Source organism: Thunnus thynnus, chromosome 11, assembly GCF_963924715.1.
Source record: "Thunnus thynnus chromosome 11, fThuThy2.1, whole genome shotgun sequence".
Lineage (NCBI taxonomy): Eukaryota > Metazoa > Chordata > Actinopteri > Scombriformes > Scombridae > Thunnus > Thunnus thynnus.
In genome coordinates this window covers 1,660,438-1,721,406 of record NC_089527.1, presented here as the reverse complement: position 1 = coordinate 1,721,406, position 60,969 = coordinate 1,660,438, and the positions used below count along the sequence as shown (strand labels likewise).

The 60,969-nt window shown below is 37.6% G+C and overlaps 2 protein-coding genes and 2 long non-coding RNA genes across 4 annotated transcripts; 1 reads left to right on the top strand and 3 right to left on the bottom strand.

Moving 5' to 3' along the window:
- Positions 1–840: 840 nt before the first annotated feature.
- Positions 841–4,452, bottom strand: LOC137192235 (heat shock 70 kDa protein 12A-like). The gene is made up of 4 exons (XM_067602768.1): positions 4,140–4,452; positions 3,577–3,801; positions 3,328–3,499; positions 841–3,105 (listed from the first exon to the last, which is right to left on the bottom strand). The coding sequence occupies exons 1-4, from the start codon at positions 4,419–4,421 to the stop codon at positions 2,075–2,077; spliced, it is 1,710 nt and encodes a 569-aa protein (XP_067458869.1). The 5' UTR covers positions 4,422–4,452; the 3' UTR covers positions 841–2,074.
- A 3,879-nt stretch (positions 4,453–8,331) lies between these two features.
- LOC137192071 (uncharacterized) lies at positions 8,332–9,410 on the top strand. Its single transcript, XR_010930497.1, has 2 exons — positions 8,332–8,430; positions 8,547–9,410. It is a non-coding gene; the product is annotated as an uncharacterized lncRNA (long non-coding RNA).
- Positions 9,411–22,486: 13,076 nt separating this feature from the next.
- On the bottom strand, positions 22,487–24,409 carry LOC137192234 (uncharacterized). The gene is made up of 4 exons (XR_010930544.1): positions 24,233–24,409; positions 23,999–24,100; positions 23,834–23,911; positions 22,487–23,699 (listed from the first exon to the last, which is right to left on the bottom strand). It is a non-coding gene; the product is annotated as an uncharacterized lncRNA (long non-coding RNA).
- A 15,244-nt stretch (positions 24,410–39,653) lies between these two features.
- LOC137192233 (interferon-induced protein 44-like) lies at positions 39,654–50,987 on the bottom strand. The gene is made up of 8 exons (XM_067602766.1): positions 50,946–50,987; positions 49,798–49,836; positions 47,045–47,078; positions 45,618–45,822; positions 44,816–44,968; positions 44,034–44,202; positions 41,317–41,417; positions 39,654–41,217 (listed from the first exon to the last, which is right to left on the bottom strand). Exons 2-8 carry the CDS (start codon positions 49,832–49,834, stop codon positions 41,056–41,058), a joined length of 861 nt encoding a protein of 286 aa, XP_067458867.1. The 5' UTR covers positions 49,835–49,836; positions 50,946–50,987; the 3' UTR covers positions 39,654–41,055.
- Positions 50,988–60,969: the final 9,982 nt, after the last annotated feature.

The following is a 60,969-nucleotide window of genomic DNA, read 5'->3' as shown; positions in this document are numbered from 1 at the left end:
ACTTCCTGTGTTTTCCCGTCTACCTCCTCCACTCACCACATGACAAATTATACAAGTAACATGTAACATAATAAAACACAAGTAAAACTTTAAATGCAGGACTTGTATTTGAATATTTTTATTTTACAGTATTGTGAATGCTTCTTCCATCACTGGGACCAACATGTTCTGCCATTGTCTTCCTCTCTCCCTTCTTGTTCTCTTTGTATAATATCATCATCGTTGTCATCATCGTCATCGGACAACAGAAAAGCAGATGACCTACAGGAGTTTTACACTGATTGCTTTACTTTCCTCTTTGTATTTTCCTTTGAAATGCGCTTTGTGACGACTCTGTTTCACTGTTTGTTGTGTGAGTTGAGAGGTGCAGTGATGGAATAATCCATTAACCTGTAGTGTACAGGAGGGGGGTCGTACATTTATAATACATTTTTTTAAAGTGTTTTTTAAGGTGTTTGGGACCCTTTACGTTGGGTGCCCCAGACACAGGCCTACTTTGTCTGATGGTAAAGCCGGCTCATCAAAGTTGTCTCACTTTGCACTATTTAGTTTGGTTTTTTTGAAAGAAAGAAAATCGTAGTATTCACAAAACAAAACAAAAAAATAATCGTAACGCTGAAATGTAGGTCAGACTCAGTGAGGACTGAACATGTTTATATACCATTTACATTGTGCATCAATGTTTGTTTGAGGCAGTTAAAGATGTTTTTTTGGTTTTACGTTGTGATCTCAGTGAAAACAAACTTTTATTTAGAGCTCAACCTAAAGACAAAAACAAAAAGATTAAAAACACAAAAAAATCTTCAAAGAAAAACTAAAGACTTTATTAGATAATTACTTCAAAAGAAAATATTAAAGTGATTCAGACATACATTGTTCTTCATCAACATGCAGCAAACAATATCAGCATAGACACTTTTATTATACAATATATGATACAAAATTACATTTTATTTTACAGTAATGTCCCCATAATTACCAGTTTGTTCATTTTTGTTTGTTTGTATCATAAAGATATTTGAATGATTTGTATATACATTCCAGTTCACACATGAATGCCAATAAAAAGGATCTTCATCATTCGTTTATATTCTTGGAACCACAGATTAGAGTTTGGTCAAGTGTGCAATACAATATTTTTCAATGACCACTTTCACACCCTGTTAAAATGCATCATGGGAAATATTCATTGGATAGAAGAAAAATGTGAAACATCTAGAAACAAATTTAACCAAACACACTCTGTCAGCAAGCGTTCAGAGATACATTTAAGAACACATCTCTAGTTCTCAAACAATATAACATATTAAATAATAAATAAATAAACTATGTCATAAACATAGCAACTGTCTGTGTGAACAGGAAAACTTGTTTATCAAACATGTGCACGCACAACTTCACAACAATGATGAACAATGATAAACATCACCTGTTCTACATTCATCTGCTTGTGCACGTACAGACTCATTTACATTAGAAATGCACTTAGAATGCCAGATATGGTCAACCATAACCCTTTAAAAGTCCTAGTCGCCTTAATTTAGAGTTACTTGTGGACAAAAGTAAAAAAACAAGATAAAGACAAAAAACCTCACACACAATGAGGTTAAAATACTTTAGAGTTCACATGTTACACACTCTGCACTGGGACAACAGACTGGAGGTAAGTCTAATGTGCTCCTGCATTGATACTGGTGTTTTACACTGTAATGTTTTCACTATTTTCATGCTTCATTTGTTGCCATACAATTATTCATCAATGGGGATAAAGAGCAAGATCTTTCCACCATTCAAGAGGGTAGTCTTATTATTATCATTATTAGGATAGGTTGATGTGCCTGTTGTCATAGAAGTGAGTATATGGATGGTTGATAAATGAGGCTCCTGGTGTTTACTGTGAGCATGGCATCATGCATCAAACAGTCACTGTTAGTGTCAGGTGTTTAATGTAAAACACCTAAATTATTATCAACTCTTTGTATGAAAATGATTCTTCTGATTTACCCAGTTCTAATCCAGATAACATTTAGCCTGTTGAGGAAACTGCTGCATTTTGGGTGCTTTCGAAACATCCTCATGCTTTTGTCATGAAGTCGATCTTGATTGATCCTTTTGACCCAGAAACCTTGTCAGTGGCTGTGGCTGTTATCTCTGTGGATCCAAACTTAATTTCCAATTTGACCTCACGCTTCATGCCACCTTTAGTATCAGGCATGCTAACATCAAATGAACCAACTTTCTCTATTCCCCAGTCATCCACATACTCTGGATTCTTTCTCTCAGTGCGATAAAATCTCAGCCTCATCTCTGTCTGATTAGCTCTTATTGGTGTAAAGATGTGCTCTCTGGTTTCATTCCAATCAACATCTTCACATTCTTCCACCAGTTTATTGAAGATATCCTTACACCAATCACCCTCTTCAGTTGTGAATTTCTTTTCTGCCTTATGCTTGGACTCATCAAACCTCTGAGCGACAGCAACCCCATAAGTGAAGGCACTTTTCCGGGATGCCACCACCTGTGGGTTTCTTCCAAACATTACGGCCCCCCTCATGATTGCTTCTTGAGCCCTAAAAGGGCACAGAACTTTACACTGACTACTAAACTGATCAGTAATGTGTCGACGCAGAATCATGCTTGAAGCATAACCTCCCACTAACAGAATGTACTCAACATTTAAATCTTTGTTCAAGATTTCCCTGAGACTCTTGGTGATGCCTCTCAGACTCTCATCAAAGAAAGACCTCAGTTTCTCTTTTGAGATTTTGATTGACCCATCATTCCAGGACGCACCTCGAACTTTATCAAAGTACTTTTCCATTTGTTGCCTTCCCTGAGCTAATGTTCCTAGGTTAAATGTGCAGGCGATCTGAACTTCGTCATCTACTTGTTTGAGATATGTGAAATCATACATCATCTTCTGAACCTGACTGGGATGTTTTTTTTCATATTCATCCCAGACACCATCAGAGAAGATTTCTTTGAGGAAATCTTTGAATTTCTTGTCAACAGTTTGTCCTCCCATATCATTTCCAGAGACCTTGTGCAGCTCCTTCAGGGCTCCTCCATCCAGCACTTCATGTACAGTTATGTCAATGGTTCCACCTGCAACACAGAGGAAGTGCTTAAAACTGACTAACTACAGCATTTGTACAACCAATAACTTCTTATACATTCAGACATTTTACTCAAAGCCAAACATCAGACAATAATGCTTCAACATACATATTTCTTGTCTGTAGAATTTTAAATTGTGCATGTTCTTGTGTGAGTAAACACAACCTTGTATGTGAATAAAGGTTTGTATTATTGTCAACAATACAGTACCTCCACAATCAACAACAATGTACCGTGTTCCTGGAGTTTGCTCCAGTGCGGCTTTGTCATGATTCTCTGCTATGAAACCTTCAGCTGGCAGCTTCATACACCAGACTGAGGCTGCCTCTGGTTCCAGTGCTATCACCAGTCTGTCATCTGTTCCATTGGACACAATACCAGCCTAGAAGAAAAATGAAAAGTCATTAGTTTCTTTTACTATTTCATAATTTCAGTGCTTTCTGGAGAAAATGTGCTCACCTTAGTTGCAGCTTCTCTCATGAACTGCTTAGCTGAAGAATCCCAGATCGCAGGTACAGTCAGCACCCAGGTGAAATCAGAGGCAATGAACTTCATCCCTGCTGTGTTGACACTAATGGTTGTCAGTGCATCTTCCTTCAGGTAACTCAGAGCTGCTGTGAAGACCTTCATGGCATTCATTGACTTTCCGTTTGCAGCTTTAATCGTCACATCCCTGTCGAGTTTCTGGTGATGATTGACAAGATGTTTGTTCATATACACACAGTTCAGTTTATTAGGTTCACTGAGGTTAAATTAATTTAGTCCAACACAACAGCCCTGCAGTTACTTCTACCTTCATGAAAATTCTGTTTTTTATTCCCTCTTTCCCTCCCAAAAAACTTAATGCAGTTTTACAAAAAACACAAAACATTTTGTACTAATTATCATTACTATACAGACCCAGATATTTTTAACAATCTGTACATGCATAGTCGTCCTTTATTCATTTACTTGACATAAGTATGAAACTATCTTATTCACAATTTATGGTACATTTAATTATACAGATCATTTTTACTCACTTTGCCATAGAGGGCCATCTTGAAGGCTTCAAAGTAGTAGTGTTGCTTTGCCTCTTCTCCACACATCTTGATATATGCTGCTCTGGCTTCATAACCAAACTTGATAAATTCTTCATCTTCATTGAACAGGATGCAGGTCGGAGTCTTTGGGGTATCCAGTCCCAGCTCTTTTCCCCACCGCTTCAAATTGGGTTCAATCTGATCCTCACTGGATGTTAGACTGAAAGCATATCCACTGTACGCAGTGCCGAAGTCTATCGCTATGATATATGAGTCACCCATTGTAGAAACAGGTCCAGCTAGTCTAAGTGAAGAGAAAGTCAAAGTGCCAATGAGCAGCAGTCAGTGTATTTATTTGTTTTCTCTCAGTAAGCTCCGCCTCCTGGTTTTATTGTATTTGATAATTTCCTCAAACTAGATAAGAAGGAAGTAAAAGCTGTGTTAAGTTCTTGTTTAGCAAATGTCTCAAATGTCTTTATGAAAGATTGAGTGGAGTGAAATACTGCCTGCAGATTTGAATCCGTGTATCATACAAACTATTAAATTTCAGGACAAAAGACAGAAATAAAAGCTACTTGTTAATTTTTTGTTAAATGAGTTTGATAGCTCTCTTTCTGTCTCTCTTTCTGATGAATCCTTAAATATAGAGAAACAACTTGATGATGCAGCATCAGATTAATGTACATACATTAATCTACTTGTGGAACGTACAAGTTATTTAAGAGAATTTGTGGCATTCACCTTTTATTTTGTACTTAGAATTTACAAACAAAATAAACTAGTTCAGACGAGTCATGAACAGACAGTCAATCATGTTCCTTCACTGGATGCTTGGGACATTTTCCCACATGACATCAAATCTGTTGACATGTAGAAGCAGAAAATCTGAGTCTGATTTTAGAGGCTCAGTCTGTTCATCAGAGATCACTTTTTACTGCAACATTAACCAAAACCTGCAGGCTTTTATTTGAGTGTAGATACATGTGTTAGATACATTAAAAGAACTTCATTGTATCTCATATCTCAGACAGCTTATAATATATAATAATAATAATAATAATAATAATAATAATAATGATGATGTGCATAAAGCCAGGCCTTATTATAATTCTCAGCATCTACTCCTTGTACTCCCCATCAGACCTGCTGCACCCTCTCTCTATCTTTCTCCTCACTGAGAACATATTAGGGTGTTTGTTGAGTCATCATCACTGATCATGGTGGTCAGAGTTCAGATTGAGATACTGGTCTGTGTGGCTGGGTCTTACTCCTTAAGAATGTGTGTTCATGTAATAGGAAAAAGGAGTTTACCATCCTCTTCCTGTTCATCTGTGAACGTGATGTGTGGGTGGCTGACATGTGTGGCATGCAAATTATTTTGGGGATCCTAAAAAGTATTACAATGCTCATATAATGTGTGAGAGAGAAAGGCAACAACTTCTGAATACAGTACACAGATGGCATGTGATTCATTGGACTGGTTAAATATCTTGATTCCTTTCTTTCAAAATTCAAAAAAGTCACATATAAGTTTCAGTGTTCATAGCCACATGCACCAAGGTCAGTGATTGCTCCACTGGACATCAACAGTCTGTTTCCTCCACTGAATGCTGCAGACAGACAAAGATGGTATCCCCTGAAAAGACTCTCCAACTCCTTAAACTTTGTGTCATTCCCCCTCAGGCTCTCTGACTGCACCAGCAGTCAGTTGAGCAAAAGTTCTATTACTGGGGAAATATCGCCATCTGCAGGTCTACCATAACACCATCATAGGGGGGGTTGTGTGTGCTGTATTTTATTCAGTCATGTCACCTCTGTGAGCAAGCTTGGACAAGTAAGGAGGGAAAATGAGTGAGAGAGGTAAGAGGAAAGGACAGGAGAAAACCTGTGGATCAGTAGAGGAAGCAGGACAAGAGGTGGAGAGATGATAAGCTGAGTGAGAAAGGAGTGAAAAGCAGAAGCTAAGAGAAGGAGAGAGGAGAAAAATGTTTGATGAGGAGCGAGGAGGAGAGGAGTGGAGAATTCATGACAAGAGGACAGAAGTGGAAATGTGGATTTGAGGAGTAAGGAAGAGAGAAGAAAGGGAGGAAAAGAATGAAGGAGAGAACAGGAAATGAGATGTGGAAACGTGGAGAAAGCAGGTGAAGAGGAAGAGCGACGAGAGATGAAATTGTGTTGAGAAGAAAGGAGTGAAGAACATAGGTGTCAGGAGCAGATGTACAAGAATAAGATATGCATTTAATCTTTTTTGCATCTTAACTTGATCAGAAATCCTAATACTTTTTTTTGTTTAATATTTCCTCTTTCAGTGGAGGACATGAAATGAGTGCAGTTGAGAGAGTGAGAGTAGTTAAGAAGAATAGAGGAGCAAAGGGCAATAGGTTTCAAGATGAGTAATGCTGTTTAAGCCAAATTCCTACCATACCTATCTTATGTAACTTAAGAATAGTAATATCAGACTATTGTTGCCTCTTTTTAGGTGGCAGGTGTGAAAATTAGTCAACATTTGTTGTGTTATGGTTTCAGAATGATGAAGACAGTTGGAGAACAATTAGATGCAAAATAGGATGTAGGATACAGAACGATGTTTTTCCTGGGTAACTATCATGTTTTTCCCAAATGATATACAGATTTTAAGACATTTTATTATTTTAAATGGCTTAAAAAATAATGCATATAGCTGCCGTAAATGGGAAAGAAATCCTGGGGAGTATGCTCCTGGACCCCCCTTGGTTTGGGCTAAGCCCCGAATGTTTACAACGTCTGGCTTCACAACTTCTATTATTACTCACAGGAAGATCTTCCAGTTTCTGATGCCTGTGAAAGAGTTTCTGATGTCAAAACGTTAGTCAATAAACAGGTAATACCTCTATCACCAGTTGTTATTCAAATGGAGCTTATCCTCATCTACCTCTATGCCTGAGATCCAGAAGCTCGCTCCTCCTCTCATCATCCAATATCTCCACCCCTTTCTCCTCCACTCCAGGTCCAGCACCAGGTCCAAGATCACCAGAAAGACACACAGGCCTAAACTGAGACATTTTTCCTTGCAGAATATTGAGACAATCAAATGAAAGATTCTGTAAAATAATAGTTAAATGTATAATGTCAGCTACTAAAACAAACAGCAGACTGTTCATCCAACTTGTAGTTATGCTCTCCAACAAACAGACTGCAGTTACAGCAAATATGTAAATATATGTGAGATAACTGTTGTATATTTGGTCCGCTGTTTTCAGTATTAAATGTCTAACCTAAATATTATTATATTCCTCAGAGGATTGAGATAATGATATAGGCAAGTGAATAACATTATGCATATTTTATACTCAACTTAATGTTACAGAAGACTGAGCTAACATGCAAGCAAAATAACTCATCAATCAGCTCTAAACAGGCAAAGGATAAAAGTAAAGAAATACATCACGTGGGTATCATAGTTTTCCATACCTAAGGGATGTTATGTTTACACATAACTGTAAATATATCTCTTAAGTCCTCTTACCTGATGAGTTGTGCAGTAGAGCGTGAGAAAAAAAACGCTTCCATCGCCGGGCTTCTGGAACTGGTTGTGAATCTGGTGGCGGGATTCTAGGTTACTCACTGTTTATCAAGGATAATAATAGATGATGTGCATCTTCTGGTCTACAGGTAGGTGCAGTTTGTCTGAAGCATTATAATGGTAGTGACAACAACTGATAATGGCCATTTAATGGGCTGATAACTGACAACTTCGGATTCAGCTGTAAAAACAGGGTCAAAATTCATACTTGTAACTTCAGTATCACACACAGTGTGGGAATTTAGAGCACTGAGTTTCACAGATTTTTGCTTTGAATCTGTAGGCTGGTCTACACAAAAGCACAAAGTGTCTTAAATCTGGATGACATGACAGCTCCTCAAAAGTGAAGTCAAAACATCTTGATCGCCCCCTGGTGGCTGGTTGCAGTAAATGTCATAAATCCCGCCTCCTCCATGTTAGCGGATTGGACATGAGCCAAACTAAAAAAATCTAAGTAAACGTCCAATAAGTTTAAGGGAATATGAGAGACCTGAACTCAGCAGAGAGAAATAAAACAAACACACATTCAGCATCAGAAACACTCACAGACACTAAATAGACCTGAGGTTAACACTAGAACTGAGGTTAAACACAGGTTAAAAGCTGATGTTGTGTTGCTGTGTTCAGTGCTGTGGACTGGGAGTTCTTCACCATCGGAGAGGAGAAGTTCTTGGTGGTGGCCAACTCTCATGATGGCAGCTCCTACTCTCTGAACAGCGTCATCTACAGGTACGTACATGCTGTTGAAGGTTGGAGACGAGTCTGACGGTGACATCAGCTGTTGCCGGGTGGTAGATGATAGGTGGTATAGGTGGTATTATTATTTCTGTTCTTTGTGTTTACAGGTGGCAGGGCTACGAGGGCTTCGTTCCAGTTCACAGTCTACCAACGTTCGGATGCAGAGACTGGGAACACTTCAGCACCGACGAAGGTTCCTTCCTCATCTACTCCAGCGCCACCTCCAGGCTCAGCAAGGTCTTCAAACTCAGGACCTACTGAATCACAGATCCTCACACTCTGCTGTGGACAGATTTCATCGACTTTAAAACCTGTTGAAACACTGAAAACCTGCAAGACTTGACCGTCATCATCACCTCAGTTTCTCAGGTCTTCAAACTTCATTTCCAACTTACCACTTTTCACCAATGTCCACTTCAGGGCTTGTTTCAGGGCCTGTTGAGATTTTGTTCAAGCTACTTCCTCTTCAGGCTTTACAAGTACTACAAATAATAATAAACATTATTTATATATTTTCTCAAAGATGAAAGTTGAGTCATGTCAAGCTCTGCTGATAAGGACAGCGCCCTCCAGTGGAAGATAAACTCCCCAAAAATGATTTAATGAGAAGAAACGTTGGGAAGAATCTCACAAGATGTGACTCTTCAGAGCTGGAAGGTTTCTAACATTAACAACACACAGGTCCATCACAAAGGCCAGTCCATGTGGCACTTTCCCATACAGGTGTACAACCTTTAAAACCTGCTGAAATGCTTCAACACATATTTGTAAAACCAAGATTTAATGGATTCAGACTGAGGATTTAAACTCTAAACAACAACTTCAGCGTCTGTGAGGAGCTGATCAACGAGCAAAACCATCAGACTGCTGAAGAGATTCAGATTCATGACGGACTGAAACACAATCTTTGCTTTGTAATTGTTGGTGAAAGTGAAGTTTTGGATTTGAAGTTTAAACCGGACTGTAAAACATGAAGCTTACCTTAGTTTTTATTCTCATTTGGTGATTTCTCACCAAAACTACAAAGTCAGCATTCGACCTATAGATGCTCGTTTTGTCCATTTGTCCAAAACCAAAAGATATTTATTTGAATCGTAGACAAAAAAGTTGATGTAAGATAATTATTTGCTTTAACAAGAATAAGAGTCAACAGACATGTTAGCAGCTCTGTGAGGCTTTAATTAGGCACAGTGGTACTTTAAGCTAAACGCTAACATCAGCAAACATAATGTTTAACCTTCACCATCTTAGTTTAATGTGCTAGCATGCTAATGTTTTTCAGGTATATACAAAAGTAAATTATAATTAATATATAACATAATATATATATAACATAAATGTCTGAACCAGATTTCATGAGAATCCATGAAATAGTTATTTCAGTCTGGACCAAAGTGGTGGACTAACAGACCGACATCGGCTTCCACAGAGCTACGTTGCTAGCATGGCTAAACACAGTGATATAACGACAACATCAGTTAGTGTTTTAGAGGGAAGCTGTTTGTCTTTATCATGTGTTATCGACTTAATTTAAGCTTCAGATTCAAAGATGATAAATCTGCAGTCTTCCAATACTCACAAATCAAGTTATAAAAGCCTTTTGATAAAAACATGTTCAGACCATCTAAAGTAGAATATATCATCCTGCTGTGATGCAGCGTGTTTCTGTAAAACCAGAGACACGGCTGCCAACTCTCACGGCACACGTCCATTTTCTGTGATCACAAGTGTTCAGCTGACACCTTGGAGACGCCTGATAGACACAGGTGTGAATGGCGATGTGTCCATTTGTGAAACGCATTTTAAAACTAAGTGCCTCAAAGACGTTGGACTTTCATTTTGAAACACATATAACACAGTTTGTACTGTTTAAGCCAACAGAGCTCAGGGTTTATGTTTGTGTCCTTCACACACTTTAAAACATGTGATCAGTGGACAGAAAGACTCTCAGGTGTCCTCACAGGGACAATAATGGACTCAGAGGAGGACATGTCACCTCATGATGGACTGTTTATCTGGACTGAAGGTTTTTACTTCCTGAGGAAGCTGGAACGCAGCACAAGACTCCGTTTTTGTCTTTTTTAATATTATTCTGTAGCTGAAGTGTAATTTATTATTTTAATGTTGTTGGTCAGAATGATTCTCAAACTTCAGGAAAACGTACTGTTTAAAATAATAATATGTTTATAAAGCATCTTTTAAACCATACACACACATATATAATATTACACTTATTTATTATAATTATAAGACGAGGAAAGTTTAACTTTTGTGTAAAATTGGGACCAAAAATGATTTCATATTGTTTAACTGTACAGATAATTTTCTGTTATTGTGCAACAAACAACAACAAACAACTCTTATAATATTCTTTCCAACATGTCTTAGTCATTGTCATACCTTTACTGAAATCTGATGGACAGCACATGCTGTGACATCACAGCAACAGCTGCAGTCTGCTGCCCTCTGCTGCCTCAATATGGAATTACACTTTAAAATCTTTACTGTAAGTCCTCCTACATAGTATTAATAATCAGTATATAAAGAGTTAATAAATGGTTTGTGGCATACTATAATGCTGTTATAAGCAGATATTTTAAGTGTTTATTAATGTTCAGTATCTATTATAACTTCTCATATGAAGACATATTTTATATTATTACGGCTTTGTTTTACTATATTGTTGTTCATAATTTGTTTATACAGCAGCAAACGCTTGTGTGTGTCCACAGGAGGAGTTATAGTTGTTGACTGATACATTAATAACCACTTATATCTGCTTACAGCTACATTATAGTGGGTTATAAACCATTTATTAACTGGTTATAGACTGATTATTAATGATAAATTGAGTAAATAAATCCTTTCTTGTACAGTGATGGCTGCTGAAAAGAAACCAAACTTCAGTTTTTTTCATTTTACTTACAAAGTAGAGACAGTTACAGTCAATAATGTTCATACTAATCTTCATCTTTAGAACTATCACAGGTCAGAAAAGGTGTGGTCACATTTTGGTTTTTCATTTTTTGTTCTTTTCATGTTGGGATGAAACTACTTCAATAACACTCGGACACAGAAAACTAAGTGACCTTCATCATCATCATCAGTTTTCTGTCTACACTCTAACAAACACATTAAGGTGTAAATCAGAGCTGTTAATGTGTTTCTGTGTCATATAAGATACTGTCATCATTAACATCATCATCATCATCATCATCATCTTAATAAAGCACTTTTACTACACAGATAATCTTAAATCTCTGCATGTGATGTACAGATTCAAATGTCAGTCCTGACTGGTTCGGCTTCATGTTTATCATTAAAATAAAAACGTTTACATTTTCAGTTCACTTGTTCTGTGCTGCTTTTGGACACTTTACACATTTAAACCAGTGGCGTTGTTTCCTCTCAGATATTTGAGATTGGATGCCTTCAGAAATTGTTTTATTATTTTATTTTCACAATATTTATTTTAAATTTGCCTTATCAATATAATCAATATAAACAGAAGTCACTTTTCTGTGTGTTTTTACTGCCATCTTCAATCAGAGATGGAATAAATACTCAGATCCTTTACTGCAGTAAAAGTACTAATATAGCAATGTAAAAATACTCCATTACAAGTAAAAGTCTTGCGTGACAATTCCAACTTAGGTACACACTGATGCTTCAGTATTAATAATCTAATGATGTCATATATAATATAATATCAGTCAGAGGGACCAAACCACTACTTTTAATGTGCAATGCCAAGACTATATGTCAGATGTGTCTCAAGGTTGCATTGGCAGTAGCAGATCTAAGGACTCAGTCTAACTTACCTATGTTACACCTGACCTCACACCTGACATAGTATCTAAGGCATGCAAAGGTTATGGGGGAAACAGACTACAAACTGACTATGGTACCAGATGGAGTGAGTAAGCAGTAGTGCATGCTGAGGTTGTGGGTACAGTACACTACGCTGATACTACCACGGTGGCTCCTCCCCCCTTCGGTGTGGAGGCTGCTCCACCCAGGGTGTAGAAACGGCTGAAAGCTTGGCCAGGGGGAAGGTTCGGTCATCACCGCTGTGGTTTTGTTTCCCATCTTGCTGGCGAGGTGGTGGGCACCTGGGAGGTCCTGTTCTGCTGTCCATCCTGGCGCAAGGCATCTTGTTACCTTCCAGCGCTAGGTTGGCGTCTCCTGAGGTGTGGATCCACAGGACTTTGTGCCTTGCTAGAGGGCACAAAGACGACGGGTGTTGATCAGGTTTGAGGAATTAGGTTCATTGAAAGGACTAGATCTCTGGAGGGAAAATGAGCCTCTGATCTAGGTCGACTCACATCTGCCAGTCCCTGGCTGCATTTAGTGGGGCCAGATCAGGGTTTGAGGGGCCAACCTTCAGCTTGTCCCCCTCCCAAACAAACAATGGTGGGTGTCAGCGCACATCCTGGTTAAAGGGTTCGGCGTTGATGGAAACCCTCTTGCACTCAAGTTTATCAGCTACACACCAAGATACAGAGAAGTTGTGCTTTGTCAATCATTGATTATAAGTGTTTTGTTTTGTTTTTTACTGGTTGACATACAGTATAGTTATGTGCATATTGATGAGTTTCTTCTTTCCATTAAACACATTTGACATCTGTTCAGAGATTTTCTGTGAATTATCCACAGTAACGTGCAAACTGTCTGGACAGACACACTGCTGGTTAGTTTTTAAATGTGATTTTTCAATGCTGTGAGTACCACACGTTAAATCCCATCAAGATCCGGCAGCAGAAATATAAGAGACACATTTCCACAAACACAGCAAATAAAACCAAAATAATCTGCATGTTTACATATTCTAAGAGGTTTTCGGTGTACCAGTCCTCTAATAAACTGAACCAGTGCACATCAGCAGATGCTCTGTTAATTTTGCACTAAACTATATTATTCATTAAATTAGCAGAAGATTAAACGCTAACCTTTGAATGAAAACACATTTTCAGCACTGATTCACCATTTGAAGAGCAAAGTACAGTAATACAACACTGAGCAGTTCAGTTTTTGGCCACATGAGGGCACAAGTGTCAAATCTATACTTTATTGCAGCTTGAAAATGGAAAATGAATATTGGTATTAATCCCAGTAAACCTGTGGAAAGTGTGAGACTTTCAAATGTCTTGTACTAACCTTTACAGTAGAACTTATAGTTCCAAACAGTTTGTTAATGGTGAAACTTTTAATGTTATTCAGATCAGATAATCACATCTGTTTGTTTCACATACTGAGGCATCATCAGCAGAGGTGTGTTTGAGTATCTGTGGAGTCTGCATTTACTGAACATCTCTCTCAAAAATAATAAAACATGTAACATATCCAGCTTGTTCGTTTCTGCTGTGTAAATGTACCGTCTGACATGACATCAATCAATCGATCAATCGAAGTTTATTTATATAGAACTTTTCCAACAAATCAAATGCAATTCAAGGGGCTTAACAAGAGATTGACAAACCGCAGAATTTAAAAATGAATTTAGAGTGTAATGCGCACCAAAACAACTAAAAAACAAAAAAAAAGTTAATTGAATAAAACAACAATAAAAGATGGATAGTTAAGATAATACAGATAATACAAGCAATAAATAAAATTATGTAAAAAATAGATTACAGTAAAACAGTAAAATCTTGATCAAATAAAATAGAATAAAATAAATCATAATGATGATGATAAATAAGCATAAATAATAAAACAATAAAATTATAAAACACTACATGAAAGCCAGACTAAATAGATGGATTTTAGTATTTTCAGCTGCTCTCAGATCCTCTGAAGGTTTTTGTTCTGCTTTGAGAAGCAGCTAAAAGAGAAGAACCGGAGGATCTGAGGGGCCTTCCTGGTTCATAAACATAAAGCATTTCTCAGAGGTAGTCTGGTGCGAGGCCATCAAGTGCCTTATAAATTATAAAAGAATTTTAAAATCAAAACCAAAACTAACAGGTAACCAGTGTAAAGACTTTAAAATAGGTATAATGTGTCCTCCTGGTCTTAATCAGCACTCCTGCAGCAGAATTTTGAATTAATTGTAGCTGATTAATTGTATTCTTCAGTAGACCAGTAAGGAGAGCGTTACAGCCGTCTAGCCTGCTGGTTATAAAAGGGTCTTTCTGTGTTGCTCAGAGAGAGAAATGGCCTCACTGTGGAGAAGTTCTTCAAATGATAAAATGCTGTTTTAAAATTGATCCCTGTGGTGCCCTTCAGGTAATCTCATAGTGTTTAGAGGAGTGGTCATCTATAGAGACAAAACATTTTGTCCTGCAAAGATATGAAGTGTAGGAGGATGAGGGCCAGGTCGCTGTGACTTGTACCGATGCCAAACATGTCAGCCCACCAAACCAAACAGGAGACATCTGGAATATTGGGAAAGGGGCGAAGTATCACACACACACACACAGTGCAGAGACGTCCACTCAAATTTGGTCAAAGTCCAAGATAAGTGAAATTGAGAGATGTTCCATTCTTCTTCAGGATTTGCGATAGCCAAAGAGTCTGGTAAACAGGATGAACCTTGTCACGCAACACAAACACATACACACACATACAGCCTGTCTTCAGTTTGAAAAGGCATGTCATATCTCTGACTACGTTGTTTTTTTTTAATTTATTTATTTTTTTTTATTGGTGATATTGTTGACAAGACATAGTGGGAAGGAAAAAATAAATAAATAAAAGACAAATCAAGCAAATAGACAAACAAACAAAATAATGACAAACAACAGCAATGACAACATCATACTACAATGAAAAAGACAGTAAAATGTAGAAAGTGAATGAAAGTGAGAGAAGAAGAGAGAGAGAGGAGGGGGAGAAAGAAAAAGTGAGAGCGTCAATAATTATAATAATAATAATAATAATAATAATAATAATAGTAATAATGATAAAGATATTTAGTTTCTAAACAACAATAATTAGCCTATACGTGTTGGTGATATAATAATATATAATATAATGTAATATAATATATATGTATGACTGGGATGAGGGAGGGAAAAAGTCAAACAAAGAAATAAAAACAAAAATGAACAAAAAAAAAACAAAAAAAAAAAACAAGGATGGAAAGGAAAAGTGAATTAAATTAAAAAATAATAATAATAAAATAAGTAAAAAAAAAAAAAAAAAATTGTCTATTATTGGTTGGGTATGTGGTCTGATATGTGGTCATGTACGTGGCTCTGGTTTTGGTTATTGATTTGGATTGAATTCTGGGTGGAGTTTTAGGGGATTAATGAATATGGTCCATGTTTCCTCAAAGGCTGATTTATTGTTTGTTTTGCAAGCTGTTATTTTTTCTATTGAGATGTGTTCTGTGACTAGATTGGTCCAGTGAGTGATATGGCAGGAATGTTTGGATTTCCAGTTTTGAAATATTATTTTCTTGGCGATAGTTAGAGAAATCAATAACGGGTTTTTGTGTTTAGTTGGGATTGTGATATGTGTTAAGTCTCCAAGCAAGCAGAGTGATGGGGATGCTGAGATTCTGCAGCCCAAGATACTTGAGAGTTTTTCTGTGACTGTTATCCAAAATGAAAAAACTGGCTGGCAAGACCAAGTGGCATGAAAATAATCATCTATGTGACCCAAGGTGCATTGTGAACAGATATCTGTATCGATCAATCCCATTTTAAACATTTTTCCTTGAGTGATGTGTATTCTGTGGATGGTTTTATATTGTATTAGTTGTACATTTGTATTGGTACTCATGTAGAAGATGTTTTTATTGATTTGTATCCAGAAATCAGGGTCGGGAGATAGAGCCAGGTCCTTTTCCCATTTTGAGGTTGGGAGTGTTATGGAGGTGTCTGACAATGAAAGAAGTTTGTAAAATTTTGAAATTATTCTTTTGGGGTTTGTAATTTTGAGGATTTCTTCGCTTAATTTGGAAGGTTGTAATGTGTTATTGGATATGTTGATTTTGGATTTAATAATAGATTTTAGTTGTTGATATTGGAGGAATTGGTCTCTCCCAACCTCTGGATAAGTGTATTGAATGATATGAACTGGTTATTTTCAAATAAGTGGTGGAGATGAGTGATTCCTTTTTGGTGCCATGATGGAAAGTGAACAGAAGTGTTGTACAGTTGTAAATCCGGATTGTACCAAATCGAGGTGAACCTACATGGTGCCGGTGATGATTTGGTGATTTTGTGGGCTTTCCACCAGGCTGTCAGAGTTTAGGAGATTGTGATGTTCTTGTAGTAGTCTTGTTTCTTGATTGATTGTGGTAGGAATGGGATGTCTGTGAGTGAGGTGGTTTTACATTGATTTTGTTCTATCTGTAACCATGGTGTACTGTAATTATCTTTATGGATCCATTTGAATAAATATTGTAGTCAATTTGAAAAGAAGTAATGAAGGAAGTTTGGTGCTTCTAGGCCGCCCTGTGATTTTGTGCTCTGTAAGGTTGAAAGTGAGATTCTTGGTTTTTTATTTTTCCAGTAGAATTGAGTTGTTAAAGAGTTTAAAGTTTGAAACCAGTTGTCAGTGGGGGTAATGGGAAGTAATGAAAATAGGTAGTTGATTTGTGGAAGGGTTTTCATTTTAACTGTTGCAATGCGTCCAATAAGAGTAAGTGGTAACTTGGTCCAGCGTTTAAAATCATCTTCTATGTTTTTCAGCAGAGGGGTGTAGTTGAAGTTAAACAACTCTGACAGCCTGGAGGAAATATTAATGCCTAAGTATTTGATATTACCAATGTGGAGTGGGAGAGAGGGATCTTGGGCTGCAGAATCCCAGGCATTTGCGGTCAAAGGTAGAATAGTGGATTTGTTCCAGTTTATTTTATAGTGTGAGATTGAGGAGAAGTTGTTGATTATTTTAATGTTTCTTGTAATGATGTGAAAGGATCTTGTAGGTGTAATAATAAATCATCTGCATATAAGCTAAGCTTATGTTCTGAATCAGTATATTGTATTCCTTTGATTTTATTGTTTTGTCGTATGGCTGTGGCGAGTGGTTCAATGAAAACTGCAAATAGAGATGGAGAGAGTGGACATCCTTGTCTGGTTCCCTGGTGGAGTGTGAAGCTTGGTGAAGTGATCCCGTTTGTGGTACCTGTGGCCCTAGGTGAAGTGTATAGTGTTTTCATCCAGTGGATGAATGACTCTCCGAAGCCAAACCTGTGGAGGGTGGAAAATAGAAAAGTCCAGTTTACTCTGTCGAATGCTTTTTCTGCGTCCAGTGATACAGTTATGGTTTTGTTGTGTTTTTGCTGTGATGTATTGATCAAATTAAAAAGTCTATGGATATTGTCTGAAGCGTGTCTATTCTTGATGAAGCCTGGTTGGTCGGGATGGATTATAAGTGGAATGACCGTTTCTATTCTGGTTGCCAATGTTTTTGTAATGATTTTGAGGTCTGTGTTAATTAGTGATAGGGGGCGATAACTGGAGGGGTGGGTTGGGTCCTTATTGGGTTTTAAGAGTAATCTCATTACGGCGGTGTTCATGTGGGTGGGTATAATGGAGGTAGTTTTAATTTCTGTAGTTACTCTGAAGAATAGTGGTGATAATATGTTCCAGAAATGTTTGTAGAATTCTGCAGGAAAACCGTCTGGTCCAGGTGATTTATTGTTTGGCATTTTGAGTAGAGCTTTATGTAATTCTTCGAGGCTGAGTGGTGAATCTAAAAGGTGGGCTAAATCTGATGGTACGGTTGGTAGGTCCAGATTACTTAAAAAAGTGTCTATTTCTGATTGACTGGGTTTGTGATTTGAGGAGTAAAGGTTGCTATAAAATTTATGAAATATGTCATTGATTTCTTGTGGATTATGTGTGACTGTACCTGTGGAATTGAGTATGGATGGGATTATTGCTTTTTCTTTTTTGAGTTATAATAGATTAGCCAAATATTTACTTGATTTATTATTGTACTGAAAGTTTTCATATTTGAGCTGGTGGATAATGAATTGTGTTTTCTTGTATATGATGCTTTCCAATTGGGTTTTAAGTTGAGCTAATTCATTTTGTTTTTGTTCACAGGGATTGCTGGTTAGTTGGTGTGTTAGGTGTTTGATTTTTGTCTCTAAGCTAGTTTCTTGTTCCTGTTGCTGTCGTTTCTTATGTGATGAATATGAAATGTTTATTCCTCTGATGACTGTTTTTGCTGTTTCCCATACAAGTGATGCTGAGATCTCTGGAGAGTCATTCATCTCCAGAAAGGATGCCCACTCTTTCTGAATTAATGTGATGAAATCTGGATCCTCCAAGAGTGATGTATTGAAACGCCATCTTGTGGGAGACTTGATATGTGTTTGAGTTTTTATCGATAAGGAAACTGGAGCGTGATCACTGATTATGATTGGATGGATTGTGTTTCCTTGGATGTGCTGGGAGAGTGAATTACTTACAAGAAAGAAGTCAATTCTAGAGGAAGACTGATGGAGAGAGGAAAAATATGAATATTGTCTGGATGATGGATTTTTCATTCTCCAACTATCGCCAAGTCCAAGTTCCTTCATGTATTGTTTAATAACTTCAGTTGAGTGCCAGGTTCTTGTGTTACCGGGTGTGCTAGAGCGGTCGGTTGTAGGATTGATAACAGTGTTGAAATCTCCGGCTATTATGATGTTTGCTGAATTGTATAGTAAGGAGAAAAAATTATGGAAAAAGGATGGGTCATCATTGTTAGGGCCGTAAATGTTTGCAAATGTGTATGTTGTCTGATTAATAGATGCATTAACAATGATGAATCTTCCTTGTGGGTCAGTGATGGATGAGTTATGGATGAATGGAATGTATTTATTGACTAAGATCGAAACTCCTCTTTGTTTTGTGTTGAGTGTGGATGAGAATATTTTATCAAATTGTTTGAGTCTAATATATTGTAATTCAGAGTTTGTAAGGTGGGTTTCTTGCATAAAGCATATATCAGCTTTTAATTTTATGAGATGATTGATGATTCTGATTCTTTTAGTCTGTGTACGAAAGCCACGTACATTCCACGTAACCAGGTTGAGTGTCTGCATGGTTATGTGTTTGGTTTATCTTGTTTTGAATGAAGCATAAAGAAGAAGCCAGTGAAGGAGGGGGGAGTCGAGTTTCGAGCTGGTTGCTATAACTGCCTTAGACTGTCTAGACATAACGGTGAATGGTGACAATAACATAACATGTGAACATTAACACACACACACACACACACACACACACACACACACACACACACACACACACAAAAATGAAAATTACGAGAGAGAGGTAGATTTTTTGACTCCTCTGTAGGGTCACGCAGGCGGTTTCCTTATTACAGAGGAGCGAGGTCGGGAGTGAGGCTTCAGATAATCAGGGTTTTTATAGTTAGATGTATGAGTCTAGTACTGTATTTTCAGAAGAGCCATGGCGTGATTTTGGATTTGCGAAATAATTGTCCGTCGATATACAGTTTGTCCACTATTATTGATGCACGTCTGTTGTTTTGTCTGTTTTCTTTGAGAATGGGGTACAGTACTTTCCGGCGTTCGTTTATTTCATGTGGGTATTGTTCGCTGAGTCCAAATTATGTTCCTTTAAGTTCCCTTCCTCTGCTTCTGACCAGTTCTTTTTGTTTGAAGTGTTTGAATTTTGCGATGATAGGCCGGGGTCCTTTGGTTGATGGTTTTCCGAGGCGGTGTACTCTGTGGAAAGTGATGTTTTGTACAATGTCGGGGGGGATTTTCAGTTGAGTTTTCATGAAGTTTTTTATGAGGTTTTCTGGGTTGTCGGGTGTTTGTTCGGAGATGCCAGAGAAGATGAGATTGTCGCTTTCAGAGTCTTATTTTCTTTGGAGATGGCATGTATTTGTTCGTCGAGAGTTTTAACGGTGGTTTGTAAGTCCTGGTTTGGTTTTTTGTAGTGTGACCATGTTGTGGTGGGCAAACTCCAGGTTATTGCGTATGTCTTTAATCTCTTCGTGTAGTGATACTAATAAGTCCAGTTTTTTGTTTATGCTTGCTAGCACACTAACCTCAACTTCGGTGGTTTGTAGATCGTCTGTGTCCGTTGATGAGTCTGTCTTTCGTCTTTTGGTGCTGGGTTTGGCTGAGTCTGGCTCCATGTTGATCTGCCGGTTGTAGTAGTCGTCGATGAATGCTTCAAGATCCGTTATGTCCTCCACTGTAAAGATGTACTGGTCCGGGTTGGTGGTGACAGATGATCGGTGAATGTAACTTGAATCAGGAGGTGTTTAAATCTTTTGTAAATCCTGTAAAGTTAACGTGTTTACTCAGTTCATTCAGCAACAGGTCGCCGCCATGTTAGATCTCGCCTCCGATGTCCGACTATCGCGGTGTTCGCACTCACACTGCCATCCGTCTCGCCTCACCTGACCACGTTGTTAGTAGGGCCGCTGTGAATAAAGAGATTCCCCATCTGACATCTGTGTCTCGACCATCTGATTCCTCTGTTATCCTGCTCTTTCTGCCACAACAGAGTAAAACCAGTTAAAAACTATTCCAGACAACCCAACATGCTCACTTAATCTATCTAAAAGAATCTGGTGGTCCTCAGTATCAAAGGCAGCTCTCAGGTCAAGTAGCATCCAGAAACTTTTATCAGGTCTTTCTCTGTGCTGTAATGTGTCCTAAAACCTGACTGAAACATTTCTAATCTAGTGTTTGAGTTTGAAAACGTACTTAATTGATTAAAAACTAGTTTCTTTTTTTCTTTGTTTTAAGACATACTTGAAAAAATATGAGACTATCATTGAATGTCAGGAGATAAAAATCACAAACTAATGTGGAAACTGAAAGGTCTTTCTGTCAGATGAATGTGTGCTAACACACCTTTGATTTTGTTCTTTTAAACCACATTGTTTCCACCAACAAGTTTCTCTTGTATTTTTTCAGTCAAGGTTGGTCTCTGGAAACTTAAGGACATGTCAGATAAGAATAAGAATATTATGTAAAGTCAGTTTTAGAAAAAAACCTGTTTGTTTAATCCAAATTAATGTTGTATTTTAAAGAAATAATTCCAACATATATTGGTATTAATCCCAGTAAACCTGTGCAAAGTGTGAGACTTTCAAATGTCTTGTACTAACCTTTACAGTAGAACTTTTAGTTCTGAACAGTTTGTTAATGGTGAGACTTTTAACGTTATTCAGATCAGATTGTCACATCTGTTTGTTTCACATACTGAGGCATCGTCAGCAGAGGTGTGTTTGTCATTCAGGACTTCACTTTTAATAATTCTTGCAGTATTGTAAATCACATCTTGACAGGACCATGTGATATTATGTCATCAAAACAATACGACAATATAAAACAGCAGAGTTAAGAAAAGCAGTTTAATCATCAAGATATTACACTGACAACAGAGTCCACGCTCATGACCATAGGCACCTGAGCAATGGAGCAAGTGGAGTAAATGCATCCCATTGTTCATTTAGGCAGAGCAAAGTTGTGGTTTTGTTGTCCCACTTTTTGTCTTTCTAAAAATAAACTCATCATCATACAGTCCACGCACAAAGTGATTATATTTAAGCAGTTTATATCATTGGTCATTTCACTATTTTCAGCAACTAACAAAAACAAGTAGAAACAGAAAACAACACACAGAAAACAAAAAGTCAAACATTTTTGGACCATTTGAGTTGGTTCAGTCCAACCTGTCACTGATTGATTGAGCAGACAGACAGAGAGGAGCTTTTCTCACAGCTTTTAAGTGTCTGAATTAACAGTCAAATGTTCAGCTGTGGATAGTGACTTATTTAGACTCCTACAGGCTACTCTGCTTTAGTTTTAGTTTTAGTCGTCAGATGAATGGAACTATTATTAACAAGGATGCATCATGTATGATCATGTAATGATCTCTCCTTTCATCCAGCTGCTCTGCTCTGTGCTTCTATTATTATGATTATTTTCTCATTTTCTCACACAGGCTAAATGAGAAGTGAAGGTTTACTCTAAGGGGGGTTTACAGTAAGGTCTGGTCCTCAACTAGAATGGCCCTTTTCAGTCTTGAGGAGTAACCATCACCTTCTTAGTTGGGCATTAAAATAGTCCTTGATTTGAGATAATATCGGTTAAATTAATCTGCTTTTGAAGTTATGATTATTCATTCCTGTATAATGTCACAACCACATCAGCTAGTGGTGCTAATAGCTCCCACTAGAACCTGTGCGTAAAATAAACTTGTGGGACTGGAATTAGATAGTTGTTGTGAGTCCATATCATTTGTGCTTTGTTGCAGTTGCAGATGCCTTGTGAGTATTGAGAATAGCAACCCTCAGCTTTAACATTGTTTAACCAGGTTTAATTATCCAAATCATATCATGATGTGTTGTAAGACTGTTTCATTTATATTAATTGTTTGTCCTTGTTTGACCTTGAAGATGGCCTAGTAGCCTGCAACCTGCTAACATTTTAGGCTACATAATGTTTTTATAAATATAATTTCAAATATGAAATAGTCATTCTTTTAATAATCATTTCCTGTTCTGATCCACCAAAGTATAAACTGTTCTTGATGTATTCTTGGTTTGCATAGCAGCCTCAATCTAACTAATCTAGACTAGTGCAGGTGGCTGTTTCTGGACTTCATCCAAGAAGTTAGGTGGTATAGAAATGCAGGAAATTTGTTTTAAAAATTTTCATTTTAAAATTACAGTTTTTTCTCAAACTCCCCTGCTGAATATGTCTCTTTTCAAGTTTGCTCCCCCATTTTAACACATAACCAGGCAGCCATGTCTCTGACCACAGTTGAGAGCTCTGGGAACACAACAGGACAAAAGCTGCTCTAAAATGAGAAATAATGAATGGAAAGCACAAAGTATTGAAACATTTAGATCAACTCTGCTGCTCAAAATCTGATCCTGCTCAATGTGTGATTTAAAAGTTCATCATAAGCTTGTGAAGTCAGTGGCCACATTTTCAATCAGCTTTTATACTGGGCTCATGTGTGACAAGAAATAAACAAGACACTGTTTTTTGGTGTAGTTCCTTTCTGAATACAAATCATTACACCAAGAAATAAAATAAAACATTGCAGGTTTTGGTTCATGTTGCAGTAAAATGTGATTCCTGACAAACACATTGAGCCTCTAAAATCATAAAGATTTCCTGCTTCACTGCTGAATTTTCTTTTTACTTGTCAGCAGAAAATGTCCCAAGCATCCATCCCAGGACGGTGATTCTTCCAGTCCGGCTGAAGAGGAGGATTGTTTAAAGCCATCAAACAACCCAACCAGTAGCACTCAGAGGCCAGATGTGTGAAATTCACCCTCACATGCTAGGGGACTTGATCTTCATATGCAGGGAAATAAGTCTATGTGGGAGAAAGTGTAACTTTAAATGTTGAGTCCTGCAAATTAAAGATCAGACATCACATTGTTCCATTTTATCTACAGATGTACTTGTGTACCGTATTGTTTCAAAAGATGTAACGTGTATCAAACATACCTTGAGAACATCTTCTTTCCTGCTGTGGAACAGAGTCATTTGAAGATTCTGAATTGTTAATTGTCTGTATTCTTTAACCTGGAACAAAAGACAAATGCTGCTTACAGAAGTATAGTAGAACAAGCTTAATGATCCACTTTTAGACAAAAGTCTTCCAGTCAATACCTTCTGAAGTGTCCATCCCCTGCTGGGCTCAATCAGTCCAAACACTTCAACTATCTGCTTCTTCTTTTGTTCCATTTGGTTTGATGCATCTTTAAACATTTTCTATAATAATCAATTTAAATTTTAGCCACGTAAATAAATGAAACAACAACAAGAAATTAAAGTCTGCAACTTTGAGCAGGAATTGAGTAAGTAGACTACAGAGTAATGTCACTTCAGTAGACTGCTCTGTACCTGAATCAAAACTTTGGTAGACTCTGAGCTCACATCATTTGATTTCAGATAATCTTTGATTTTAGGCCACTGCAGCAGTCTCAGATTGTCAAACATCTCAGTCAGTCTGGTTTTACTAACTGGGTTGTTCATGCTCTGTGTCTCCTGTCTTTATTGAAACAGCCAGATGTTCTGCCATTCTGTATGAAGATTAAATATAATTTTGAATCTTTCTTAGTCAACATAAACAGCATATTAGAATCAGTAATTTCATCTCTTTGCATGTTCAGTACCTGTCATTGAATGAATTCAGTTCTTCCTCTTTTTGTTTCAGAGCAGATCTGTGGGGTAAAAATGCAGCATGTGAAAAAGCCTCATGTTATTATTCAACAAATAACGAAGCATCAACTGAAGTAACGTTTGCATTAATGATATAACACGCTGAATCACCAGGATTACTCAAACTACAGTGAATTTAAAGGACCAATGTGTAGAATTTAGTGGCATCTAGCAGTGAGGTTGCAGGTTTAAACCAACTGAATACCCCTCCCCTCCCCCTCCCCTTCCAAGCATGTAGGAGAACCTACGGTGGCCATGAAACTCATAAAAAATGCAAAAGGCCCTCTCTAGTGCCAGTGTCTGGTTTGTCTGTTCTGGACAACTGTAGACACATGGCGGTACAACATGGCGGGCTCTGTGGAAGAGGAGCTGCTCCCTCTGTAGATATAAAAGCTCATTCTAAGTTAACAGAAACACAACAATTCTTATTTTCAGATGAAGTGATTATACACTAATTAAAACATACATATGAATATTTTATTCCATTTCTGCCAATAGATCCCATTAAATTCTACACACTGGTCATTTAAAGCCTGTTTCATGTGTCATTAAAAGTAAATTTAAAAAAAATACTTACCTTGCTTCATTAAGTTTCTCTTTGTAAGATGTTTCCTTCTCAGCCATTCTGTGTTAAAAACATCATAAATGGGTAGTGTGGTTAAAACACTTCAGAACAAAGATTAATGATTAAAAACACTGATTGGGTGAACATTCATGATTGACTGGATGACTGATTAATCCAATATTTTTAGAAACAAACCTTTGTTTGTGTTGAAGTTCCTGTTGTTCACACCGCTGACAGCTGGATTTATATAAATAATAATAATAAAAACGATAGAAATGTTAGATAGACTGATAATGTAATAACTGTAAATAATGTATGAAAAATGTGTTGTTTACCGTGTTTCTTAGCACCTGTGTCGACAGGAATACCTGCTAACTTGCTAACTTGCCTACACAATGAGCCCCTTTGAGGGAGCCCCCATAACTCATGTTAAAAGTTTATATGACTTGTTTATTAAGAAATAGGTGTATAATATGCAAACATAATTTGTATTGAAATATTGAAGGCCGAATAACCTCAAATCAAAGGTTGAGAGCATGGTTTGGTCCAATCTCTAGGACTGCCCTCTAGTGGTTCTCTTCATACTTTGCTCATGATGGGAGCTGGACACCACTGTGGCTGGACTGGTCAGGGGGGAGCAGCAGGTTTACAAATGGCTCAATGACAAGACCAAAAAGAATTGTGCTCTCAACCTTTGACACTTCATTGTGTCTACTGATGCTTTACCTCCTCTCAAGCATTGTCTATGTTTGGGGTGCCACAGGGCTCCATTCTAGGACCAGTTTAATTTCTCTTCATTTACTCCCTTTGGGCCACATTACATGATAACAGCATGATATTTCATTTCATTGCAATTCTGATGATACTCAGCTGTATCTATTCTGCAAACCATCTGAATCAGCTAAGTTATCTTCCCTACATTATTGCCTAACTGCAGTTAAGAATTGGATAGCAGAAAATTTTCTGCAGCTTAATTCCTCCAAAACAGAAATCCTCATTATAAACCCTGAGCACACTGATGGCCAAGTTGTGCCTGCTCTTGGCTCTCTGGCTCAGCATGCAGTACCCACGGTTAAAAACCTTGGAGTTATTTTGGATCAGAAGCTCACTCTAGAGTCCCATGTTAAAAGTCTAGCTCAGTCGTGTTTCCTCCACTTGAGAAATATCTCTAGAATTAGATCTTTTATGTCTTTTAATGATCTTCAAAGAGTGATTCATGCTTTCATCACTTTTCATCTGGATTATTGTAATGCTGTGTTTACATGCCTTGGCCAAAACATGACTGCACAGCTTCAGGGTGTCCAAAATGCAGCCGCCAGACTTTTAACAAATCATGAAAGCATGATCATATCTCCCCTATGTTAGCTTCCCTTCACTGGCTGCCTGTCTGTTTTAGAATTGATTTTAACGTTTTACTCTTGACCTTTATGACACTGAGCTACCTGGCTGAGTTTCAGGATATTTGTCTTTGGTAGATTATTTTTTCTTCGTTGTAACAATGCTTCTTGGCAATAAATCTTAAACTGTTGGAAAGCCTGTTTATTTCCCTTTTTAAATAATGAACATGTATTTTTGGGATGAGCAGCAGAGCTGAGTATGTGGGTTGCGCCCATGAAAAATTTGCCAAATCTTCTCTGCCAATGCCAAACAGCTTATTTTGCTGTTGCTATTGTTTTGAGCTTCTGGTACCCCCAGGTGCTGCCAATCAGCACCTGTGAGCATGGACCCTGCTACAGTGATCAGTAAGTGTCTGCTCGAAGACTTGGCATGCCACATTTGACTGATCTGGATAGGGCCCTTGCGATAGGGTAACTTTAAGCTGGTGTTCCGCAAAACCAAGTTGCGGCATTATTTGGAGTGAGCCCTAGTACCATCTCCAAAGTGAAGGCCAAGTTCCATATAACGGGGGATGTCAGAGACAGGCTGTGAAGTGGGCGTCCCAAGAGGACGACACCGCAAGAAGACCGTTTCCTCACCCTGTCAGCACTTGCGTACCATAGGCTGTCTTCTACAGATTTGCAGTCAACGTTTGCTGGACGATATGGCTGATGGCTCTCTGCCCAGACAATCCAGAACAGACTGCCCGCAACCAATCTCCGGCCTCATAGGGCTGCCAGGAGGCCTGCCACGACTGCCCTTCACCATCAGGCCCGTTTGTGCTGGTGTCGGCAACATGCGCACTGGAACCTGATGAACATGTGGAGGAATGTTATGTTCAATGATGAGTGCAGATTCTGCCTACGGCAGTTGGATTGTAGGATCAAAGTGTGGAGAAGACGCAGAGAATGCTATGCTGATTGCTGCACCAATAGAGTAACATCTTTTGGTGGAGGCAGTGTGATGGTGTGGGGCGGCATCTCCCTCACCGAAAAAACGAGGCTTGTCATCATTGGATTGTCTCAATGCAGAGAGATATTGAGATGAGATTCTGCAACCAGTGGCAATCCCATATTTCCACAGTCTGGGACTGAACTCTATCCTCCAAGATGACAACGCTCGCCCCCACAGAGCGGGGTTTATCAGAGACTGTCTCCAGAATTTGGGAGTGGAGAGGATGGAATGACCTGCCAGCAGTCCTGACCTCAACCCCATTGAACACTTGTGGCTCTTAATCCTGATGCCTTTCCTTATCTTATTTCTACTTCAGGCTAAACACAAGTTACAGTGCTCTCACATGTACTATGATAGCAGAATATATAAAGCTAACATCTGTAACGTTAAGGCATGTTGACAAGTTACATTTGTAACATGAAGTTGTTTCAGTTTAACACAATGCAGTTAGGTTAGCCATGGATTTCTGTTAGCTAACAGATCACTAGCTAACATAATAATGTTAGCACAACACACTTCTGAGCAACCAGAGATCGATGTGAATAATTTAACTGCAAAAACTAGCTTGGTGTAATGTCTGGTGGTAGCCGGGACCGTGTGTTTTACTGTTGAAGACACTTCCTGATCAGCTGCTGATGTTAGTGACTCCTGCTGCTGCTACTGCTCCCAACTGATGGCAAACATTAACGTTACTCCTCAACACGCTGCAAGAAGTGCACCGTCCACACTGCAAAAAATATCTGTTTAACAGACGTCCTTGTGGTCTCCTTTATCTTCCAGTGCTCTTTCTGAATGTTCTGTGTTTGTTGCAGAAGCATGGACAAACAAGGTCTCGTTGGAAGTATTTGAATTCATATGAAAAAAATAATTATTTCAAACTATTTTTTAAATTATTTAATCTGCACCATCAATTTGATGGTTTTATTCGCAGGTATTACAAAATAATGATTTTCTTTGGGTGATTTTCCTTACAAAAGGGAAAGCTGTTGCCTTTAATAGAGTAACATAATGTTTTCTGCAGTACTATCAATATTATTATGATTTTCTACAGTAACATATGGTTACTGTGATTTCTACAGTATCATTATGATTACTGTGTTTTTAGGCCTAAAACACAGTACTATACTGTAAAAATATTCACAGTAATTCACTGTGCAGAAATACAGTGAATTAATGTGGATTTCACAGCAATCTTTTACAGTGTAGATTTGCAGTAGCTTTTAGAGAGACTCTCATCACCACCGTTATTGAAGCTGCACAATCTCATGTGAGCACAGAGGAACTTGTCTCTTACTCTGTTGCTCCTGTAAAAAGTAGAAAACCGAGGTCTTTGGCCTCACTGTGGCTCAATAACAACAATACAAAAGAAATAAGGAGAATATGCAGAAATGGAAGCGGCATACATTGCTAATGTCTTTTCAAATTCTGAAGGATCTCATTGTCAGAAATGCCAGAACGCAACACTTCTCTGATCTTATCACCAAAAATCTGTCATAATCCCAGGACACTTTTTACTGTGTTAAACTCTGTCACCTCCTCCCCTCCAACATCTTGTGTAAAAGCTTCTGCTACTAAATGTGAAGATTTCCTTAATTTCTTTAAAGGTAAAGTACTTTATCAGAGCTGGTATCATCCCATCTGTAAATAGTATACCCATCTCCTCTGACAACCATTAATCCCATCACACTGCCTGAACTTTATCATATGATCTCCTCTGTGAAGACCTTTACCTGTTCTCTCGCCATATTTCCAACTAAACTCTTTAAAGAAGTTATTGGCAGCGTTGGCTTCAGCTTTCTTTCAATCATTGATAGCTCCCTGGTAACCAGCCATGTTCCCCCATGTTCTCTTGAGAACCTGGATCCCTCAGTCCTCCCTCAATAATTACAGACCAATCTCCAAACTCCCATTTATTTCTAAAGTCCTTGAAAAAGTAGTTTTTGCACAACTGTTGTCCCACCCGGCTCAAAACTACTTTTGAATTGAATTTTGAATTTGAATTCCAATCTGGTTTCTGAGCTCTGCAGTACTGACAGTAACTAATGGCCTCCTGGCTGCTGACTCGGGTAACTGCTCTGTCCTCTTGCTTCTTAGACCAGTCCAGCCTTAAACCAGTGGGTTGAGGTCTCCAGTTCTGCCATAAACAAGTTCTCCTCATATTTGTCCAACAAATCCTTCAGTGTTTCAGTTGGCAACTCTTTCATTAATCTAAAGAATGTTTATATATTGATCTGATTAAAAAACCTGTTTGGACCTGTATCTTTCAGTTTGATAAAAGAAATAACAATTCCACCAGTAAAAATCAAATGAATCCTTTCATTCAAAAGATATTTCCACCTTGACCCAGAGGTTTGCATATCACGTGATGTCGTGATGCAACATCAGATTGCTCCGAATCTGTTTTGCTGGTCACCATTACAGTTTTCCTCACCTTCGGTTGGAACTCTATGCTTAAATATATGATTGTCTCTGTGTCTCTGTTTGTTCTGTCTGCTCGCTAGCACAAGCTAACATTAAATCAGGTTATTTTAAAAAACGTCAGAATCTGTAAGTTGGCTAAAATGGTTATGTTGAACTGATTTTACATTTAAAGCAATGTTGGTCAGTGACACAAATACTAATGTGATTTAAATGCAACACAAACTAACTTTAGTGGAGTAACATGCTTTTTTTTGCAGTGGAGCCACAGGCTTGTTAAGTCCTGTGGGGCTCACTATATTTCTGATATTTTAATGAGAATATTAAGGCCAGTTTTACTATAGTGCTTGAACAAGGGATGGAGTGACCCTCTGCTCTCTGTCTGTGTTTTCCTGAATTCCTCCACCAAACACACACTGACACAGAGCAGCAGAGCAGAGAGGCCGCGACAGAGCTGGTGGATAAGTTGCATTTTCTCGAGTTAACAACTATACCTGTTGTGAGTAACAAGGAAATAATATGAATTTAGTAATACCTGTTGAACAAGAATAAATTGGCAGAGGTGCCTCATGTTCGCCTCCTATGCTCAGTTTCCCATCCACACCATATGTATGTTTCATGTAGTCACTTTACTGGCCATGAAGAAAATCTGAAATTTTCTGTCTAAAAATATCTTCAGCTGATGATAATATGAGGCTGTGGAAGTCTGACTCAGAAATCTTCCGAACTACAAACTGTAGAGAAAATAGCACTATGTGTTAGTTCCCATAAAGGAACATCTTACTGCTACAGCATGGTTCCCTCCCACTCCCTTTATCCCTCTTCCTTTCCCGGCCATTTACCCAGTTTGTCCATATATGGACATGGAAGTTTGTTGAATTATAGGAGTGGTTTTGCTGTTGTAGCCTGTTTATTGTATGACATGAATAGAGAGGTGTCAACCATGTTTTCTAGTAGAAACTTTCATGGGGTTATCAAGTTTTCCCTCCTTATTTCCTGCAACTAATATAAGGGTGTGAGTAGCATCGGCTGAATAGAGAGGTTTTATCCCTTCTCTCAAACAGGATTCATTGGGGAGCTGATCAAGTTTCCCTTCTCATCATTGTCCAGTTCAACTTTATTTGCCCACTGTATTAAAACATACTTTTGAGACTTTTGTTTCTATCTGAGGGATGTTTGCTAACCTGTAAGGTTAACTATAGATATTTCAAATTCTGAACAATAGTATTTAAAGGACTGGCTGAGTGCCAACTTGTAACACAAAGAAATGATAGCTAGGTGGTATCTTTACCTCTCAGAAATATGATGCACTGTACATCTTATTGTATTATTTGATTACATTATTTCATAACCTGACAATGCTCTCTTTGTGTCTTTATTGAGTGATCAAGCAATTTTCCACTACATCTCCAGTCAGAGAGTCATCACAGTACTGATAACACCTGATAGTGGAGGATCACATGTGCTATGACAGAGACCACTCCTTGGCTGTGACCCTCACGATCTCTGGCTCCTGCCAGGAAGTGATCTCTGTTCAATTTTTATGACCTTTACTGCCAACAGTAAATGTGCTGCTGACCCCAACAAACTCTTTTAGCTCCTGCTCTTATTTCTAAACCCATAAATTTTGTTCTTTTAAATATCAGATCCCTTAATAATAAGTCTTTTTTATGTCATGATTTTATTACTTTTAATAAGCTGGACTTTTTTTTATACTCGCAGAGACTTGGTTATCTGAGGGAGACTGCAGTCCTCTTATTGAAGCAACCCCCCTGATTCTACACACTTACATCAACCTCGACTGTCAGGCAGGGGGGGGGGGGGTTGCTGTCATTTACAGGAATGTTTTTAAATGCACTCCCATTTTAATTAATAATCTTACTTCTTTTGAACACTTTGGTTTTATGGTACACTCTAAAGATCCCTCTAATCATTTTAATAATCTACAGACCGCCCAAACCAAACAATATTTTTATCCAAGAGTTTGCCGAGCTACTATCGCACTTCATGTCTAAGTATAAGACAAAATTCTCATTTTAGGTGATTTTAACATCCATATCACTTTAGAATCTTTTAACCTCACTCAGGCAACACAAGAACCCACACACTCTGGTCAATATTTTGTACATTTCATTTCATTCTCTTCCATTTATAATTTAAACATGTAACAGGTCTTTTCACTATATGTGAATATATTTTTAAAGTGGCCAACAAGGGCAAACACGCTGCAACTTAAGAAGTCATCTTCATCAATTTGACAACAGATGTGCAGCATTTAGGGAATGCGCTGCAAATACCACAACACAACTGAAGTGTTTCCAGAGGACACTTAAGAGTGATGAACACATCAATAAATCATAAGCAAAATGTTGTTAAAATACAAATGAGGCCTCTTTCCTACGGTAGTGAAGTAGACAATGAACTACAGCCTTAATTTCACCAAAACAAGCTGTCCTCTGAGCTGGATAAATAACATTGTTCTCTATGTAAAACCAGCTGTGAGGTGAGTGTGCAGGGACCATCCACAAAGTGCAACACTGAAAAGAGATACTTCAAACAATATTCAATAACCCCTAACCCTTTTTTCCCAAACTAAGTGTTGTAGTGTAACCAACAGCAGACCATTGATGTGTGAAGTGATTTTGGGGACACTACACTGTATTCAATTCAATTCAATTCATTTCAATTTTATTTATATAGCACAAATTCACAACAAAAATCATCTCAGGACACTTTTCACATGGAGCAGGTCTATAACATACTCTTTCATTTACAGAGACCCAACAATTCCCTCATGAGCAGCACTTGGCGACAGTGGTAAGGAAAAACTCCCCTTTAACGGGGACAAACCTCAAGCAGAACCCAGCTCTTGGTGGGCGGCCATCTGCTTTGACCAGTTGAGTGGAGAGAGAGAGAAGAGGGAGAACAGCAACAGCAACTACAACGACAACAACAACAATAGATACATGACTAGCAGCAACAAACAGCAACAACAGCAGGAACAGCTGGTGAAGAACAGAATAAGGACATCAACACGTCAGCATGGTTTGTGGGGTTTCCTGTTGAAATACCTCCGTAGTGAGATATCTATCTATCTATCTATCTATCTATCTATATATATCTATATATATATATATATATATATATATATATATACATATATATATATGAAAGTAGAATTTTAATATGTGGTTTAGTTTTTGTTGTATGTTGTATGTTATATTTGATCTGACTGCTTTTTACCTGCAAAAATAACTGCTGACAGTTTGGGAAGGAAATAGTTGCTTATTTTAATCTTTTTATTGCAACATACATGTGATCCTGGTAGTGATTAGGTTTTTTTTAAAAATAAGACACTTCTGCATAAAATGTAACCTGAACCTCTGTCACATGTTGCTCATCACACGTCGGCCTGTATTGTGAATAAAAGTGTGCTCCAGGTGACACTTTGGCCAGACTTGTTGATTTAAAACTGTACAGAACAATTAATCATTACCGATAAGTTGAATGTGCACATCAGCAAAGAGGCTTCTGTGGTTATTTTGCATCAGTCTGGTGTTTGTTGCACACAGTCTAACAGTGCCTTAACAGTGTGAAACTCCTCTTCTCCTCCATATGGCTGCACAGAGTCACCAGGGTGAAGTAAATGATGTTAGTATGATTCTGGCTGTTGTGGATGACAGAAGCTGCTAAGAATTATTAATCTTTATTCAGTCTTTCATTACAAGAAAACTGTCTGTGAAGTGTGAAGACAAGCAAAACAGAAAAATGGCGGTTTGTGTGATTTCAGAGAGGTTTATTAGTGTGCATTCAACTGATAAAGTGACAAAATAATATAAAACATAAGTGACCTGCTCTGCTCTCACCACGCCCTCTACTGCGTCCCTAATCCCTCCACTGTGGTGCACAGTGAGTCACCAAGATACCAAACCAGAGCAGGCGAGGAAATAACCTCAGTGCACTGCAGGATAATAGCAGCTCACTGGTGCACCACTGCACTTCACATCCTGCACCAGTATGAAAACACGGTGCCTGATGTTCTCTTTGTTTCCACTGTCACAAAGACTAAAGTCAAACATATTTTTTTACTGCTGGGGTGAAATGACAATTTAAGTGTATCAGTGGAAGAAACTGGGACAAAAGGACAAATTCACCTCATGATAAAGAATTAGTTTTGATGTACTGATTTTATTTATAACACTCAATCCCCCAAATTCAAAAAATCTTTCTAATAGAGATGTCTGTTTCTTTCTGACAGAGGTCGTTGGCATTTTGTAGTGATGATTGTAAGGAGCACCTGTGTGCAAGCTCTCACTCAGATTAAACTTCTTGTTAGGTGATAAAGAAGCCTTGATACGGTGAACTCAGATTCCTCAATTATATTACTACAACTAATAAGCAAAGACTAATACCTCCTTATGGATTATGGTATGATGACCATGTATCTCAGCAGAAAGTAGGTTTACATTTTGTTAATGAAGTCATCTCCAAAGTCAATCATCAGTCTCAGTGCGTTCAGGATCAGTGTGTCAACATCCTCATCCAGGTAGTTTATTATACTGTAGTTCTTCACAGCAAAGATGCAGTTGAGTGGAAAACCCAGCCTAGCGCTGAAGTCTGTGATCTCAGTTTTAAAGAAACAAAAGTCATCTACAGTGAGCTCACATTATAAAAATACTGAACTTACTTTACATTTCTGTAACAAAACTGACAGAAACTCACCTTTTTCTTCAGGTATTTGCTCTTGTAGACATTCTTTAGATCCTTTTGAGTTTCACCACAGGCTTGATCAACTTTGGTGACAATCGCCACTTGAGGAATCTCTGCCGACAGAGAGATGCATTTAGTAACCTGACTTCAGTTAACTTTCACAGTTCATTCAGGTTTAAAAAACATTAGAACTGCATGTTAAACACTGTAAACCACTGTAAGCCTTCTTCTCTTAATTCAAGGCTCTCTCGTCATGCTGTTTGTTTAGAAATGCTCCTGTTACATTTAAAAAGTTATTATGGGTCATAAACACCATTTTATGTACACATCAAGTAATTGTTTTAAGTTAAATAGTTTAACGCTAGCTGCCTTCCCTAATGACGCTGCTCACTGGCACCACTCAGGAGCTAGGCCGAAAACATCAACTCCAGTCTGGACCTGGTCTGACGTCGTCCGCCACAGAGGCAAATCCATCATGAAATCAAATAAGAGAGCACCAGTGTTCACCACCAGAACTCTCATTACACAACACGTACGATCCACTGACTCGGAAGGAAATGTGTAATAACATTAACTGTGTTGAAGCCAAGGAAGTTATTCATACGAATAGTGCTACGGCTAATCAAAGCCCCAGAACCACTGAACACAGGGAAGCTAACCAGGGGGCCAGAAACAACACTGCTAACTCAGGCACTATTTTGACTGGGGACCAGTCATGTAAAACTGGCAAAGACTGAGAATCTAACTATGGATGATACATCTGCTGAGGAACTGACTGGCCTGTTGCTAGCTATCCTTACTGTACGTCCAAGTAGTATCAAAGTTATTATCCACACTGGGTCTTTTGACATTCTGTGAAAGAAAACAGGCTCTGAAATCCTGACAAAAGATTTTTCCCTACTACTGGAAAAACTGAGCGACTATAAATCACAAGATATACTAATTTCTGGACCAATCCTGACCTGTTTAGGAGGACAACTGCTTGTTCTTTGATTGTGTTAACTAATCTTTGATTCTTAAGTAAAATAAGAGACAGACTCCCTGGATTCCTAAGTCCGTAAGAGCAGACCCTCGGCCTGCAGAACTGACCTTTGTAATTCTCTAAGTGGGGGTTGATCAGTGATGTTCAACAGACTCAGAAAGACCTCCTAAGAAACCATTTCGATAAGGTCAATTATGACACAAACTAAAAGCATGAAATGACCCTAAAGGCCACTTGGACTGGAGTAAAACAACTCTCACCTTAGAGGGAAGACAGATGCTTATCACCAAAGCCATAAAACTAACCCACATTCCTGAGGACTTTGTGAAGCCTCCCTACAAATCTGAGGCAAACCTGAGACTCATGTAAATTAAATGTCTGATCATTATGCAACTTATATCATGTTATTTGTCATGTAAATACAAGAAGAATGGTATAACTTTTATATATGTATGACTATCTACTAAAGAGATATAGGACTTAGATTTTATTAACCTTTTATACTACATTTAACCATGCTGTCCTCTATTGAAAAGAGTTAAATTCCCTTATGTGAAGAGTTAATGAATGTTTGATAACCATGTATTTGTATTTTAAGTGTTTAACTTGTGATCTATTAACCTCATAGACAATCATATTTCAATAGTTAAATTAGGCAAGTAGTCGTGTTGAAAGAATGAAGTTTCTGACGTAAAAGGAATGTAAAGATAATATTTGAAGGATTTGAGTTTAAAGTTTTCTTTTATTGTTAAAGAACAGCCACATTGAATGCTTTTATATTATGAAGTAAGTTATGTTGAATTTATATTTAAATATGTTTCTGAAAGTAATCTAATCACATAAATGTTGCCTGACTTTATTTCCTTTCACTATAGTATAAAACTTTATTTCAGTAGATGGTTTAAGATGTGTAGATAGTTTGAGAAAGTTGAACCAATGAAGGTTAATGTTTGTTATTAGAAGAACTGACTTATTATGTATCATGTAATATGCTTAAGTGTTTCTTTAATGGTTTTACAAATATGATACAAGCTGACAGGACCATTATTAATCAGAAATATCATGAATATTTGGACATTATGACAGGAATGTGTTCACAGCTTAATGTGAAATAATAGGCAACAGTGACTTGAAGTGTAAGTTTTTGCATGTAAAACTCAGAATTAGATTTTCCCAAAGTCCTTTACTTCAGGAGGCATAACATGTGATCAAGAGTTGATGTCGAATAATGTTAAAATTAAAAGAGTTTATTTAGAGAAGTTGAATTAGCTTTCCCCTCAACATTCACTCTTGCTGAATCATTTTCTTTATTATCTCTTTTTTAGGCCTTATTTATTTATTTTACTTTCTTTTTATTTATTATTGTCTGTATATTATCTGTATATATTATGTTATCTATGCTTTACCGTGTATTCTCAAGACGTTTAGCTATTAATAAATGTCTTCATTTATCCTAAAAGTGTTTGGTTGTTTCTTTGAGCTGCAGTAAACAGAGGTCACTGTTTGGGACAAGAACTTACGATTGTGAGACTGATTCATTGATTAAATTGAACAAGTGTTAGTGCTCCCTCCTGGCACTAACAAATCCTAACCAAAAAGGAGGTGGTGCCCTAATGACGAGGTAATTCATTAATAAAGTATTAACACTCCTACACCTGAAAGAAAGGAATTGATTCTTTTAGCAGACTCGCTGGACTGAATACTTGGCTGACATCGGTGTGCATCACCCATGGGATAAACTTTATAGACAATTTCAATATTTTATGGAACTAAAGAGGCTGCTTTAAACCTGATGGGATTCATCCAAACATCACTGGGTCCAGACTACAGGCTCCCCCGTCACCTGACCCTCTGCTTCAAATCACTGAAGGCATCCAAAAGATGGACCCAACGACCCCCCTCCCCCCTGCAACACAGGAGTTAGTTATAACTACCAGGCTGAAGTTCAGTCAAATTGATGAACTGTTGAGCATAAGAACCACAGTCATCACCGCTCAGGTGTCCACCAGAGATGAGACAGAACCCATGCTGCTTCATTAAACATACTGGTGATCTTAAACAGCCGGTGGCGTGTTCAAACACATCGTAGCAATCACAGACCACCTGGTACCTGTCTAATCCATCTGTTAATCCTGAACAGAGACCTGAACATTCATATTAATAAATAGAATGACTCCAAAGCTGTGGAGCTTGTAAATTTACTGGACAGTTTTGAACTCACCCAACATGTAAATGAAGCCCCTCATCACCATGGTAACACTCTAGATTCAGTAATAACAAAAGGGTTAAACATTGATAATGTCTCAGTATTTGAATTATCATTTCTGATCATCACTGTGTGTTTTATGATGCCAACGTAACCCTGACAAAGACTAAAAGGGACATTTTGGTTCAAAACAAACTCCTAGACAACAAGGCTGAAACTGTTCTCTGATATGATGAGATCATTTGAGCCATACAGCTGTGACAATTACAGCTGTTGAAAATTTCAACAACGCATTGTCATCTGCTTTTAATACTGTTGCTTCATTAAAAGATAAAAGAAGTGGACTGACAGAATCTCCTCATGGTTAAACAATAAGAGTGTTAAAGAGATCAAGTGAATCTGTCAGACAGCTGAAAGAAAATGAAAACTAGACTCATAGTTCACTGTGATATATACAAAGAAGCCATGACTGTCTGTAACAAAGCAGTATGTCTGGCAAGAAAGGATTACTTTCCAAGATTATTACAGAGAACGCTGGAACTCTAGAATATTATTCTCCACTCCTGACCAGCTACTCAGCTCTGCACTGGCTTCCTGTAGCATTTAGAATTGACTTTAAGGTCGTCCTCCTTACATACAAAGCCCTTAATGGACTAGGACCAAACTGCATCGCTAACTCCCTTATTAACTATTTGCCTTCAAGAACACTGAGATCATCTGCTGCTGGTTTATCGGAGATTCCAGCAACAGCTGAAAGAAAATCGGGAATGCAGCCTTTGTCAATTATGCCCCAAAACTATGGAAACTCGACTGATAGATATCAGCTATATATCTTTAAAAGAAAACTAAAAACTTATCTCTTCACTTTAGACTTTAACTAGATTTTCTCTCAGTCTGCTTCACACTGATGCTCTACTGCACTTCTTTTAAAATGTTCAATTTTACTTGATTTTTTACATTTTATGTCTTCTATGTTTTAACTTTGTTTTTATTATATCTTATTATAATGTATTCTATTGACACTTTATTTGATCTTTTATCAAAATGTTTTATTTTCCCTCTTATGTCCACTTACATGTTTTTATGTTCATTTTATGAAGCAGTTTGAGCTTGATTTTTTTGTATGAAAGGTGCTATACAAATAAAGTTATTATTATTATTATTATTATTATTATTATTATTATTATTATTATTATTATTATTATTATTGTTATTATTATTATTATTATTATTATTATTATTATTATTTTACACATTGTATTGGTCACTCGTGAAATATTTTAATTTTTTTAACACATATATTGGATAATTTAACACAACATGTTGAAATAGTAATAACACAGAAAGTGTGCAGGATATCGACACATCCTGAGTGTGTAGTCGACTCTGGGAAACCACTAAGATTATCTGTGGCTTTACTTTCTCATTTTCAGCAAACCTGAAGGAAAAGCAGGGAGCTGAACAACAGATTCTTGAACAACAGTTAAGCGAGCTGCAGGGAGATTTTAACCTCAACCCATCAGACGACCTGAGACCTCAGACTGACACCACTACAGCAGCTCTAGACCCTCCTGTCTAAAGAGGCTCAGAAGTCCGTCCTGTTTCACTGCATGAAAAGTGTGATTTTCATCAGTAAGCAGCACTGTTTATTGCTGTTTAGTGCAGATTAACGACTGTTCACGGGAATTTGTAGACAGCACAGACAAACTGCCAGGAACTGATGTGGAGTTTCAATTCCTGGCAGTTTCACAGTCCTGAGAAGCTTGGCAGGTGACCCCCCAGCCCCCAGGACTGGACAGGACTGTGTGCCACTGCTAAAAGCAATTATCAATAATGTTATAAGAAAAGATACACAAGACAGTACAAATTATTTTATTTCTTTGAAGGTCAGTAACTTGTTTTACAAATCAGTACATACATACATGAAGGGATCGTTATATTCTGTTTCCTGGACTGAGACACAAACCTGAGAACTGAAAACTCACCTCTTCAGTCTCACCTGTCTATAAACTCTTCCACTGGTTGTTTTTATCAACATTTATTTTGTTCAAAATCCTTTTTACACTTTTGTTCACACATACAGGGGTTGAGGGGAGAGTTATAGTCCAACACTATATAGAATTCATATGATGGAACTGACATTTGTACGGAAACCAGCACATACAGGAATCAAAGGAAATGAAATAGCTGACAGATGAACAAAGGAAGAACATTTGGAGAACGTTTTGGTCATTCAGGATTAAACAGAATGTTATTTAAAATATGAAAATATAATACAGGAAGGTGGGAATTTTGTGATCAAGAAGAAACTTAAGAGCATTTTATGCTTTAATGTCCAAAATATGATGCTGAGAGAAGATCAAAGAAATAAAGTTAAGCTTTGATTTATGTGATCTATTATGAAGAAAAGTGTTTTCAAACTTGATAGAAAGAATAAGAATATAACTTTATTTTCTTAATTTTACTTTTTTTATGTATTATTAGAATTAGTGAATGTATAGATTCCTGATCCACACTCCACTCCAGTTGATGGTGGTAATGCACCAAAATGTTGTTTGGCAACCGCCATAAATATGAAGAAGAAGAAGACAAAGAAGAAGAAGAAGAAGAGGAAGTTCCTCTTTTGCACAAAAAATCAGCAAATGAGACTTCAAGGTGAAATCTGTAAGTACTTTAACTGATTTTCACCAGTTTTCTCCACATATAATATATTTAGTCATTAAAATGCAGTTGAAACTGTGTTTTATCTGCATTTCTATCCAGCTAAATGTTGAAATAAGTGTAGCTTAAATACTGGAACAATAATGTCTGATATGTTTTTTTCCACAAAACCAATAAAGAAAATCACATCACATTTGTGTGAATTGAATATTGGACCAGGATTGGCTTCCAAACTAGTTGTGATGTCACAAATCCTGCTCATAGGACCACATCTGAATATCTGATTTTAAATGATTTCAGAGAAACTTTCAGCAGAAGAATGAAAACAAACTCTGCACATGATTCTACAAAGAGAAGAGAACAAACATCCAACTGAAGGAACAAGAAGAAAAACGTTTTTGAGTGGAGCGACTTTATGAAAGGGAAGGAAAGGCAAACAAATCAACTACACATTAGGATAATAAAAAGCAAATCAACACAGACTAATACCTCCTTATTGATTATCTCAACATGAATGTGTATTAACACAATAATACTAAACCATTCTCCATCATACTGGTATTAAGCTGATCATCATTAATGATAATAAATGATAATGGTATGATGACCATGTATCTCAGCAGAAAGTAGGTTTACATTTTGTTAATGAAGTCATCTCCAAAGTCAATCATCAGTCTCAGTGCGTTCAGCATCAGTGTGTTAACATCCTCATCCAGGTAGGTTTCTGAGCTGTAGTTCTTCACAGCAAAGATGCAGTTGAGTGGAATACCCAGCCTAGCGCTGAAGTCTGTGATCTAAGTTTTAAAGAAACAATAATTCATCTACAGTGAGCTCACATTATAAAAATAATGAACTTACTTTACATTTCTGTAACAAAACTGACAGAAACTCACCTTTTTCTTCAGGTATTTGCTCTTGTAGACATTCTTTAGATCCTTTTCAGTTTCATCACAGGCTTTATCAACTTTGGTGACAATCGCCACTTGAGGAATCCCTGCCGACAGAGAGATGCATTTAGTAACCTGACTTCAGTTAACTTTCACAGTTCATTCAGGTTTAAAAAAAACATTAGAACTGCATGTTAAACACTGTAAACCACAAACCTAAGAAATGCAGACTAGACCACTTCACATTAAGAAGACAGATAAATACAGATTAAAGCTGTGGTGTTCACAAACCAGCACAAAATATATAAAATACTGAAGAAACAACAGTTTACCAATACCAACAAAAAGACACAAACAAAAATTAGCTGTAACTTATTGTTCCACAATGTAAACTTTCTGGAATAAATATTCATTTTGGCATTAATATTTTATTTTAGCTTAAACTATTGCAGAACTATATTAATTTAATTCTATTTTATAATTTCTGCATATCCTATATTACTATGTGCTGAAAATGAATTTATAGGAGAGCAAGACTGAGGAGGATATTTACTATGCACTAAGGGTCCTATCTTACGCCCGGTGCAGAGCGGCGCTACGTGCAGCACAAGTCTCTTTGCTATTTTAAGACAGACGCAGTTGTCATTTTCCCGTCCAGCGCCCACGTTGTTAAAATAGCAACGGCACTTGTGCCCATCAGTGCGCCCATCAGTGCGTCCATCAGTGCGTCCATCAGTGCGCCCATCAGTGCGCCCATGGGCATGTTGGTCTAAATGTAAGGTGTGGTCAGGCGCATTGTTGGTGCGTTGCTATCTTGAGGCAGCAGAGAGTGATTGCACTATTGACCAACAAAAACCTGGTCTAAAGTCAATGGCGCAGTGTTTCACTGTTATTTTAAGGAGCGTTATCAGGACAGTAATATGCACCTACACAGGCGGCTGCACCACATACACTCTGCTTGTTACACACACAGGACACGCAGCAGCACACAAACATGCACAAGGTAACAAATAAAAGGATTACAATGTGAAAGATTATTATTGTGTATATTAATATATTTTAAAAAATACATGTCATAATGCTCAGTCATAATATTTATCAGAATTAACTAATCGCAGTAATGATGGATTAAATTGTTGAATTATTTGACCAAATTGTGTAATCATGTAGGTATTTAAACAGACAGACAACAACGGATCAGACACAGATCGACTTTCCTGCTGCATCAGTACATGATGACATGAGGAAATAAATGAGGTGAAAACAATGATTAAACTAACGAAGGAAATAAATCTGCACAGCTTCTAGCTGCTGCCAGCAGCAGGATCAGCACCTTGGAGAGCTCATCAAGTCCTGATAACTGTGTTGATGATTCTTTACATGATTAAAATTAATTCTTTAATCTTTGAACAATATTTAACAAATATTGTTTAACATTTTTGAGGTTACAGTGATCAAGTTTCTATACTTTCAACAATTAAAACCTGCTGATTTGACCTGATACTCCCTGACTGAACAAAACGATTTTAAAGAATCCAAAGCTGTAGTTAAAATAATAAACCTTTTCAAAAACCAAACGAAGACAAATTTACAACAAATGAATGAACAGGATCTTAAACTGGTGGTCTGGGACCACAGGAGGGTCCAAGAGCAGCAGTGTGCTCGTTATGGATCGTGCACTTTCCCTTTGTGCACGAGCAGATCCGTTTCCTCTGCAGAGAAGCGCTCCTTCTTGCTACTCGGCAAATGCGCCGTTATAATAGCAATCCGCCAAGGTGCAAGCACACCTGGCTCTTAAAGGGAATGGGAGATGACACTGTGATTGGTTTATTGCATGTTACGCTGAAAACACAGCCATGATTAATTAGGAGACTATGGACAACCCCTTTGAACCGTGCGCCTGGCGCAGTGACCATTTTTCCACCGTTAAAATAGCAAAAGTGGATTTGGACACAAACTAAGTGCACTTGCACCATGCAGTTCAGACCGTGCGCTTTAGATCGTTAAAATAGGGCCCTTAGTCACAAACATTTGTGTCGTCACAATGTTTTGACGTAGCAGGATATTTAAAATAAGCTGCCCGTCATCTGATTTACATAAAGTGATGAGAATCAGACTCACCCGTATGTCTGGACAAGAATGGAGTGAAAAGTGTTTTCTGCTGCTGAACTTTGAATGTTCAGCGGTTCCACTTTTCTTCCATTTAACTGACACAAAACCTCAGTATGGTCAGTAAATAAGGAGAATCACAGTTCAGCTGTTTAGCGCCTAAAAGAGGAGCTGAGAATCCTCAGTAAATATGTTCATAAGAGTCTAGAGCCCTGCGAGCTGCTCTGTGTGGCTGTAACTTAGGTACTGTACTGACATTCTTTTAGCTAAATGCTAACATGTTGATGTTTGGCAGGTATAATGCTCACCATGTTCACCATCTTAACGTTAGCATGCTAACATTTGATAATTAGCAGTTTGTATGTTTCGGGCAAATTTAAATTTTGAGCGGATGATGTCACTGGGTGAAAAGTCAGAGGATCAGTGAAGAGATTAGATTCATCCTGAGAGGATCATGAATATCATATTAGTCATATCATTATTAGTTCTGCATGAGTTCACTGATTGAAGCAGATTCATGAACACTCAGCTTTACTGTGAGCAGTGTACCTGAAACCTTATTACAACAGATGTGTTTCATTGGCTGATACTCTTCTCTGAAGCACTGCTCTTACCCAAGTCACTGGCTACTTCTCTGATTTCCCTCATCTTCTGCATAACAGAGTCCTTAATCTCTGATGCATTAGCATCACAGACACAAACCAGAAGATGAACTTTGTCATCTTCAGACGGTGAGGAGATGTATCCAGGATCACGGTCTGACAATGGAGATGCAGGATTGAACTGTAAAATAATATAAAAGTCCATGTAAACAATGATGCAACAATGTCAACAAAGTCTACAAAAAAGGTTCATATCTACTGAACAAATGGGAGAAGTATACAAATCTATTTTTAGTTAAAAAAAATTAACTAATAAATAGCTTTAAAAGATAAATAAAATTCAGTATTACCAGTAGAAGTATTCAGACTTTTACTAAAATTAGTGAAATATTTAATATAACAAGATATTTTTCATGTTATTCAGAGATATTTTATATTTTTTATATTTATTTTTACTAGATACTAAATACATGACATAAATCTTATTCAAACCATAATGACATATGGAAGTTTCCTGTTATTACTAACCAACTTATCATGTTATAACGAGAAGTTTGATTTAATGAGATACGTTCATTTTGTGAGATAACAAAGTGATATGTTGTTATTACAAGAAGATTTCTTGTAAAAACTGAATAATTTGGCATCTACTAATAATGAGAAAATATCTCAAAATAACATGAAAAGTTTCTTGTTATAACAAGAAACTGAGCAGATATTTCTTGTCATGGTGTCAGCACTATGCTGCCATACAAAACTAACGTGTTTGACTGAATCAAGTGTCACAGTTGTACCTTGTATCCCTCCTTCACGTGTCCCTTCAAGGCCAGTTTGATGTCTTCCACTCTGACTCCACATCCAGCTCCTATCTCCAGACCCATGATGTCATTGAATACAAAAGGGTAGAAGTTTCCTCTGCTTTCTTTCTGGATTCTGTGAGTCTCATACTGAAAGAAACATGGAAATGTGCAGGATTTATGACAATGGTGCCATCCTTTAACTAGTGTCTTTGTTTGTAATTTGCAGAGAATTGTGGGTTGGATCAGCATGAAACTCTCCTGGTTGAATCATCTGCCAAAGATTAACATCTACGTTAGAAAATATCTGGTTTGAAGTATTTGATACAGTAAAATACTGACATCAGCTGAGTAATTATTGGTATTGTCTTTGTATGGAAGGATGAAACAGTTAGAATATAAATGGCCTTACTGCTTTCATTGTTTTGTTCTATAAAGTCTACACTATTAGAACTGATCCCCTTTAAACTGAGTCTACAGCTCTGTTTTTAAATACTGTGGCAGACTGAGAAGCACATCCTGTATCCAAAACCAGCATTGACACCTCCTGATGTAACGAGGCCTCGTCTGAGGTAGTCACATGATTTTTGGCAAATGAAGCATTGAAACATCTCACTGCGATACTTTTGCTTTGAAAAGTTGATCATGTGTGGAAGGTAACATCACTAATAGTAACACCAGACGGAGATGAGGCAAGTGTGTCAAATCTCAAGTGTCAAAAACATCAAATCAGAGTGAAAGGAGGTGAAGACGAATTAGTAGAGGAAGAAAAAGATTTGTTCTGGGCTAGTTTACATACTTTCTTGGAGTGACTTGTGTTACTGACGGTTGCACTGTTGGCTTCAGCTGGAATGCCCATCCTGCCTCTCACGGCACTGACGACAGAACTGATGAAGCTGGACTTTCCAGCACCGACTGGCCCGTAGAGCAAGATCCTGAGATGTTTGACGTTGGTGTTTTCAGGTTGATAATTCCTCACATACTGCAGATCTCTCTCTTTGTCTCTGTGTAAAAAATGGTTGAATTGGATTTTAGATTAAATGCATAAAACTTTCATATCAGTTTTTACAAGGTGGTGTCCAAAATCACTCCGTCATACATTCATTGACTACTCCCTGTATAACAGTCACTCAGCAGTTCACTAAACAATGAGCTGTAAATTGAGATTCTTCTCTAACTCTGGACACAAAGCCAATACATTTCCATCACTGGCGGGTCCTGGAGAAATAATATTTACTGAGCTTTGATAATTTTAGATTATTGTCAAATTAGTGCCTGGTTCATGGTTTGGCCCCTCCTCCACTACATGACTTTGTGTACATTTCACCGCACTGCATTTTGGCAATCAGCTTTCTCTGTAACAGCCACAAATCAGTGGAACACGCTGCCTGACAACGTGAGGAGCTGCAGCTTTACTTTCAGAACCAAGTTAAAAAATCTGTTAAAAGCTGCTCAGCTCTGTACTCACTGACTGTGATATTCTATGTTATTGTCTTCCTGACTTGCTTTATCACATTTGTGATGTGCTATTGTGTGAGTTTTGTATTTTGTGTCTTGTGTATTCTTTTTTGTATAACTTTGTACATGTTCAACTTGTACATTGTCCCTTTTTAAAAAAAATAAACAAGTAAAAATAAATAAATTTTAGATGAATGTTATGACTGATTGGGTGACACAACAGTAATTATCACATCTATAAAATGCAGTGCATCACACTGTGGGACTATTAGAAGAAAATAGTGTACATGCCACAGTTCAGACATACAAATAAAATGGTGGAGGGTAAATAAACAGTAGTGCACTATGCAGAAAATAAGGAGAGATTTCAGACACAGTGTAAGAGTCAACAGCCATGCTAGCAGTGAGGCTGTCCTTAGCATTGTACCGTGTTCACAGTAACAATGGTTACCTTATACTTATAGCTAATTATTTCAACTATTCATCCATTATTTTTAGTTAATTATTTCAACTGGTTATAAATAACTTTTAGCTAACATGCTAATTTCAGCAGGTATAATGTTTACTGTTAGATTAGCTTGTTAGCATTGTAGCATTTGCTCATTAGCAACACAGCTGAGGGTGATGGGATGCCATTAGTTTTGCAGGTATTTGGTCATAAACCAAAATAAAATCCTGGTCTGACAAACAAATAAACTGTCAGACAGGTTGGTGTTGAGCAGCAGAGGCACAAATGAAGGCTACCGCATCAAATTTATATCTACTCACCCCCAAGATATTTTTCTCCAGGGATCACTTAAAGCTGACAAGAAAATAACAAAAAGGCATCAAACAGTAAATATAATTAGGATTTTGAAAGAGTAAATTCATCAGAATCATGCGTCAACATGTAAATAATAGAATGAATGTGTTGTAAATTTCATAATTTACTGGGAGAAGGTGGTGCTGTGAAAGTGAAGCAGAAGCAATACTTTAGATAACAGAAGACAGAAAAAAATCATAAAAAGTTTGGAAAAATATCTGGTAAAAATGAATATTACAGAATTATGACAATGATGTTTGGCAAAACTGTAGCAAGAGTAGTAATAGTGATAGAGATATTTATTTACTTGTCGTTTACTTGTTGTTCTTTAAATCAAACTAAACTGATATAGTTTTTAGCTTAACTGGGGAATTTAGTTACAGTAAACATACACTGTAAAAAGCCCTTCAGTGGCAATGTCCATGTGACTTAATTATAAAATGTATATTTTTGACAATAAATTGATTTTGTCTTCTTTTACTTACAGAAAAGTAAAAAGTGTGACTGTTTAAGTAACTTATAATTTTCTGTCATAAATTTGATTTCCTGGTACTTTACAATAAACTGATTTCACAAAACTTAGTTTAAGGACTTACTGAATAAGTAAATCCTCAGGACCCGCCCAACTGTAACCGGTCTGAGCAAGTCTGAACTTGTTCCCCCACAAGGCTGCAAGAGTACCTGCCTGGCTTTTTCATCGACAAACTACACAACTTGTAAGAAATCATTTTCTTGCATAAAGTTAAATGTTTTCACCCGTGATTGTATTGCTCTATGTTATGCTTAAGTGTGCGTTTTCCTCCTTGCGATGCCATAAGGTGTTTCAAAATGCACACTAAGCTCAAACAGTTAACATACCGTCAAAATGCTGATTTTTAGTCTAATATGGCCTCTACGTGTTAAATTTTACAACAAATGACATATCCTTTTTATTTATAAGTTTATAATTAATTGGCACCGCCGCCATGTCTGTAAGAAGGCGGAGTCAGTCCTATGAAAGGCTTTGTGTCTAATGCAACTGCTCAGCCCGCCATCACCTGAGTGCATCCCTGTGTAGTAACGTTTAGTTACCCGAGTGTGTTGCAGCCAGTCTGTCAGTCATAAGTGGCCTGTGTTGTGTGCTGGACTGTGTGCATCCTTAATATGTGAGTGCGAATGCACTAATTATGTCAGGTTCATTCTGTTTTTGTTTTAGATGTGAGCTAGCAAGTTAGCGATTAGAATGATAACGATTAGCCGCTAGTTAGTTAGCTCTTTTATGTGACTTTGACTGAGGTTGCTGTGATGTTCAGTTGGTATTAAAGATGTATATATGCTTGTGTACCTTGTGTTGCACATGTTAAGGGTTGTTTGTTTATTTATGGGTGTGATTTTGAGCTGCAATATGCTATTAATTGTAGTCTGTTACACACAGGGGTTAGGGGCTCTCCGGCCGGCACATAATTGTAGCGTCTTACACACACATTCCGCTCTGCTCTGTCCCGCTCACTCTCTGTCACGCACGCACACACGGACCTGCGTGGGATTGATGTCAGGTGGCTAAAATGTTTTTTGTTGTGTTTCTGTCCCCATGCTCCACAGTGCATCACTTTTCTTCTGTGTTCCCGCTCTGCTCCTACAGCGCTGAGTGCTGTCTGCTGCAGGTTAAACACTGATTAAGTATAAGTTCCTGATATGTTACTTCAAATAACTAATGATAATAATAACTATCACTTTAATGACTGTGACTGGGATGAATTTTTACAAAATGTGAATATTTTGTAGAATATTTTCATATGGTCATCTTGAGTTCTTTCATTTGTAGATACTGGAGGAATATTGGATCGCATAACATTGAAACATTGCCAATTATATGCACTTCCTCAATGTCCAAAATAACAATCAATCAATTGAGAGTGGACAGGACCTCATTTCTGACTACTATGTAAGTATTGTTAAAAAGTAAGGTTGGGTCTGTTTTGGGTTTGCTCATGAAGTCAGGTTCAGATCAGTGTTATTTTATGTGGGCTGACTGAACAGGCATTTTCCATGTGTAGATGGATAGAGTTAGCCACATGCGGCTAGTTAGCAGGAATCCTGGGATAGTTGAATGTGAAATGCTGTGAAGTACAGCTCACTCACTAACGTTATGCACCCCATGCAGTGGATTAATGATGAAAAGGAGTTTGTTACTTGTTTAACATTTTAGTTTAAAAATGTAGTAAGAAGACACTGTCACAAATTCCCTGATACTTAGGCCTAGTGGGGGTCAGTAGAGGCCAGTGGGTCATCTGTGATCTGCTACAGCCCTAATAGAAACATTTTTTCTTTTAAATGCCACTTAATTTAATGAAGTTGGATGTAGTTAAATTGCTGTCTATTTTTACAATGGTTGAACAAAATTTCTTTTTTTTAAGACTACTTAAAAATTTTACTTTATGCTAAAATGTTATTACTGAGTTTTCTCAACTTATAAAAACACAAAGTTCACTAAACTAGCAAAAAGTGCTTGGAAAATGTTGCCTCATTTTTTTTGAGTTAGATCTAAGTAACAGTTTTTACAGTGTATATTCTATTCAAATAGAAGAAAATAAAACTAAGAGAGTGATACAGTAAAGGCAAAACTACAAATACATGTAACACATGAAACGTGTCTACTGCTTCCACTGCTGCATCATATAATAGTTTAGTATCATGAATAAAGTGTGAACTGTGTTGTGCAGGTGGTTTCGTAGCTTACGTGGAGGGGGTGATGGCTTTGAAGGTGAGTCTCCCATGGCTGGAAAGTGAGAAATATATGGAAAACACCAATTATAAATAGTTATATTATAAATTATAAATACAGTGAAAGTGAAAATTACAGGTAAACAGAGTCTCTCTCTGATACATATATATAGGCTACATATCCTGTAAATATATTTGGCCTATATACACGCAAAATAAAATTCATTCAGCTAAAAGTAATGTATAAAGAACTGTAATAGTAACTAACAGTAATGTAAATAAATAGTTGAAATCATTAGCTGAAAGTAATGTATTAATAGTTAGAATTGGTTAGAACGGATAAACAGAAATAGTGAATTGTTGCTCCATGTGGTTGTTTTCTCTTATTAATAGTGTTATTTAACATCCAGTTTATAATCCATTCATAAGAACATATTGTGTTGGTGCTGGTGAAGGTTCTGTGGGTGTTTTAACTGATTCTAGGTGCAGTCTAGTGTTCATTGCAATTCTTTTGTACCTTTTTCCAGAGATAATCAAGCCATTCTGTTCTAAATCCCTGTGTCTGATGCATTTTTACTGTAAGTGAAGGATGAATATTCAAGCCTGCTGTTTTACTGCTTCTTCTTCTCTGGAAACCTGTTTTCCATAGTTTCCTTTTCTTTATGAATAGATTTTCTTCATTCAACGTAAAACACTTTGAAGCACATTTGTATGAAAAGGTGCTACATAAATTTGACATTAACGTGTAGACAAAAAAATCCTTTTAAAAGGACAAAAAGGAGGTAAATTAGCATCAACTCCAAAGAAAGCCTGGACTGAAGCCTTTTTATCACTCACACACATGAAGCAGACACCACAGTTACAGAGTTTATTAGTTTACAAACTTAACTAATAAAAGTAGTAAAACGTTAACTGAACAAATTTGCTGAGAGGTTCTGAGAACACAAAGTGACTAGTAGGAGAAAGAAAATTGACAGTTTACTTAAAAACAAAACCTATTAAAACCTAAATGAAAATTAAAAAATATACTTTAGTTGCATTTTGATTGTGTTGATCAATTTTGAAATGTATCATATTTAAAACTACTATACACATAAAATATTATTTTACATTCATTCAATCACTGAAATAATCTGACAGTAAACATAATAGAAAGATTCATACCTTTACTGTTCCTGTTGAGATGTTGCAGCAGAGACGAACAGCAAGTGGTGCTGCTAAAAGAGAAACTGGCTCTTTTATAAAGCAGCCTCCCGCCCTCACTTTGTCTTTACTTTCACTTTCATTAACCATGTTGTTTACAAGAAATCTACCAGTTTAGAAGATTCCCAGTGGAAGTCAGGTACATACCCACAGACACACACACACAGAAACACACACAGTCTGTGTTATTCTATTTATTTATTTATTTTATTTTAATTTACAGGGATGATGCAATTTAACATAGTTCCAATACAGAGCATGAAACTCATGTACTGCACAGAGTTTATAGCTAATGCTTATTTGTGACCTCTTCCTCCAAGCCAGCAGTGTGTGTTATAATAATAATTACAATAACAATGACAATAATACACTTTATTTGTAAAGCACCTTTTTACACATGAAATGCAGCTCAAAGTCCTTCACATAAATTGCATTAAAACATGTATTTTTTAAATTTATTTTACCTTTATTTGTACAGAGTAGGTTGACTTGCTCTTTTACAGCAAAATCCTGTTGACAAGTAAAGTTACAAGGATGGAAAAACACATAATAAAGCAGAAATTAGACAATGTGTAAGAGTTTTCTAAGAGAGTTCACAGACACAATCTTCCTCCTTCCATTTAAGCAACATAGCCAGGATCTGTCCCATTTTATCTGTAACATATGCTGGATGCCTTATACGTGCTTTTATTACAGTCAGAATTGATTATTGCCACATATTCTTTTCTGGCCGATCCATAACAGCAACTAGAGGTCTTCTGTTGGTCCAAAATGCAGCAGCTACAGTCCTCACTAGATCCAAGAAGTTTCACATCTCCTGAGGAATAATGAGTCATAATGTCCACATAAAGAGGACTTTATTTGGTAGTGCGGCAAAGTAAAACTATGGTGGACCTCTTATAAACCACTTGGTTTATTAAAAGGAAAAAAGAAAATGAATGTGTGAGGTTATTCTCTGCTGCAGCAGTACTGAAGGTAGAGATTCAGATTAATAGTGTAGTTGTCACAGTATCAGGCTATAGGCCAATTCCATTCATTTAAATCCATGTTTTCCTCTCTTACATTTCTTCCAGTGGTGGAGGAAGTACTTAGATACTTTACTTATGTAAAAGTAGGGATACAATAATGTAAAAATACTCCATTACAAGTAAAAGTCCTGCATATAAAATAATACTTTAAGGTCCTTAAAAGTTTTTATGCAATTTATGTGAAATAATTTGAGCTGCATTTCACACACAGATAAAGATTATTATTATTATTATTAATACAGTGAAAGTACACAAGTATTATCAGCTAAATTCACTTAAAGTAATAAAATTTAAAAGTACAATACTAGTTTTGTACCTGTGACTGATATATTACATTATATATTCTATAAATTACATTATATATTACACTGTAAAACCTAACAGTGCATCTTAATAAAAGAAATAAGTTAATCCCAGAGAAAAGTTGCAGTCACTCATCCCATAAATTTAACCTAACTCAAAACTGAATTGTTGAAGTAATAACTTAGTTGTTTTGAGTGTGCTTAAATTTTTGAAGCATTTTAAGTATTTCTGATATAATTCCAGTTTGTTCCATTGACTCATTTTGTTTAAGTTGATTTTACATCATCATAAAAATGTAAGCCCTGCTGATGGGCTGCTATAATGCTGAGTATGGCTCAGGATTTTTAAATTTTTGTTTTTATTTCAGATTATAAATCATCACATTGTACCCAAGTAATGATCATTCTTGATCTCCCAGTGTAAAGATTTGATGTCACATAAAAAAACAAGTATTACAATTAGTTGAATGACAAAAAATTACTCAGCCACTATTTACTCTTCAACTAAATGGTCATTATTTTATGTTTCTAGCTTCTCAAATGTGAGATTTCTTTTTCTTTTTTTTGCTTTTCTTGTCTAATAAATAAACTGAGTATTTTGGGTTTTGGACTGTTGGTAGGACAAACAAGGCATCTCATGATATCACCAAAGAGTTAATCAAAACAAATTGGCAGACTTATCTTTATATAATTGTCGTTAGTTGTCCACTTAAACTTAATTCACTCTTAATTTTGTATTGGGGCAGCCCAGTTTGTTGCATCCTGCCCAGAATTTAAAAAGCAGTCCTGCGCAAAGACAACAAACAGTCCAAATTCGATAGTCGCTGTCAAGTTGGCTGCTGAGTGTTAACATTATTTTGTGAAAGTTTTATGTTAAAAATGTAATTTTTGTTAGCTCGCTAGCTAATATGCCCATGCCTTTCAAGAGCTTCTTAGCCAACATTATTGTGCTTATTTTCTTCTGGTTAGCCAGCTAGCGTTAAGGTAACTGATGTTAAATTCATTTGAAAGCACACAATCAGGGGTTGACCCAACTAAACACCATTTAAAGAGAAAATATGAAGAAATAAACAAAACAAACAAAAAAAACTCTTCATTTGGGAAAAAAGTGGTATTAATTTAAGCCTTGGACAGAAACCAAAAAGCAAGTTTACTGCTTTGACTTTGATAAACTTTCATTGTTTTATTATTGTTTTAATCAAATCATGTGGAAATGTAAATTGTGTGGTTTTTTCAGGGTCTTAAAACTACAGTTATTGAGACATTACAGACTCTACCATGGCCAGTATTCCACAGTTTCACCTTTACCTTGCCTTTATAACATCTGCATGTGTACATTTAGTACTTTTAATTCATTGAAGGTACATTTGTCAAGAATACATTCTGAGAAAAGAGCAGTAGGTGGAGACATGATTTGACTATTAATCGGGCATTTCATTGCCCTGTGTGTGATTTTAAGCAGCCATTTGTTGAGAGGGACATGTATGTTCATCTAAGGGGGCATTTAAGACAGAAATAAATGGTGCCATGTCCATTTAGGACTTAAGTTTAAAACAAATGTTTACTCCTCATATAATGCACACAGCAGCCATCCTCTGCCTTTTTTCCCGGTGACATGAAGGAGGCTAAAGATCGGTCTTTACCTTTCTATGGACACAAGTGATCACATCCCTGAGCACACTGGACAAGATATTTAAAGGTAATGTCCATTCTCTACTATGACATGTGCATGTGCTCTGTGTGCATCTTAAAAAGTTAGAAAAATTATGAGCTGAATTACATGTGCATTTAACTGTTGCTGCACACCAGTAAAAAGAAACAAGAATGTGCTTAGACTGTGGTGTAAGGTTTGGGTCTAATAATAAAGGAGCAGTTGATATACTGATATGTGTGGGTGGTCTAGGCAGCTAGTGATAATTCAATTCAGTTCAGTTCAAGTGCGGCCTGAAAAAGAAGAGAAAACCCACCCATAAGGAAAACAAAGTTCTCTCACGGCTTTACTGGAGTACCTTTTTGTCACATGAGTCCTGTTCAGCCAAGTCAAGTCCGTCCGTGCATTTCCTTCCACATCACATGATTATCCGCCGTAGCTCCACGAGGTGCATAACATCCAAGATTGCATTGCTTGGTGAATTCTGCTGGGAGCACCGCGGTTGTAAGTAACGCGGACTTTCAATCGAAAAAACAAAGAAGCCGGACACCACTATTCATCCTCTCGTAGTACCGCGCCATCCCTACTACCGTACCCACGTCATCAGTCAAGAAAAAGGTGAATGAGAGGGTTGGGTCAGGAGTGGGGCGTGTCCGAGACAGTACTCTGTGTGTCTGTGTGAGATGGGGCATCCTGCGGTAGGGATGGCTAATCGCTACACTGTGAGTCAGCTTCGCTAACGTAGGTACCCCACGCACGTGTTTTTCCCCCTCACTGAAGTCTTTCCCCTCGCCAGACGAGACGAGACTTCGCCCGTGTTCACCCGCACACATTCCTCAAATTCCCCTCGAGAAGGAAGAAACAGAGTTTCTTCAGGAAGACGTGGAACTTCTCTGCCCCGCTCTTCTTCACCGAGTTAACTCTGCTGTTTTCTCCACCACGCTGCTGAGAATCAGCCGCCGGTAAACCTTTGCCAATAGTGCAAGGGCGGCCACTGTCTGCATCTGAGCCGAGGACAGAGCCAGACAGAACAAGACTGAACCGGGCAGAAAGACGGACTTCATACACACCCTGCTCACTTTCTGAAGCGACCAAGTAAGAGGCATGAGTCTGGGCAGAGGCAGTGTTAGTTGTGTGTTCTTTTCAGCATCAGTTGCTGTTGTTTAGCATTTAGCTTTTAGCTTTATTGCTATTGTTTTGTTGTGCTATTGACGGACCACAGAGTCCATTTTTCTCTGCTTTACTCTAAGGAGTATTTTAAGTTTGCTGCCTGTTAGTTGTGTTCACCACGCTAGACTATTTTGTGTTTGTCCCGCTCGGGACTACTGCTGTGTTTGTGCCACCGTGAGTGACGTGCATTACAGACTGCCGTCCGTACGTGCGCTCTCTGTGGACAAAAGATCCGCTTCTCTTCCTCTCACGATTGCTTTCTATCCTTCTTCCCTCTCTCTTCTGACTAACACATACACGCACCGACATCTTTTGCACATCTGATGGTCAGATAACGTCGGACAAAGCTTTGCGTTGTCTTTTCTTATCCGCCATCAGTGTTTTTCATGGAATTGGGTGAGTGTGAGACGCCGTCCACCAGGCGGCACCATCTTGTTTTTGTCTAGCTAAGACACCGCCGTACTTCTGCCATTCGAGTCTCGTGTGACGTGACTTCCTCCCATAGTCACGTCCGCGTCGCAGACCGATGACGTCAACACGTCAGGCCCCGTCGCCATCTTGTCTCGCGCACACACACACACACACACACACACACACATACATGCATTCCCCTGCATGTGTCCAACCCTGTACATAGCTGTTTGTGTTTTGTTTGGTAGGATTAGATCGTAGGATAGTCGTTTATTGAATGAAGCATTTGTTAACTTTGTTAATTTTAATAAACACTGTTATGTCTTTAAAGAGAAGTTCTTCTGTCATTATTGTGTAACATATTGTGAAAAGTGTCTGATTGAAGGAGTCAGAGCTCGAATTCACCCTTCTTTGTTCATCCTTGAATGTTGATATCTCTCAGATATTAACATTCTAGGTGAACTCACATTTATGAGACTACCTTGTTTGGTTATTGGTCCCGGTTTCCGGGTGGTGCCCCGTATTTGTTAATTCATATTAATAATTCTATTAATTGTCATAATTAGTTAATTATCCTTGATAATTGATGATTATTGCCAATAATCAACTGTGTTCCTCACAGATCCAACAGTTGGTGCCTGAATCATTGATTAAGGTTAACAATATCTTTTATTGATAATTATGAATTATTGCTGATAACCAAACACACTACTGCCCGTCCCAACGTTGCAACTGCTGTTATAAACCAAAAAGAGAAGAGTAAAATATTTTTCCAAACACAGTGTTACATCCTGTCAGCCGCGGGATTTCCTATCTGTGCAGCTGAACACAGCAGCTCCTCTACAGACTTTTTCTCCATGATGGTCCTGGTGTTTCTTCCGTAGGTTTCACTTCACTCAGCTGGCCGACAGACCCGCTGCTTCTTCCCACTTTAACCTGAATAACAAACTGGGGCTCGGTGGTCCGGTTGGATCTAAACAGAGAGCCGGGGCTAGCTGAGAGCCCAGCGGAGGCTAACTGGTTGTGCTTCTTTCTGGTCATGCTGCAGCTTACGCTCCGCTAGCCTTGCGAGCGTCACCACTTCCTGTATCCGTTGTTTCAACTTTAAATCCCTCTAGCGTTTCATATAGTGTTATGATTGTGATTTGTAGTTGCACAGTGTGCGAGTAAATTATTTATCCACTTCACACATATCTATTTTTAGGGGCAAATGCGAGTGAAATACTCACACTGTAGAGCCCAGTGACAGTACACATTTCAATCAAACTTTGACCAGATCATGTGGGTTAAAAGTGTTTACTTTTCTAAAAATAGACGATGCAATGTAGGAAATTAATTTGTTTTACACACAAACTCATCAAGACTTTTCAGTTTACTAATTGAAATTCACGTGACCGGGCTCAAAACTTGCACAGTTTTGATGACACAGGTGTGAGCAACTCAGCCTTATATGACAAACATTATCTGAGTAACATGAAATTTTCAAGGTGTTCTCTACAGTTGATGTACAGCGACATGATGTTCACTTAATGGGTGTTTTCTAGCACCATATAGTGGACTCAGGAAATGATATTTAACTCCTTCATGCAATGTTAGATAATAGTGAAAAAGTAAAGTTACACTTCCTTGTCCAGCAAGTACTCGTAACAATGTACATTTAAACGTACGCCACATAAAAGTGCAATCAAACTGGCTGAGTAGCGCTCCCCACAAAATTTCAGTAAAGCAGCCCCAGCAGCAGGTAAGATAGTGGACAAAGGCGCGAAGGCCCGTTCAACGCTGCTTGCAGCTTTAATTTTCCATTTGCGTTCCTTCCTCCCACAGTCTCTCTTTAATTCTTTGGTGGATTCATTTAGCCAGGGTTGAGGTTCTCTCTTTGACTTTTTATCCTTGTGGGGGGCGACAGAGTCCAGAACAGATTGACAAGTGTGATTAAAAAGAGAGACCAGCTCCTCTGTATTAAAATGAGGATTAAAGGCAGTTAAAAAGGCATTAGTAAAAAGCTCAGAAAACTTGCTAGCAGACATAGAGTTAAAAACACGGTGGCGGATGGATTTACTGTGATTAAAAGGTACATGCGTTAAAACCACATTGAATAAAACTGCTTTGTGATCAGACACACAGATATCCTTAATCTCAAAATATTCAGGGTTGAGGCCGCTGTACAGAACTAGGAGTGTGTGGGTTCTTGTGTTGCCTGAGTGAGGTTAAAAGATTCTAAAGTGATATGGATGTTAAAATCACCTAAAATGAGAATTTTGTCTTATACTTAGACATGAAGTGGGATAGTAGCTCGGCAAACTCTTGGATAAAAATATTGTTTGGTTTGGGCGGTCTGTAGATTATTAAAATGATTACAGGATCTTTAGAGTGTACCATAAAACCAAGGTGTTCAAAAGAAGTAAGATTATTAATTAAAATGGGAGTGCATTTAAAAACATTCCTGTAAATGACAGCAACCCCCCCCTCCCCTGCCTGACAGTCGAGATTGATGTAAGTGTGTAGAATCAGGGGGGTTGCTTCAATAAGAGGACTGCAGTCTCCCTCAGATAACCAAGTCTCTGCGAGTCCAGGTTATTAAAAGTAATAAAATCATGACATAAAAAAGACTTGTTATTAAGGGATCTGATATTTAAAAGAACAAAATTTATGGGTTTAGAAATAAGAGCAGGAGCTAAAAGAGTTTGTTGGGGTCAGCAGCACATTTACTGTTGGCAGTAAAGGTCATAAAAATTGAACAGAGATCACTTCCTGGCAGGAGCCAGAGATCGTGAGGGTCACAGCCAAGGAGTGGTCTCTGTCATAGCACATGTGATCCTCCACTATCAGGTGTTATCAGTACTGTGATGACTCTCTGACTGGAGATGTAGTGGAAATGCATTGTCAGGTTATGAAATAATGTAATCAAATAATACAATAAGATGTACAGTGCATCATATTTCTTAGAGGTAAAGATACCACCTAACTATCATTTCTTTGTGTTACAAGTTGGCACTCAGCCAGTCCTTTAAATACTATTGTTCAGAATTTGAAATATCTATAGTTAACCTTACAGGTTAGCAAACATCCCTCAGATAGAAACAAAAGTCTCAAAAGTATGTTTTAATACAGTGGGCAAATAAAGTTGAACTGGACAATGATGAGAAGGGAAACTTGATCAGCTCCCCAATAAATCCTGTTTGAGAGAAGGGATAAAACCTCTCTATTCAGCCGATGCTACTCACACCCTTATATTAGTTGCAGGAAATAAGGAGGGAAAACTTGATAACCCCATGAAAGTTTCTACTAGAAAACATGGTTGACACCTCTCTATTCATTTCATACAATAAACAGGCTACAACAGCAAAACCACTCCTATAATTCAACAAACTTCCATGTCCATATATGGACAAACTGGGTAAATGGCCGGGAAAGGAAGAGGGATGAAGGGAGTGGGAGGGAACCATGCTGTAGCAGTAAGATGTTCCTTTATGGGAACATAGTGCTATTTTGTCTACAGTTTGTAGTTTGGAAGATTTCTGAGTCAGACTTCCACAGCCTCATATTATCATCAGCTGAGGATATTTTTAGACAGAAAATTTCAGATTTTCTTCATGGCCAGTAAAGTGACTACATGAAACATACATATGGTGTGGATGGGAAACTGAGCATAGGAGGCGAACATGAGGCACCTCTGCCAATTTATTCTTGTTCAACAGGTATTACTAAATTCATATTATTTCCTTGTTACTCACAACAGGTATAGTTGTTAACTCGAGAAAATGCAACTTATCCACCAGCTCTGTCGCGGCCTCTCTGCTCTGCTGCTCTGTGTCAGTGTGTGTTTGGTGGAGGAATTCAGGAAAACACAGACAGAGAGCAGAGGGTCACTCCATCCCTTGTTCAAGCACTATAGTAAAACTGGCCTTAATATTCTCATTAAAATATCAGAAATATAGTGAGCCCCACAGGACTTAACAAGCCTGTGGCTCCACTGCAAAACAAAGCATGTTACTCCACTAAATTTAGTTTGTGTTGCATTTAAATCACATTAGTATTTGCGTCACTGACCAACATTGCTTTAAATGTAAAATCAGTTCAACATAACCATTTTAGCCAACTTACAGATTCTGACGTTTTTTAAAATAACTTGATTTAATGTTAGCTTGTGCTAGCGAGCAGACAGAACAAACAGAGACACAGAGACAATCATATATTTAAGCATAGAGTTCCAACCGAAGGGAAACTGTAATGGTGACCAGCAAAATGGATTCGGAGCAATCTGATGTTGCATCACGACATCACGTGATATGCAAACCTCTGAGTCAAGGTGGAAATATCTTTTGAATTAATTGATTAATTTGATTTTTACTGGTGGAATTGTTATTTCTTTTATCAAACTGAAAGATACAGGTCCAAACAGGTTTTTTAATCAGATCAATATATAAACATTCTGTAAATTAATGAAAGAGTTGCCAATTGAAACACTGAGGGATTTGTTGGACAAATATGAGGAGAACTTGTTTATGGCAGAACTGGAGACCTCCACCCACTGGTTTAAGGCTGGACTGGTCTAAGAAGCAAGAGGACAGAGCAGTTACCCGAGTCAGCAGCCAGGAGGCCATTAGTTACTGTCAGTACTGCAGAGCTCAGAAACTAGATTGGAATTCAAATTCAAAATTCAATTCAAAAGTAGTTTTGAGCCGGGTGGGACAACAGTTGTGTAAAAACTACTTTTTCAAGGACTTTAGAAATAAATGGGAGTTTGGAGATTGGTCTGTAATTATTGAGGGAGGACTGAGGGATCCAGGTTCTCAAGAGAACATGGGGGAACATGGCTGGTTGCCAGGGAGCTATCAATGATTGAAAGAAAGCTGAAGCCAACGCTGCCAATAACTTCTTTAAAGAGTTTAGTTGGAAATATGTCGAGAGAACAGGTAGAGGTCTTCACAGAGGAGATCATATGATAAAGTTCAGGCAGTGTGATGGTTGTCAGAGGAGATGGGTATACTATTTACAGATGGGATGATACCAGCTCTGATAAAGTACTTTACCTTTAAAGAAATTAAGGAAATCTTCACATTTAGTAGCGGAAGCTTTTACACAAGATGTTGGAGGGGAGGAGGTAACAGAGTAAAAAGTGTCCTGGGATTATGACAGATTTTTGGTGATAAGATCAGAGAAGTGTTGCATTCTGGCATTTTTGACAATGAGATCCTTCAGAATTTGAAAAGACATTAGCAATGTATGCCGCTTCCATTTCTGCATGTTCTCCTTATTTCTTTTGTATTGTTGTTATTGAGCCACAGTGAGGCCAAAGACCTAGGTTTTCTACTTTTTACAGGAGCAACAGAGTAAGAGACAAGTTCCTCTGTGCTCACATGAGATTGTGCAGCTTCAATAACGGTGGTGATGGGAGTCTCTCTAAAAGCTACTGCAAATCT

Coding starts and splice junctions, on each gene's coding strand:
- LOC137192235 (XM_067602768.1), bottom strand. CDS start 4,421: ATGGGTGACTCATATATCATAGCGATAGACTTCGGCACTGCGTACAGT. Junction 3,802..4,139: donor AGATGGCCCTCTATGGCAAA/GTGAGTAAAAAT, acceptor AATCATCACCAG/AAACTCGACAGGGATGTGAC. Junction 3,106..3,327: donor CATTGTTGTTGATTGTGGAG/GTACTGTATTGT, acceptor TCTGTGTTGCAG/GTGGAACCATTGACATAACT.
- LOC137192233 (XM_067602766.1), bottom strand. CDS start 49,834: ATGGGAGACTCACCTTCAAAGCCATCACCCCCTCCAC. Junction 41,418..44,033: donor AGAAGTAGCCAGTGACTTGG/GTAAGAGCAGTG, acceptor CTCTGTCGGCAG/GGATTCCTCAAGTGGCGATT. Junction 41,218..41,316: donor GCAAATACCTGAAGAAAAAG/GTGAGTTTCTGT, acceptor TTTAAAACTTAG/ATCACAGACTTCAGCGCTAG.